Below are 72,089 nucleotides of genomic sequence, written 5' to 3'. Positions count from 1 at the left end.
CATGTTGTGTCCTCCTTATCCTCCGAGTCGTCCTCTTCGACTACCCTCTCTTCAGGCAACCTCCAAACTCTTTGGATACACTCCATATAAATATGAGGATTTCGCTGCTCTTTCAGGCAAATCCTATCAGACATCGGAGTCCCTCTCAAGGTCATCATGATCTTCGTTATCAAAATAGGGAGAGGTGCAATACTCTTCCCAACTCCCCTAATCATGTTACTCAAAAACTCCAAAATACAGAACTCATACTTCTGCTCCTGGAGTATCCATAGAATGTGAAAGCAGTTCAGACTGATGTCGCTGACTTTCTCCTTCCCTATGACATTCCTACCAATCCACTGAGCTACAGCCAGCTAGTTGGTTCTGAGAGACGACTGGGGAACACAATGCGAGCTCGCATTGTAGTTCCTTTCCAAAACAGTTGCGTTCATCAAAGGCTCGACCCCAGTAAATTGTGAATCCTGTAATGTGGCATCGAGATGGTGTCTAGGCGGAATGCCTAAAATCTCAACCAACAACTCAGTAGATACTTCTCTCCTCCTCCCAGCCACCTTAACAAAAATCCTATTTCCATCCAACTCTCTTGTCCTATAAAACTATCGGACCAAATCTTCATGGTAAAAATCGTTTGTCGAGTACCACAAGCCACTCCAATCTCTCCTAACCATCTCGTCACCGTAAAACGGCGCGAAGTGGTCGGCAGTAAACGCATGCTCTGGCAAAATCCAACGTCTTTGAGTCATTGATATTTTAGAATGATTTGGGGGTTTATAGGAGGTGTAGGAACAAGTTGAAAAAACCTTACAAAAAAAAAAAAAAAAAAAAACGATGGTGGTGGCGCGTGGGTGGCGCGGCAGTTCAAATTTTTGGATTTTTGGCGGTGGAAATTGTTGGGGGAATGAGTTGGAGAAGAATATATGGTTTGGGAATGAATTTGGGCGTGGGTTAAGTTAGGTTCTTTTTTTTTTTTTTTGGTTCTAGGGCTGAAAACATGTTAATGGCGGTGGTGAAGGCAAAGAAAAAGAACGCGATGCGTTCTTGGGTTGAATTGTGGGATTGGGCCCAAGCCCAATTCTAATTCCAAAAAAATTATATTTTTAGCGTAACTTCAAACTAAAATTGTCGCTTCGTTACCGGTCCGATTTTTGCAAATGGGATATGGAAATGATCAGGAGAGAATTTCCAATTTAATGAACCATAAAACAATCTAGTCCGACCGTGGATGACATATAAGAAGATGAAAAATGCCTGGAAGTGCGTCCATGATGTAAGTTATACGAACGAATGAACTCTAATTTCATAGATAATGTCAACCCAAATCGGAATACAATTAAACGGCCTAAACAACACAACTGGAAGGTTGAACAATCCAGGACAGAAATGAACACCCCACCCCCAAACAAATTTTAGACACAGAGTTTAGAAAATTTGTTTTAAAAGTGGGTCTTTTAAAGTCAGATTCCCGAAACTTCCTAAATTACTATGTTTGTGATTTTAACAATTTTTTTTTTATGAAAAATATTTAATATAAGAAAAACAAGAAAATAATAATTGCATAATTCAAACCATAGAGGAACATGACTCAAAATCCGAGAAAACATGCAAGAGTGGAAAACGTGAATTATGTTTAACGTGGACTCAGGATCCGGTACTTACAGCCACACACTCCATAGGGATGGCCCGGTTACCTGAATGGTGCACTTACCAATATATGGAAATGAAAGGAAGTACACCAACGAAAAGGTTAGTTCGCATAGATAGGGTCCTGTAAGAGGACTTCCTCTACATCAAGGGACAAAAGCTCGTAGAAATATTTCAACCGTTGGCCATTGACTTGAAAGGTATTGTTGTCCTTGGGATTTACAAAAGTGATTGCCCCGTGAGGGTTGACTTCAGTAACCAGAAAAGGACCAGACCAACGGGTTTTTAATTTCCCTAGAAAAATATGTAAACGGGAGTTGTAAAGTAAGACCTTTTGACTTACCGCAAACTCTTTGCGCAAAATTTGCTTATCATGAACGTGTTTTATGTTAGCTTTATAATCCTTCGTGAGATCATAAGAATCACTACGGATTTCTTCAAGTTCATTCAATTGCAACTTGTGTTTGACACCCGCCTCATCAAAATTGAAGTTAATGCTTTTTATAGCCCACATAGCACGGTGCTCCAACTCAACGGGCAAATGACAAGGTTTCCCAAATACAAGTCTAAAGGGAGACATACCTATAGGAGTTTTGAAAGCAGCCCTATATGCCCATAAGGCATCAGATAGACGCTTTGACCAGTCTTTCCTATCAGGATTTACAGTTGTTTCTAATATATTTTTGATTTTCATATTAGAAACTTCTACTTGTCCGCTAGTTTGTGGATGATATGGAGTTGCTACCTTATGTGTAACTCCATACTTTTTCACGAGAGATGCAACAACTCTGTTGCAAAAATGTGTTCCACCATCACTAATGATGCCTTTGGGAATGCCAAATCGACTGAAAATATACTCTTTAACAAAAAACACAACTGTCTTATGGTCATTATTACGGCAAGCCATGACCTCTATCCATTAAAACACGTAGTCCACGGCAACTAGAATATAAATAAAACTGTGGGAAACTGGAAAGGGACCCATGAAATCAATGCCCCATACGTCAAAAATTTCTACCACCATGATTGGATTTAATGACATCATATTACGCTTCGTGATACGCCCAAGTTGTTAGCAACGAATGCACATCCTGCAATGCACTTGGTCATCTTTAAAGAGAGTAGGCCAATAAAACCTACATTAAAGAATTTTAGTAGCTATTTTCATACCACTAAAATGGCCTCCACACTCTTTGTTATGGCAGAATGAGAGAACCTCATTATATTCCTATAGGGGAATACAATGACGAATAATCTGATCCGCACAATACTTGAAAAGGTAGGGCTCATCCCAGTAGTATAGCTTAACTCTGGCCAAGAACTTCTTACATTCATTTCTTGACCAATCATAAGGAATAACATCAGACGCTAAATAATTCACAATGTCAGCATATCATGGTGCAGAAAAAATAGCATACAGATGCTCATCAGGAAAAGAGTCCGGTATGGAGTCAGAATCACTATCATCATCGTTTGTAAGTCTAGATAAGTGGTCGGCAACTACGCTTTCGACCCCTCGTTTGCCCTTTATTTCTAATGTGAATTCTTGCAAGAGAAGAATCCATCGGATTAATCTCTGCTTAGCATCCTTCTTTGCGAGAAGGTACCTAAGGGCTGCATGGTGTGTGTATACTAGAGTCTTAGAACCAACCAAATAAGGACGAAACTTATCTAAAGCATAAACGACAGCTAAGAATTCTTTTTCAGTAGTTGTATAATTCCTTTGAGCATCGTTTAGAGTTTTACTAGCATAATAAATAACAGTGGATTTATTATCTAGTTTCTGTCCCAAGATAGCACCAACTGCATAATATCTAGTATTACACATGAGTTCGAAAGGTTTAGACCAATCGGGAGGCTGTATAATGGGTGCAGAAGTTAAGGCGGCTTTTAAAGTTTCAAAAGCCTATTTACAGTTAAAATTAAAATAAAAAATGGCATCCTTTAAAAGCAGATTAGTTAACGGCCTAGCTATTTTCGAAAAATCTTTGATAAAGCGCCTATAAAAACCTGCATGGCCTAGAAAGGCTCTAATATCATGGACAGTCCGTGGTATAGGTAGAGTCACTATCTTATCTAGTTTGGCCTTATCTACTTCGATGCCATCACTAGATACGATATAATCTAGTACTATGCCTTTTTTCACCATGAAGTGACATTTTTCCCAATTTAAAATGAGACTCTTCTCTTCACATCGTATCAAAACTTTAGACAGGTTAGATAGGCATTCAGTGAAAGAGTCTCCATAGATAGAAAAATCATCCATGAATACTTCCATGAAACGCTCTACTATGTCACTAAATATATGAAGCATACACCGCTGGAAGGTACCAGGAGGATTACAAAAGCCAAAAGGCATTCGTTTATAGGCGTATGTTCCAAAAGGACATGTGAAGGTAGTCTTTTCTTGGTTATCAATATCAATAATAATTTGGAAATAGCCAGAGTAGCCATCCAAAAAACAATAAAAAGCATGACCAGCTAGGCATTCAAGCATCTGATCCATAACGGGTAAAGGAAAATGATCCTTTTGTGTCATTGCATTTAAACGTTTGTAATTAATACAGATCCTCCATTTCATAGGACCATGTGTAGCAACATATTAACCCTTGGCATTACGTACCATGGTAATCCCTGATTTCTTTGGAACTACATGAATGGGACTTAGCCATTCGCTATCAGAGATTGGGTATATGATACCCGCATCGAGTAACCGTAAGACCTCTTCCCTGATCACCTCTTTCATGGCAGGGTTCAAGCAACGCTGAGGTTCGCGAGAAGTCTTTGTGTTATCCTCCAAATGGATACGATGAGTGCATACATTAGGGTCAATTCCCTTAATGTCGTCTAGGGATCAACCAATCATAGAACGATGTTCCCTAATCACCCTGATCAACCGTGTCTCTTCCTCCTTAGATAACAGGGAAGATATAATTAACGGATGACTACCATACTGATCAAGTTGAATATACTTTAACTCAGGAGGAAGAGGTTAAAGCACCGGGGTGGAAGGAATATCGATAAATGCTTCTGGAAGGTCCTTATCTTGAGTAATGAATACTTGCTTAGGCAGCAGGTTTTCAAACCCTGTATATGGAGCAACCGAAGGGTCTACAATTTGTGTAGACTCAAAGATGGTGTTGACTCCCTCTACGTAAGAGTCATCGACAAAATTTGAACTTCCAAAAGAAAGGAAGTTATGCATATGGTTTTTTGGAAATATGTTATTAAAGTAATCTTGAGCTAAGCTCTCGATCATGCTAACCTCTCCATCTATAGATGAATCTGGTAACTATTTCATCATTTTAAAAACATTTACCTCAATCGAAAGATGGACAAAAGATAAGGACATCGAACCATCGCGGCAGTTTATAAGCTCTTTGGCAGTCGCCAAGAAGTGATGCCCTAAGATGATCAGAATAGAGTCGTTAGAGACTTCTGTATCGAGGATAACAAAATCAGCAAGATAGTAAAAATCCTGGACCTTAACAAGCACGTTTTCAACCACACCCTTAGGGTACTTAATAGATCGATCCGCTAATTGCAACATTATTTGAGTAGGTTGCATCTCTTGTAGACCTATTTGTTTGTATAGATAATACGGGTAAGTTAACACTCGCCCCCAGGTCTAGTAAAGCGGTCGTCATATGGGAATCTCCTAAGGTGCATTGTACAGTAGGACGACCAGGGTCCTTGTACTTAACGATTCCATTGTGTTTTGTTAAAGTTGGAAACTGTTCAGTTAAAAAAACGTCTTTAGGAATATTTATCTTACGCTTTTTAGTGCACAACTCTTTGAGAAACTTAGCATGGTGAGGTAATTTTTTAATTACGTCCAGACAAGGTAAGTTTATCGTTAGATTTTTAAAAACTTCCCTAATCTCGTCGAAGTTTGTATCCCTGTTTAACATAGCTAATTTCTGGGGAAACGGTGATTTCTCTAAATATTTAGCGTATGGATCAACTCGATGTCTAACCTTTGCTTTCTATTTCTTAGGTTGTGGTTTAACTGGTACCTCTACAGGGGTAGGTTCTTCAGTTTCTATTACGGTATCTAGTTCAATATCCGGTGTAGGGACAACTGGTGGGGTAACTATAGGCATAGTTACTTTGTTGTCAACCACTCTCCCAGAATGGAGAGTGGTGATGGCATTTACCTCACCTACGTTTTCATTTTCCATACTAGTATTACCATTTACCTCAAAGGTTGTGTTTGTTGTTTTAAGATTAGCTATCGCTTGACCTGGGAACACACCTTTGGGTTATACTTTCTCTTGACCTAACTGCTATAAGGAAAGTTGGATGGCTTGTAAAATTTGTTGTTGAGATTGTATAAAGGTATCGAAACGATCTGGTTGTGGAGGAGTGTTAGCTATAGGCTGTGTGACAGGAACTATGTCATGTTGATTATTAATTGGTGGATTTTGATAGTTATTATTTACCGAAACGATACCTTTATTAGTATTATAATTATTATTGTTATAATTATTATAATTACCCCAACCTTGTCCTTGTCATGGTTGAGCTTGGTTGCTATAATTATAATTACCCTGACCTTGTCCTTGACCTTGTCGTGGTGGGCCTTGGTTATAATTGTTTGCTTGCCTAACATTTTGATTATTAAACCCTGGAGGTGTTACTTGTTGATTATTTCTCCAACTGAAGTTGGGATGTTGTCTCCAAGGGTGTTAGGAATAGGAAAACTATTAATCAAGCAAACATTATCTTGTTGTGACTGTTGTTGTTTATAGGCGAGAGGACAATAGGAGTCGGAATGCTTTGGACTCAAACAGAAATTACATGGATTGGATTTGACATTCATGATGGGGATAGGCGTTTGTTGAACAGAAATAGCCTCTACCTTTTTAGTTAGAGATTCGATAAATTTTTAAGTTCCGGATCGGGTTTCATCTCAAACATACAGGCGGCTTTAACTGTTGTAGAAGAACTAGCGGAATGGGAGAAATTGTCACTACCCGCCGCCCCCCCCCCCAGTTATTATTACGCTTAGTTTGATCTTCTAAAAATTTATAAACCTCTGAGGCTCCCTTACTTAGGAAACTACCCCCATTCATTATGTCAAGCACCTCCTTGTGGTGGTGTAATAGTCCCTTGAAAAAGGCACGAGCTAGCGTGTCTTTCGCGAGGTTATGGTGTGGACACTCTATAAGTAGATCAGTGAAACGATTCCAAGCCTCTGAAAATGATTCATGAGGATTCTGTCGAAAGAAATGAATCTTGGAAAGTATTTCATTGGTCTTCAGTGGTGGGTAAAAATGTTTCATAAACAGTTGAACAAGTTTAGCCCACGAGTCCATAGAATTTGGCGCTTGGGCAGTTAACCAAGATGCCGCCTTATCGGTTAAAGTGAAGGGAAATACCATCAGTTTAATTATTCAGCACCAACTGTAGGATGGTGGAATGTAGTAAGGACTTGGTTAATCCTACGCATGTGCTGATAAGGCTTTTCATGGTCTAACCCATAAAAAACAGGTAACAAATTAAATATATTTGGGGGGATTCGGAAATCCCCCACTGGGTCTGATAGAACGATGCAAGATTTAGGGCTATCATTCAAGGCTTTGTAAAAATCAGAGAGAGGAAACTCTCTTTCTTCAACCATTACTTTAGGTGGTGTGTGTGGTGTATATTAGCTAGAGGTGTAGTGAATGGTATACTTGACGTTGCCGGTTGATTACGTTAGGCGTTTTTCTTCAGCCTGACCTTAATCTCATGCAAGGCTAAGCCAATCTTAATGAAACACAACAACACTCCAAACAATCTTGATATGCTAGTATGAACCTCTAACAGGAGATGCGAGGTGTAGAAGAAAAGAGTACCTGAATGCCTCCTTGCTTTGCTTATGAATAGCATCTTGTTTATGCGTGCTCAGTGTGTATAACAAGTTAAAACACTAAAAATTATGAAGAAATGGAAATTTGAAGCAAACCTGTGGAAATCGGGTAGTTTCAGCAGAGGGCGCAGGTCCGCTAAGAATAGGCCTAAGTAGGGTGCAGGTCGCGCTCAGGTCAAGCTGGAGTTTCAGGAGTTTGGGTGCGGGTGGCGCTCCAATTTAGCCTTTGTAGGGCGCGGGTCGCGCTCAGGGAAAACCTCGAGGTCCAGGCGCTTCAGCGTGGGGGGCGCTCATGTTTTGCCTTGGAAAGGCACAGGTCGCACTCAGCCAAAAAGTGGAGTTCCAGCGCCAAGCGCTGGTGGCGCCCATTTAGCTTGCCCGGCTCACGCGCTCCATATAATTCTTCGAGAAAAATTTTCAGTGCTGAAACGGACAACAACAATGAGAATCAAACAAGGGTGGGTGGGTTATGGGACTTTGGAAAACTAACAATTCTACAGAAAACAAAACTAAAGGGAACTAAGATGGCAGCAGCGCCATTTGATAACTAGCATGTGAGGAAGCCCACCCATTCTCATGGCGAATCAATGACCTTCTAGAGTGGAATAGACTCTTACAACGATTCTACACTACACAATCAAGTTTTCATCAAGATTTCATCAAACCCCTCTAAGGCTAAGTCCAATGGTGCGGCAAAACACCAAATATCACGGACATTTTGATCCAATGGTGCGTCAAAACGCTAACCCGCCAACGCTATCGGTATAAGTTTACTTATATATAGCGCCAGTTTTAACGAGATAGCGTCAAGTCTACACGCCTCAAAGTGGCGGGTAAAAGAAATCTAAACCACACGCCTTTGAGAATGGCGGCTGGAGAGTCAAAAAAAAATCTTTTTTTGATTTTTTTTTTCCCTACACGCCTGTGGGAATGGCGGTTGGAGAGTCCCAAAAAAAAAAAAAAAAAATCCGCCATAGGCACTAGCGGTTAAGAGTCCTAAAAAAAAAAAAAACTTTTTTTTTTTTTTCCACACGCCTATGGGAATGGCGGTTGGAGAGTCCCAAAAAAAAAAAAAAAAAAAAAAAAAAAATCCTACCCGCCATAGGCACTAGCGGTTAAGAGTCCTAAAAAAAAAAAAACTTTTTTTTATTTTTTTTTTTCCCACACGCCTGTGGGAATGGCGGTTGGAGAGTCAAAAAAAAAAAAGCTTTTTTTTATTTTATTTTTCTCACACGCCTGTGGGAATGGTGGTTGGAGAGTCCCAAAAAAAAAAAAAAAATCTATCCGCCATAGGCATTGGCGGTTGTGAAAATAACCATTGGGTTGGGAAACGCTAAGCCGCTAACTATATACACTATGCTATTGTGGTTTGGCGGATGGCGCACCAAACCATTGGACTTAGCCTAATAGAGGTTTAGCCTTGATTCATCAAACTATCATTTCTATATGAATTAAAACTAGATATCATAAAAAGATTGGAACTTTGCTTATTTAAACTCAATGGAAACTACTCATGCAATAATTGATTTAAACTAATAATGACAAATAAGTAAATCTAAGAATTGAAACTAATAATTAAGGGAAAATAAAATTAGATTATCAAGAACTAAATATTTTATTGATCTAACAACTAAATAACAATCATTCAATACTGAAATTAAAACAAGAATAACAACTAATTAATTAATTGGAAAACTATATCTAGAACTAAGCTTTAATGGCTACTTTCTATCCTAACCTAATTGATACTTAAGAGCTAAGTCTTGTGTGTGGAAATGGAGGAGACCAAATCCACATTTTCATGCATGGGTTGAGGGTCCATGTTTTGGGCCGGAAAATCGAGCTCAAAGCCCAATTTTTTCAGTCCACAGGGACTTTTTCAACTGGCTTTGACTTCAACAGACTTTTCGTCTACTTTTTCTCCTCTGATTGGGTCAAGATTTAGACCATTTAAAAGCTCTTTCCGAGCTGGTCGTTTTGACATAAGGTACGCCCAATTCCGAGGCCTGAGTCCAAAGATACGGTGTTCAGAAGTTCTACTGACTTTTGTGTGTGGTTTCTGCCCGTCTTGGCCTTTAATCACAGAACTTCTTAGCAACCAACCCTTGCTCATTTATATCGCCAAAGTGACACATTTCTACACATAATTGACTTCAATTCCTGAAATATATAAAAGCACGTAATTAGCATTAACTCTTATTTATTACTCGCATAATTGGTCTAAAAGTATTATTGTTAAGGGGTTAAAACTATAGTTTTGGACTCTTATCAATGATGATGGCAAACTAGTTGGAGACAAAGCTGCTGAATATTCTAGTCATCTTGGTGCATATAGTCGAACACATGCTTCAATAACCCATCATAGATGGAAGGATATGTCAGACGATGACAAAAAACTTGTATGGAAGCGAATCTCAGTAAGCTTCTTTGCAATTATATTATAGTTCTATTTTATTGTTTAACTATGCTAACTAATATTTTATCAATTTTTCCTAATTGTAGGATGAATATGATCTTTCTGGAACAACGAAAGAAAAAGTCATGGCTACAGCAAATGAATATTGGAGGAAGTACAAGAGCAGCACCCTTAGGAAGGTTTATGACAAGTATAGAACAGATGAAGAAATGAAAAGACATTGCCCAAATTCTGTTAGAAAAGAAGATTGGGAAGAGTTTGTAGATAATGAGTCCACTGAAGAAGCGAAAGCTCGACGAGTAAATGGAAAACGTTCTAGAGAGGCAACGGTAGCACAACAGAGATCTGGAAGAAAAGGTTCAACTAGAATTGCTCATGAATTGGTAATATCATGCAACTGTTGTGTCATTTTTCTTTGGTGTCATTCTCAGGTTGCACATTTAGCATGTTTTGGTGGTTTGATTCTATGCATGAACATGTCTAGTTGTGCATTGTTCTCTAGGTTCCCTTCCATTTATGTCTGTTGCTATTTTGTTTTATTTTAGATTAAGTTATGAACATCCAAAGATGTGATTAAACATGCATTTAAGTGAATCACTAGACCTGCAAGAAGTTTTATAATGTCATCACTACATAAGGACCTGAACTGCATACCAATTTAAATTAATGGCAGTACATAAGGATTTTTATCCCTTTGCATATCTTTGTATGATTTTTCAGAAAGAAAAGAACCCTAACACACCTGTCATGAGAACGCATGTATACGTGGCTTTACATACCACCAACGATGGTACTTGCCCCACATAAGAGCATAGTGACAAAATGGTGAGGCTTTTACTAGATATGATTTATTTGATAATTGTTTCAATGTTCTTGTTGAATGTACACGTTCTTAATCGTTATATAGGTACATATAAAGGAAATTGCAGCCAATACTCCCTCAAGCACTATGTTGGATATGGATCAAGATCCTATTGCACAAGTAATAGGGCATGATACCAAGGGTCGTTATTGTAGCTTGGGTAGTGGAGTTAGTAGAAGAGGACTTAAGGCTTCAGCTCCAGCAAAAAATCAACTTAAAATACAGAAAGAGATAACATCAGCTCTTATGGGGGAGGTCCATGATTTGAAGTTGGTAGTTGGAGAACTGCAAAAGGACGTCGCAATGATGAAATCTGGTCAAGGTTCGAATGCAGTGTTCTCCCCTGGTTCTAGTTCTTCTCAGGTATGGTAGAGCGCACCTTGCATACAAGTGTTCCAACTTATTAGTTAGAAACCTTATACCCTCCATTTGTTTTAGTGAATTGGTACTTTCTAATTGTATTTGTATGCCAATATTGTGGTTGTTATATGGTTTAGCCATACAGGTTTCTCTACCATCTGTAAATGTTTGGACTATTGTATGTGAAGGTTTTAAGTGATTGATTATTATGTAGGTACGACTAAATGATATATTTGGAGATGGTAGTCCTGATTTTAGTAGTTGGATGTGGATAGAAGATTTTTAATGTTCCATATGTAAAGAAGTCGTATTGATTATTGCTAGCGATATGTCAGAGGACTGTTAATGACCTACAGTGGCCTGGGGGATGGCCTGCACTGGCCTATAATAGCCTAGGATTTAAGTTACATGCATTGGAATTCTCCAAACCACAATTAGTTTAGGAGTATAAATGAACAGAGTGATTCCATATGTATATTTGTTTGTTGTTTGTAGTTGAATCAAATAGGACCAGCCCCCCAGGGATTTCCATCTGAGTTACGCTCAACGAGATGTAAGTTATACTCAATGCACCGTGAACATGTGGCTAATGGAAGGGCTATTATAGGAGAAGAAGCTGGTGGAGATCTTATTGAAAGTTATAATGTTATCCTGGATAGTGTGCTTGTGCCTCATGCTCAAAGTACAAACCGCACAACTCTTGGGGAGGAGGATATAGGAGGTGTTATTGATTGGCCCAAAGCTATAGCTGTATTTGATCGTTAGGGGTATGATTATCTAAACATGTAAAATCTTTTTGTGAAGCATCTACTACTCAAAAGAGTTAAACTAATAGAAGATACTCTCATTTTGCAGAATGTGAATGTTTTGCATGATGCTTCTCTTTTTGTACATCGGTATTAAACTATTAATAGAGGTCATCGAAGATGCTCGTATAAGTCTCATGTTTTTTTGTATATCAGTGTTTAGGCAGGATGTGAATGGTTAGAAAAGGCTATTATCAGGGGCGGACCTAGGAGAGGGCTGGACCAGGCTTTAGCCCGGGGTCCTTTTGCTACAAAACAAAAAATACTATACTACCTAAACTACCTAAAGCCCAACTGCCCAAGGTAAAAAAGTCTGCCCACATACGTAGAACATTTCTAGGTGGTAGTATTACCTCCAAATTTACTTCCAAAACTCAGAATTTTGCCAAAAACCAACTCTAGATGGAAGCAAATCTAGTAGTATCACCTGTCTAGCCGCATCGCTAGATGCAAATTTTCGATTTCGGATGTGGATGCGGCACTACAATGGTAATGTCGCGTGGGGTTTTTTTTTTTTTTTTTTTTTTTTTAGCACGACATTCCCGCGACTGGGAATGTCATGTGGGGTTTTTTTTTTTTTTTTTTTTTTTTTCAATTTGGGGCGACATTGGGAGTGTCGCGCGACAGTACCAATGACGCGCGGGGTGAAATTTGTGGCCACCTAGAGTTGGTCAGATTTTGAGAAAAGTTTTGTCAAATTTCGGAGGCAAATCTGCAGGTGATACTACCACCACCTAGAGATGCTCTTAGAACTTGGGCTTGAAGGATTACACAATGGCATGGCTATCATCTTTTAGGCTTTTAGCCCGGAGAGAGTTGAAGTCCTGGGTCCGCCCCTAGCTATTATATTTTGAGTATATCGATGTTGATATATGTATGAAGTCGATCGTATATGCCTTTTTTTTTTTGAAATTGATCGTAGCACACAAATTTGAAGTTACTAGCCTACTGGTTTTAAGTTCAAATTGAATCTCAATATTTCTTTATGTTTAACGATGTGTGTGATTGTTTGTTTCTATTTCCATGTATATTTATGTTTCAAAAGTTGAAGCTGGCAATGGTTGATGTAGCTCAATGGTTGGAATATATGTTTCTATATTGGTTAATAGTATATGGATTGTGAACAAGCTTTGGCAGCTTGCGTTGTTGTAAGTCAATGGAGGGAGACCAATGATGTTGGGGTAATCAAGCAGGTATTGGATTTCTATGGTTTACGTGTTAAGATGAAATATGTCCCTAAAGTCCCTCCCTTTTTTTTATTATCATTATTTATATTTGTTGTTTGTTTAGGAAGTGGCGTTGGATGGGGTGATGGAGTTTGTGAAGTTGGGAAAAGGAGGGAAGTTTCAGTCTATGATTTATCAGAGGTTTCTTCAGGCCATTGTAAGTTGTTTCTATTGTAACATTTTTATGTTTATTATTGCTTTTCTAATGGGTCGTTTTGTAATTGTAGGTTTATTCACCATCAGGCATTGATGTTGTAGTAGAGACACTTGTTTCAAACTTTTTAACTACATAGATGTTCGGTATGACCAGTTTAATTCTTTGTTTACATGTTATAGTTCTTTAAACTTATTTGCTTACCTCTTAAATCATTTTTCTTGGTGTGGTTACTTTACCTACATTAGTTTGGAAAAGCTTGCTAGGACATTGGATTCAAGAGATATAAAAGGTATTACTGTCTCAGACTTGAAGCTCTGTTCTTTTTATATCCTTTCGCTGACTTATTGGTTTATTGTTGATTTTGTAGATACCAACAATACACATCAAGATAGTGAGAATAAATCAAAACCGAGGTCAGTATCTTGTAAGCTCTGTAACTCGTGTTATTTTTTACCTGTAATTAGTTTCAGTTTGTAAGAATTATATAAAGTCAGCACTGTCTTTGTACTAGCACGTAACAATAATATTGCTTTGCCGATGAGAACATTATGGTTTTGTCTTCCATGGATAATGTCAAACAATTTAACAAGCTCAGTGATGCAAGTGTTAGTGATGTGAGTGAAAATGCTGAAGAGTTGAATGTGATATCTACATTGCCGTCTTCAGTTTCTTCATATGAAAATCCTACAAACGAGGAAAAGAGTAATGAGGAAGATTCATTGTTAGTGAGATCAGAAGTGTCTGACCTAGACCAGAATAAGGGAGGTGATACTAAAAATGGAGAAGTCAGTCTTGCAGTAGATGACACTAGTTCGAAAAGTGAGATTATGGAAGTTGTTAAAGATAAAGTAGGTCAATTGGATAGTAAGAAGAGAGGTAAAAAGTCCGGCAGGAAATCACACTCATCTTTGAAGCCGTTAGAGTTAGCTGAATAACTTGAGAAAAAACACGCTTATTCCGGTTTGCATTGGGAGGAAGGTGCTGCAGCTCAACCAATGAGGCTTAAGGGTATCCGAAGGGGGGCACCTGCAGTTGGGTGCTTACATATTGATGCCAATAATGCGATTACAAGAACCATATCCTCTCAAGCTTTCAGGCGTGATCATGGTTCTCCTAAAGTCTTGGCTGTTCATGCCAACTTCATTGCTGTGGGCATGTCAAAAGGGCTCATTCTTGTTGTGTCGTGTAAATACTCTGCTCAGAATGCTGACAAAATGGATGCTAAGGTTACTCTCTGCTTATGTTGTATGGACTATGGGTTAATACTCATCCTTCCAGTCATTTTAAGGACTCTCTTCATTTTTATGTTATAGATGCCTTCTTTTGAGTTCTGATTGTATTAACTTTCTTCTTCTAATTTCCATTGGTTACTGTTATTTTTATGTAATATAATGTAAGCATTTAGCTAATGCGTCTATAATCTTTGATCTCATGATTAACAATAAATGATAGTTGGTAATTGATATCATCTATCCCGAGTGTATGATTCTCACTCAGTAAATGTTGTGTTTGTGCTTTGAAAATGAAATTTGATTTTGTTGCTCATATAAGGGACTAAGAGAACAAGTAAAACGAAAAGAGAAAAGAGATTCTCTTTGAGACGGATATCCATAATGGTGGCATTTTCGGGAACATAATTTAGGTGTCGATTTTACAGAAGTCCGGTGTATCTCACACCTTTACAGTACTAGAACTTCAGTTAAATAAAAGCCCTTATGAGTTGGTAATGAGTTAATGAGTCTATGCATCATGTATATGTTATGCTTGTTCAGTTGCTTTATTTACTTCCACAACTTATTACATAAAGATACTGTGGGGGGAAGAAAGGCAAGGGCGCAGTCGCGCCTTGACCAAGGCTAGTTGGAGCGCAGGTGCGCCCTAGTCGGTGTTTGCAGAGATTTATCAGATTCTTATGTTTTCTATAAAGGAAAGTCTCCAACCTTTATAGAAACATATAAACACGAATATGCACTCATGTTCTGCTATATAAACTCTCTGTAACCTAAACTCCTATTATCTCAAGCAAAATAAAAAACCTTTCTTCTCGCGTGGACGTAGGTCGCTGCATTGGCACCGAACCACTATAAATTATTGTGTCTTGTCTATTTATTTAGGTGTTAAATTCTACATGGTATCACTCCGCTCTTAATCTCTCTCTAAATCAATCTAGATAAACACAATACATTATGTCAGATCCAAATCCAAACCCAAAGTCGGCTGTCATCAGTTCTTTTGAATGGAACGAACTACATACCTTGGTCTAGGGCGGTTTCTCTATCACTTGGTGGAAAGAGGAAATTGGGGTTCATTAATGGTGCAAAGGTATGTCCTGCCATTGATGATGCTGAATATGAGAATTGGGTTTCCAATGATCAGCTTGTTCGATCTTGGTTACTAAATTCTATGGAGTCTACTATTGTTGGGATTTTTACTTTCTCTGATTCTGCGAAGGAGATGTGGGATTCAATTGAAGATTGATACGGAAACCAGAATAATTCTACCCGTGTGTTTGAACTTCAACTTGCAATCAGTGCTTTGCAACAAGGTGAGAAAACTTTTACATAAGACCTTGGGAATTTGAAGAAATTGTGGGATGAGTTAAACATTTACCGTCCCCACACCACTGATGCGAAGACTCTATTGAAACGGGCTGAGGAGGATAAAATCTTCACAGTATTTCATAGTCTTAAACCAGAATATGAAAATCTGGAAAGCAACATTCTAATGGAAAACACTCTTCCATCACTTGCTGCTGTTTGTGCAACTATTCAAAGGGAGGAAACAAGAAAGAAAACCATGAACTCCGAGGTAAAGTCCTTAATCTCTGAATCTACTGTATTGTTTGCAGAAAACGATTTTAGGAAAAAGCTCACAGGGATTTGAAAAGGGTAAAGGAAAAAGGGAACCATCTCACTGTGATCATTGTGGAAAGAACTGGCACACCAAGGACCGTTGTTGGGAATTATATCCACATCTTAAGAAGGAAAAGGAATTGTCCAAGAAAGAGCATGCCAATGTTGCCGAGACATCAATGTCCAACTCAGATATTAGTCATCAGTTGAGTCAAATTCTCCAACAACTCACAAAGTCCATGTCTTCTAGCAAAGGTCAGTTTGCCTCAACTCATGTGTCAGGTAATTTACATGCCTATTTTACTATGCCAGAAAACAGTAACTCATGGATAATTGATTCTGGGGCTACTGATCATATGGCTAACTGCCCTGCCTCTGTCCATAATTTTGTGTCCAAACCTGGAAAACATAATATTTCCATAGCAAATGGTTCCACAGTTCCCATTCTAGGTAGTGGTCAAGTGAAATTTTTTGATAAAAATCTCAAGAGTGATGCTCTAGTCGTTCCGTCATTCCCTGTTCAACTTCTATCTTTTGGAAAACTTACCAATTCGTTAAATTGTGATGTCATTTTTTCTCCTAACTCTATCGTCTTTCAGGATCGAAAGTCGAAAAGGACGATTGGTGAAGGAATTTATTCTAATGGACTCTACTTGTTGAAGTCGCATAAGAAGGCGTATCAAGCTAGTGATTTACTTGAGAGTCCTATTTTGCATAAAAGACTTGGGCATCCATCTAGTCATGTCATTTCAAAAAAAATTCCACATGTTTCTTTAAACTTTGATGATGTTTGTGATGTTTGTTAATTTTCTAAACAAACTCGGTTATCTTTTCCACACTCGAATTCTGTGTCAAATAAGTTGTTTGAGTTAATTCATTCTGATTTATGGGGACCTACTCCCGTTAATTCCTATGATGGCTATAAGTATTTTGTGTTGTTCATTGATGATAAATCTCGTGCTACATGGTTATATTTATTGAAATCAAAAACTGAGGTTGTGACTGTATTCAAGGATTTTCATACTATGATTACTAACCAGTTTGGTGCTAATATCAAGATGTTTAGATCTGACAATGGCATTGAGTTTTGTAAAGGTATGTGATAAGAGCCAAAAACTGTAGTTTTAACCCCTTAACAATCATACTTTTAGACCAATTATGTGAGTAATAAATAAGAGTTAACACTGATTACGTGTTTTTATGCATTTCAGGCAATAAAGTCCATTATGTGCAGAAATGTGCCACTTTAGCGAGATAAAGGAGCAAAGGTCGGTTGCTAAGGAGTTCTGTGATTAAAGGCCAATTTTCAAGAAGACAAAGCCTCTGTAAATCCCGGTCAAAATATGAAAAGTCAAAAGTCCACGCGGGCAGAAACAGTACACAAAGTCAGCAGAACTTCTGAAGACCATATCTTTGGACTCAGACCTCAGAATTGGGCCTACCTTACGTCAAAACGACCGGCTCGGAAAGAGCTTTCGAATGGTCTAATCCTTGATTCAATCAGAGGAGTAGAAGTGGATGAAAAGTCTGTTGAAACCAAATCCAACTGAAGAGCCCTTTCCGGACTAAAAGAATTGGGTTTTGGGCCCGATTTTCTGGCCCAAAACATGGCTCCAAGCCCATGCATGATTTTTGGATTTGAAGCATATAAAAACAAAAGCTTAGCTCTTTGTTAATGGTAGCTAATTAGACCTAAATTATATATACTTCTAGATCTAGTTTTAGTTGTTTTTAATTAAGTTAGTTTCAATTCAATTCTTGTTTTAGATTAAACTCTTAAATCATCGTTCTTCATCATTAGATAAATAAAATAGTAGATTCTTGTTCATTTCGATTTTTTGTCATTTACAATTATTTAGATCTAAATTCCTTTATTACTTGTTATTCATTTCCTAGTTATTACCTAAGATTTCAATTAATGTTTAGACAAATTGCATAAAGATAGAATTTTTATATGATGTCTAGTTTTAATTCAATGGGAAATGATAGTTGTATGAATCAAGACTAAACCTCCATTAGAGGGGTTGAAGAAGCCTTGATGAAGCTTGATCTTTGTTAAACTTAGAAATCATCGTGATAATTATTCCACTTTATAAACAATTAATTCACCATGAGAATGGGATTAATTGCTCACATGCTAGTTATGAATTGGTAGAAATGCCATGTATAATTAGGAATTAGAATTACTATTTTGATATGTGAAGCATTCAATTTGGATCACGACGAGTCTTTGTTAGTAGGATTAAGTCGAGTTAAGGTGGATTCAATTCCCTTTAATTCTTTATCTAGATTCAAACCCTTAGCATTCTCTCATTTCGTTATTCGTAACTTGTTAATTGAATTCACCTCGTAATATAGAATTCCCCTCGTAAATCTCTCACTAGACTCATGATTGATTAGTTGACACGAAACCATCGCATGCTAAAGAACTAGGAGTGAGACGAACTTCCTACTTCACTATATCTTAATTTTATTGAGAGTAGAAAACTTTGATAAATTAGATATACGAAAATAGTTCTAGTTTTACTAGCCTTTAGAGTTCTCGCAAGCTTTAGTCATTGGTAAAACTAATCTTTTTACGGTTATCAGTATGTTACCTGAGTATCTTCGTAGCCAGGGGATAATTCATCAAACTAGTTGTGTTGGCACACCTCAGTAGAATGGCGTAGCTGAAAAAAAGAACAGACACCTTTTGGAGACCACTCGTGCTCTTATGTTGGGCATGAATGTTCCTAAGCATTACTGGTCTCATGGGGTCTTAACTGCTGCATATTTGATTAATCGTCTTCCCAGTCGGGTCCTTGGTTTTAAATCGCCATTGGAAGTGCTCAAAGACAGGCCGCTGGATCTCTCTCACCTGCGAGTGTTTGGGTGTGTCTGTTATTTCATCGAGATAAATTTGATGCTCGGGCTACTCAATGTGTGTTTGTTGGTTATTCCACCACATAGAAATGCTACATATGTTACAGTCCTGCGACAAGGAAATTAGTTGTCTCTCGTGATGTCCGCTTTGTGGAATCTGAAGCCTTCTTTCATGATTCAGCTGTGCCTGGGAATCGGTCCCAGGGGGAGTGTTTGGCAGATTTGGCACCTCTCCCAGCTATTATTACGGCTGAGTTGGCTCCTCTTCGAGCGGTTGGTGAAGGCATTGCCCCTGTCCCAATGGTTGGTGAAGGTACAGTTCCAGCCACTAAAGAATTAGGCGCTACTAAAGCAAGGGCGAAAGTGCGCTGCGAGGGCGGAGTGCGCTGCGCCTGTAAACCACGACTTCCGATGGATGGGATGCAGGTGCGCTCGGTGGGCGCAGCCTTGCTTTGCAGATTGAGCAAAGTGATCCACGACTTCCAGTAGATGGGGCGCAGGTGCGCTCTGGTGGGGCGCAGGTGCGCTTGCAAATTGAGCAAAGTGATCCACGACTTCCAGTAGATGGGGCGCAGGTGCGCTCTGGTGGGGCACAGGGTGGACTTGCAAACTGAGCAAACTGAGCGCGGGGTGCGCTCTGGTGATTCTCTAGCCCCTCCAGCTCCTCCAATTTCTAGACAATCTGAACGAGAGAAACGACCTCCAGTAACTCTCAAGGATTACTATAAATCTGATAGAGAAAGGCATCCTCCAGTGACTCACAGGAATTTTTATTCTTTGCATAACGTTACATATCCTCTACAGGACTATATAACGTATGCTAATATCACTTCATCTCATCATGCTTTCCTAAGTACAGTTGATGACGTGCAAGAACCCAAGAACTTTAGAGAAGCTAACTCTCGTCTAGTATGGAGAAAGGCGATGCAAGAAGAACTTCGTGCTCTAGACGAGAATAACACTTGGGATATTGTTATGCTACCTTATGGAAAGAAAACTGTTGATTGTCGGTGGGTGTTCAAAAATAAGTTCAACAGTGATGGTTCATTAGAGAGGTCTAAAGCTCGACTTGTTGCAAGGGGATTCACCCAAATGTATGGTCAGGACTATAAGGAGACCTTTGCACCAGTTGCAAAGATGAATACGTTTAGAGTTCTTGTATCTCTAGCTGTGAATCTAGACTGGAAATTATTTTAGATGGATGTGAAAAATGAATTCTTACACGGAGATCTTAAAGAAGAAGTGTATATGAGCATCCCACCTGGACATCCGAAGGAGACTAAGGTCAGATTAGTATGCAAGTTAAAAAAGGCTATCTATGGACTTAAACAATCTCCACGAGCGTGGTATGCCAAGCTCAGTTCTATTCTAGCTATGACTGGTCTTAAGCGAAGTGATGCTGATCCTTCCTTATTTGTTAAATCTAGCAGGACAGGCTTGGTTATAGTTCTTATTTATGTTGATGATATAGTTATCACAGGTGATGACCTTATCGAGATTTCTAAGCTCAAGGAGTTACTACACAAGAAGTTTGCCATCAAGGATCTGGGTATTATGAAGTACTTTCTTGGGATCGAAATTGCTTATTCAAAAAAAGGTATATTTCTGAATCAAAGAAAGTATGTGTTGGATATTTTGAGTGAAGCAGGAAAGCTGGGGGTAAAACCATCTGATTCTCTCCAACTGATAGTGGAGCCAAGTTGGACAACACCGGGTGATCTTCTTAATCGACATTGGTCGAGATCGTGATTAGTTGGTAAACTAATATATTTAACTATTACCCGACCATATATTTCTTATGCAGTGAGCTTGGTTAGTCGTTTTATGCATGCTCCAAGGACTCCACATATGAATGCAGGTTTCTATAATCGCACTACTATCCGAAAGGGTCACCGGTGCGCGGTATTTGGATGCAGAAAAATGGGCATACATCTATTACTGTGTACACAGATGCCGATTAGGCAGGATGTCTAGTTGATTGGAGGTCTACTTCCGGTTATTGTACCTTTGTGGGAGGTAATTTAGTCACTTAGAAGAGCAAGAAACAGAATGTAGTGGCTCGTTCTAGTGCAGAAGCTGAGTACAGGGCTATGGGTTCCACCACCAGTGAAATCATATGGCTTCGCGCTCTTCTGAAGGATTTGTATTTTGGGTTGCATATGCCAACTACACTTTACTGTGATAATCAAGCTGCTATGCACATTGCGGCAAATCCAGTGTTTCATGAGAGAACTAAGCATATCGAAATTAACTGTCACTTTGTGCGTGAAAAAGTACAGTCCAACATTGTCACTACCTCCTTTGTTCGAAGTGACCAACAGCTTGCAGACATTTTTACCAAGGGACTTCCAGCTTCCAAGTTCCATGATATTCTCTCCAAGTTGGGTTCGCTGGATACCTTTGCACCAACTTGAGGGAGAGTGTGGGAGAAGAAAGGCAAGGGCGCAGTCGCGCCGTGACCAAGGCTAGTTGGAGCGCAGGTGCGCCCTAGTTGGTGTTTGCAGAGATTTATTAGATTATTATGTTTTCTATAAAGGAAAGTCTCCAATCCTTTATAGAAATATATAAACACGAATATGCACTCATGTTGTGCTATATAAACTCTCTATAACCTAAACTCCTATTATCTCAAGCAAAATAAAAAACCTTTCTTCTCCCGTGGACGTAGGTCGCCGCATTGGCACCGAACCACTATAAATTATTGTATCTTGTCTATTTATTTAGGTGTTAAATTCTACAGATACACTTGGGTTCGTGATGGTTTTATACCTTATACGGCATGGAAATACCCACAATTTTCACAAAATTCTTCACCTGGTAAGAACAAAATCAAATTAGCGAGTTTAAGATGACATGTTAGTATGTTGTTTAACTTTTGATTCGGGGATAGAATATATGGCTGGAGAGACATCAGAGAGAGCTTCATTGCTTGCTATATCATGGGATCAAGTTGCAAAGTTAGTGACGTCGGAGCTGAAAGTATACAGGGAATGGACTCTTGATAGTGCAGCAATTGGTGTGGCATGGTTAGATGACCAGGTTAGTGTGATTGTTTCTCTTAGTCTCTTCCGTAAATGGTTTCTACTAGCAATACCATAATGTTCTCTTGTCAAGTAGTGTCTTCTTGATGGCCAAAAAACTGGAATTGTACTATCTGCTTCTCCTCTCATCATTGAAGACTCCGGGAGTTTGACAGTTGCTCCGGGGAATGTTTCAGCTTCTCATAGTGGTATTGGTAGCATGATGGGAGGTGTTGTTGAAGGTTCACTTTTCAAGGAAGGATCTTCTTTGGTTGAAGAAGGTGTGGTCATATTTGTCACTGATCAAACTGCTCTGGTGGTATGGAATCAATAGTTATGCATAATAAAATTGCCAATTTTAGGGGTCTGTTGAAGCTTTGTAGAAACTAGAATGCCCTTAACCTGTCTAAGCTACTTGTGTTTACTATAGGTACGGTTCAGTCCCAAGTTGGAATTATATACCCAACTTTCTAGGCCAGATCGTGGTGCTTTTATGCCTTATACGGCATGGAAATGCCCACAATTTTCACAAAATTCTTCACCTGGTAAGAACAAAATCAGATTAGTGAGTTTCAGATGACATGTTAGTGTGTTGTTTAACCATAATATTGCTTTGACACAAGTGTTGTTTTATTCATTTGTAATCCACCATGCTAATAGCACAATTAAAATTTTTAATGTAAATTTCGTTTTCACAATTTTTAGTTGTACTATCTCCTGCATCATTATGAAAATCTGCCAACTTACCTGATTTATTTTTATTTGTTTTGAAGCAACATGGAGTTTGCCATTCACAAGATACATTATATCCTCTCGCACATCCCTCCTTTGGAGACTAAAGAAGGACAATCTGACTATAAAATGTGGAGTGAGTTAGGTGAGCATACTTCTCTCGTCTTTTTATCTTGGCCCTTCTATCTTATCTTTTGGACTCTTGAATAATCTTTTGCTATAATAAGTACTCCATGTCCGTTTTGGATACTTTACATTGTGCACTCTTTATGTCTATTGCATTTCTATATTATTCCAGCCAACCTATGACGTTGTAGTTTACAGCCTGAAAGTAGGTTTTTGGAATTCCTCTGTAGTTCGATACTCGGGTTGGGTTTTGTCTGGGATGCGTGCATATACTTTTCCATTTTACTGTAGGACTTTCATCTTTTATAACTTAAACAGAGTTATTCCATTTTGTTAATTCCTTAAATCCCTACAGATTCCTGAGTATGCTCCTTTAGATGAGGAGGGCACTGTTGAATCAGCTTTTGAGCTGATTTTTGCAGCTGACGAAGTCATCTCCCTTGGCCACAAAGAAAGTGTAACTGTTGCACAGGTTAAGCAGTATTGTGAGATGGAGAGTCATGAAGAAAAATTGCATAAACTGGTAATGCAAAGCAAGATCAATGAAACCAAGGATGTTATGAAGCGTAAAGCTAATGAGATTGACAAAAGCAAGGTACTTTTGGGATATACAACTTTCAACTCTAGCCTCAGAAACTGGTTTCTCTTATCAAATTATAGACATCATATTTGCATATTATTTCGATAAAATTGTACCAAAACTATATATCTATTCAGGTAGCATTTTAAATCGTAATTTTTTTATGTATATCCACTCTTCTCATAGTCTTTTTTATTGTTAGTCAACCAGTCCTTTTATGTTGGTTTCTTGAATGGTTTGCAGATTGATAAGAGTAGAAGCGATAAGGGAGGATTTTCGTCTCTGCAGTCTATGGGTTCAAGTAGAATAGCTTCAGCGATATGAGTATATCTAGTAGTGGAGGTGGTTTTCCATTATGTTCTTATTATGCCTTGTGTACTTTAAAAGCCTAGTTATTTATTGGCAATCAACCACTCGAAAATATTGTAAATTTTGGAAAACCAATGTATAATATATCAATTTTTGAAATGTGTTGTTTTAGTATGTTGTTTGTGTAATTGATTTTATGATATGAGAATGAGAATTATGTAGTATTTAGTAGCGATGTTAGGGAAAAATAGGCTCTACCAAAAAAATAATAATTATTAAAAAACATTAATTTAAACAAATACGACGAGAAATAGTGTCGTTAAATGACTTCCCAACAACAATATATCACAAAAATGTGTGTCCTAAATTTAGGACGCAAATTTACGACGGGTGGGTACGTTCTAGATTTGAAAATATGTAGTTCCCATAAAAAGGATATTTGCGACGGTTTTGAATGTCCTATAATTAACGACCGCATTAAATGTCTCGCACCCGTCGCATTTCTAATTCACGTTACCACGTGGTTTCCCGTCGTTAATATTAACGACAGAGCTATTCGCGACAAACTCTGGGACACCGTTTCCCGTTATAAATATCAATTTAGGACGGCAATTACCATCGTTTTTGGCCTTTTATGGTGTAGTGTAGATGGATTAAAACTTGCTTTTAACTTGTTGTTGAATTGAAACATGGAATGAAATTGGTTTTGATGGTTATCTTGCTCACAAAGTCATACTCATTTGAACTTGTCAAATGAGTATGGCTAGTGTTTTGGGATTGAATCAAAGATGAGATAAATAGAGAAAACTTGTATTAAAGAAAAGAATAAAAACTTGTATTAAGTTAATATTGAAAACTTGTATTAAATCACTTAAAGCTTGAAGAACATAAAAATGGAAAACAAGTAAATAATAAATTACACTATTAAATTAAAATATTTTATCTACTCTTAATGACCAAAGATTAGCTATAGGGTTTACTCTACTCCTAACAAACCAAAATAGTTTGGACCCTAAAACATTGGATAACTAATTCTCTACATCTCTTTGGTTTATATAGGACACCAATTACATATTTGCCCTTTCTTCTAGAAACAACCTTTAAACTTTGTGGGCTTTTGACTTAAGCTCATACAATTGAATTCTTGATTTTGGCTTTAAGTCCCTGAGTCCATAACTTTTAACTTTGAGTCCTTGAGTCTTTTAGAGTTGACTTTGACTTTCTGGCACTTTTGCTCCTAAGCTAGAATCTTCCCAAGTAGCATCAATAGCAATCCTTTTCGCACTAAAATACACGTTTTAGGAATATACGTCTTAAATGGCATGTATCCTGCAAACGGTAGCAAAAGCTATAAGTTGTCTGTTCATTAAGCATAAAAATGGCATATTTGAAGCATTATAAATGTAATAAAATGCATATTTGGGGATTGATGACATATCAATATACGACCAAGCAAAAACATCTTTATTGAGAGATCAAAAATTAACAAGCTGCTCCTTGAGCTTGGGGTCTAAGTCTTCCCCTACATAGACAAATTTTGGATCATCAGCTGTGCCTAAATTGACTTTTTCTCCAAGTTCTATTTTCCCTAGCACAGCTTCTGGTTTGGATGGGTCTGTGGTTGCTTGACTAACGGCTTTGGAGTCTTGGAGTTTTTGGGCATCCTTTGATTTTGTGACCTGAGAGGTGGCGTTGGTGGTTCTGCTGATGTGGTTGCATCTATGAGCTTCAAGTTGGTTTCTTCTGAGCTCCATTATGTCGTGTGGTCCTGAAAAATGGAGGACTTAGTGAAGAGTTGACGGAACTCCTTACATTTTGTGGATCCATCTGCGTCCTCAAATGGCAATGTAGGACGACTTGACATCAATGACACTAAATCAAGTTGAGACCTTCACCATATCCTTTTTTTCTCCAACAAAAATGGGTAGGACCACATCTCATAATGCGTCCGTGCGGTTTCCACTGAAGCCATAAAGTGGTGCATGAGAGTCTATCATCACTGAGTCTGGTAGGTGCATGTCCTTGTATGTCTGATAGAAGAGGACAATATATAAGCTTCCAGGGTCGATCAGAACGCATTTGACTATCTATCCATTGATTTTCACTTGGACCACTAATGCGTCGTTGTAAGGTAGGCATACTTTTTTGAGGTCGTCCTCAGTGAATGATACTGATGTATTGGTTCAAGATTCACAGGGGTTATCATCTCTACCTTGTGTAAAGGTGATAGATTTCTTGCAATGCTCCCACACGTCTACGCTTCTCCCGACTAGAGGTGTCATTATGGGAGCTGTTGGTAATCACGTGGATTACTTTTTCTTCCTCGTGATCTAAGGAATGTTGTCGTCTGTGGTGCCTTGAATGCTCTGCAGACCTAGATCGTCTTGATGTTCGACTTCTACTTCTTCTTCTAATATGTCGCTCATGGCTACGACTTCGGCTACGGTTCCTTCTTGCATTCAGTTTATGCCTTAGGTCATTATCTGGTAAGAAGTCTTTCAACATGCCCTCCTCAGCTAGATCTTGGAGGTAATGTTTGAGACTCCAGCAATCGTCTGTCTCATGGTGATGTAGTTTGTGAAATTGGCAGTATGGTCGTCTAGGGATTTCTATCACCTTGTTGGTGTTAGGCTTGAAGAACGGTGTTGTATGAATCTTCTTCAGGATGTAACTTGGCGACCTAGAAAACTTATTGTTATTCGACTGCCGCTTCTTTGACTTGAAATCTCCAGTGTCGCTGACTATAAGTACTTCTTTGCCCTTGCACTGCTCACGTCGCTCCTCATATTTTATGTACTTGTCTACTCGTATGTATACTCATCCAGGCATTCTGGTATGTTCTTTATGAGGGAGTCTGCTAGGTCGGAGTTGTCTTCCAGGGAGTTAGAGAATGCCAAAGTTGCAAAACTTTCTTTGAGTCCTGGCTCCATCGACAGTAGTTCTTTCTTGAAACGACCTAGGAAAGATTAAATGGACTCATCGTGTGAGTGTTTTAGCTGAAAGAGTGAGTCTAGGTCGGCTTGCTTCTTCCTGTTGTGGATGAATTCTATAGTAAATTTATCTGCTAGTTTGTCAAAGTTGTTGATTGAGTTTGGTTTTAAAGTGTAAAACCAATCCAATGCTCCGTCTTTCAAGTTGGCTGGGAAAAGTCTGCACTTGAGGTGGTCAAAGTCGGGTGAGCTGTAAAGCATCAGTATTTGGCTGAAACGAGCTATGTGTTGACCTGGGCATGTGCTTCCGTCGTACATTGGAAACTTAGGCTAAATAAAATCAGGGGGAGGCTGCTTGTCTCTGATTTCCGTAGTGAAGGGTAATGCCGTGTAAGATTGGAGCATTTTCTGGACGATCTGGGCAGTGCTTGCTTTTTCTCCAGATCGTTCCAGACGTTGAGTGAGCTCGTTTAGACGTTGATTCGTGATGTTGGTGAGCACAGTGACAGCATTGTTGTCTACTACGTCTGGAGTTGTGTTGTTTGTGTTTGAGGTCGACTATTCTCGAAGTGCTTGGTTCTCTTGTTGAAGGCTTGAAAATGAGTTCTGTAGATTTTGCACTTGATCCATCAAGAGTTTGAGTTGTTCTTCCATATTTGACCAGGCTTCGTGGGCTTGAGAAATTTGGTAATACTTCTCAAGAGAACGAACCGGCAGATGGCGCCAATGTTAAGGTATAAAACTCTAGCCTATAGATGAGATTGGGTTTGATGGAGAAATTGGCTGCACCCTTCTTTTGGAGAAGAGTTGCCTACATATCATGTCTATTGGGTCGACTTGAATCCAGCGTTTCGTAGTTCTTCTTCCCTTTTTATAGGCGTAGAACTATCCTTTCCTTTTTTGTCTTAACCGTTTCTTATTTGTAGGTCTCATGCGCTACTTTCTTTGATGACCTTTATCATCCACTCATTACAAAGTAATGACATCCTGTAATGTTGTGTTGACTGAGCTTTGGGAGCAATCATCCATTACAAGATGTTTGATCCCTTGTGCATTAAATGAATCTGATGGTGTTGGGCGATCTATCTTTGGTGTCATCATAGCGATCTGATATGAGGTTGTATCCATGACCTACTATGCCTAGGTGGTACATAGGTTGTGGTGTCGCCCTGAAGTTATGACTTGGGTTCTGGACACGTGGGCTGTAGAGATAGTTTGAGAACGGAGGGTACTTACAGGTTGGACTTGTTGTGTATTTAGAATTATCGTTTCTATTGAATAATGTATTTATCGAGCACAGTTACATATCCTCTAGTTGACCAGCTCGATTTGTAACGGGCTTTAATTCATGCGCTCTAAATAACAATCACATATGGAAGGTTCTCGAATCTCCAAATTTTTGGCAAATAGTTTTCTCACTCTATAAATGTTCTAGAGATGGCGTGGCATATGTCTGTTGCTATGTATATTTTTGGGGTAGAAGTCCTTAGTTCAATAGAGATGACACGATAGTCCTATATTTATTCTACTTGCATGTATCTAGGTTTTTACGTCTAATATTCTCTTGCTTCACTAAACATCATACAGTTGAGACTTCGGACCATTTGAGTTTACACTTTATTGTTGTATATTGTATAACATCATTAGCGAAAAGAAATTGTTGGATTATGTAAAGAAAACATATATAGCTCGAAACTTAGATTAACAATTGAAAGTCCTGCAATATACCTTTGACCGTATTTTGTAGTGTTTCTTATATAATTTAGTAGTTTGTTGTTCTTCTTTTCATACCTTATACTAAGACTTTCTGCATCTTTGGTAATTATAAGGTTTGTGAGTTTGTCAGAGTAGCTACCTAATTTATTGCATTTTTAATAATATAGGTCAAGAGACATCCTAGGCCACCTGTGTGGTTTGACTTGCTCCATACTGGAAGACATACATATACACAAAGAGTCCTGAAGCATCTGGAAGTGGTAGTTCTTTGTAGGTCTTGTTTCCGACAATTGGGGTTGACGTAGTTCGTTGATGCTACAATGTTAAAATGAAAACTTTTCCAGATAGGATGAGAGACATGAGGCGCGACTAATCTTTTATAATGTTGAGTATATGTTCTTTGACATAGTAATAACAGAGTTTATGTGGTTTGCACTGAAAAACAATGCTTAATGTTGTAAACTCTATCAAATTAAAGGAAGCAAGCACATCAAGTTAGCATCATATGTTCGTTATAATAGATCGTTAGAAACCCAGTCATCTCTTTGTCGATCCTAGTTCAGGCCTTTGGAATTCTAGTCTAAGATTGTTTCGTGTCTTGACTGAAATGCTAATCCTTATTGGTGCTTACACATGCATTAAATGGTTTTGACTTCAAATAAAGAAACCTTGGGATCAATGTATAACTAAATGGCAAACACAAAATCAATATATGGCGGATGTAAATATAATGAGCATATCAACAAGATGGATTGTTAAGTCCTAAGTGAATACATCCCTAGCATTTTATTTTAAGCCAAATATGTTACTAAGAGTTTAAAACAACAATTTGTTTCTGAGACCAATATTTTCAAGAAATATTTCTAATTCGTTGAAAGAAAGACATTGCACTATAGAGTCTCGAGACACATTCTCTTACAAATCATACCAAAGAGGAGTAGAGCCATCTAAAAGCCTGTTGACACAAAATGCCCCATTATATATATATATATATACTAGTAGCATCTCCTATAACCAACCAGGACTATTAAATTCATTTGGGTATTTTTCTTACACATAATACCCCTGGATGAATAATTAAATCAAATACCTAGATATTTATTAATGAGGCCTACCTAGTCTTTTTATGCCTTTGTAAATTCTTAATGTCGATATTGTCCTTAAATTAAAATGTTGCTTAACACCTTTGAATAGGAGTAATCGGTACTCTCATGTGGTGGTGAATTAAAAAACCAATTCCATGCCATTTTGAATTGTACGCCCCACAATAAATGACATTTAATTAGCAATAATTAGGTAATTTAATTAGATTAAATACAATAAATACACTGCTACGTCCCACCCCTGTAAAATGTTTCCTTGTGATATTTAGATTCTCTATTTCAATTTTTATTCTTTATGTAGCATTTCATTATTTCAATATATATTGTTTTATATTGTTTTGGTTTATGCGATTTAGAAGTTAAGCTAGAAGTTAATTGGATTACGTCTTTTAATATTTGAAGACATCAAGTATGTCTAGCATGTAGGCATGTATGAGAAGAAAACTTCTCTGGTGATCCAATTGCCAAGGCATGAACACGATTACAACCTCAGGAAACCATCACATAGGCAACCATGGTTAAGCCAAATGGGGGCTCCATTCCAAGAATGTTTCTGATTTTGTTAAGTAATAATGTCACTCTAATGGGAATATTTTGTTTTGTATTAAGTTTTACTTACTGTGTTCTTCACTTATTTCAAGTCCTTGTGATAGTATTCTTTGAGCATTTACATTATATTTTAATACAACTGTACTTTCCAAGCGTAAACAAAAGTGTGGCATGTATGCAAGTCGCAACATCCGTTACCTATTAGCATTTCAAGATTCCATAGTAAGTGTATCCACCAAGAGGACCAGAAACACAGACTAATTTACATGATTTTTAGAGTAAAGCTAAAATTTTCTTATAATATGGACAAGTGTCATGTATGCAGAGTTGAATTGAATAGTAGAACATCCGAGTAGACAAGATACCTTAGCATGTAATGTGCTATGAACCACGATGTCATTCAATAAGGTTTTATTTTTTCGCTAGGTCCTTCAATAAGGTATGTTGTTTTTGTTTTTATTTGTTGTAATTGTATCAAATGATTATGGGTTCAATATATATTTCATTTGAATAGGTAATGATAAAGACAAATTTATGTAAACTAACTATCTATGCATAAACACAAATAATCAATCAACTAAACAAGTGTTTAGATCAATATTCCTACTCTTAAATAATAATAAAATACTATAAAGATTAAGGATTCGTTCTACTCCTAAACTACCATGACATAAAAGAAATTCAACTAATCAAACGCAAGGAAACAATGGTAAGAGTAATACTATGTTGAGAGATTTCTATTCTACGATTATAATATGGATTCAAATAAATCTAAATTAACTAAACTAATAGAAATAGGGTTTAGATAGAAGAAAGAGTTATAGAGAAGAGTAATCAATCCACCTAATGATTGGTTTCAAGCAAGAATATAATTATTCATTGAAAAGATATCATCTTTAGGTTTTCACACAATGATCCAACTTAAAACCTCAAACTTTATCATTCCTAACAACAACGTACATCTCTATAGTCATTATTACTAACATGTAGGATTATTACAACCAAATCTCTCGACTTAATTACAACAATTTCTAGTTTAATTTACTATATGCTTATTTTCGAAGTCATACAATAAATTAAACTCATTAAAATACATACACAATTAAATAATTCTACTAAGAAATCTATTCCTCATTAGGCTTCATAATCACTCCCTCTAATGGGGGGGGGAGGGGTTAGCCTAATATTATTGAATTAATTAAACTAAAATAATGAAAGGAAGACATAATCTAAAGAAGAAATAATTAAATTAAGTAAACTGAAGCTTTTATTAAAAGGTTCTAATGGAGGCTACAAACTAAACTCATAAACTAAAACTAAAAAGGAGAAAGAGAGAGAACCCTAATTTATTCTAACTAATGGAAGGGAGAGAGAGAGTTTATGGTTTTTATTCTCTTATATCTATCTAACAAAATAGGGAAGTGTGGGGCCCAAAAGGCCCCATCCAATTGTAAATAATTATTCTCACCAAAATATGACTTGGCAGATCCAAGTGTTTGGAGGATTTGTACAATTTTGTTAAGTGCAATCAATACCATGGGATCTATCCAAAAATCAGCCAAAAGTCAACAATTGTGCTGGCTTATAAACTGTTAGGCTCCAAATTTGACATGGTACTACACAATTGGCTTGCCCAATTAATGCTATTGGGCTTATGGATAATGGGCAATTGAGCTGGTCTTGCACGGAAAGCGCGACAAGTTGTTTCACGGGCAGAAGGTGCGACTGGCCTTGCGCCGAATGAGCCACGTGTTGTTTCGCACCGAAAGCACGACAAGGTCTCGCGGGTCGTAGGCACCGGCATACCCTAGTAATGATACAAAATCGTTCATGGGTTTTTAGGTTAGGTTATGGACCCATAAATTAAGTCCATAACCAAATTGGTTGAATCCAAGACTTCCAATTATGGTCGTGTTACTGTAGCACATGTTTTCACCGACTTATATTACTATGATAGAGTCAAATCCAAGATTATTGGAAAGAGCTTTCTGAGCCGGTCATTTTGATATAAAATGGGCCCAAATCCGAAGCCTGAGTCCAAAGATATGGCCTTTCGAAGTTCTATTGACTTTTTCAGCTCTCTAATCCGGTTTGACTTTTTCTTAATAGTGTTAACTTGGGCTTTTTAAGGGCTTTTTGTTCATTAAACTTGGGCTTTCTTCATGGAACTTCTCTAGTAATCACTTTAGCTTCTTTTAGCGCCTAATTAGCAACGAATTGACATTTATTTAACTCCAAAACTTGAAATACTTAGAAACACGTAATTAGTGATAAACTTATATTATTAATAACATAATTGGCTAAATAGAAATACTATTAAAGGGTTTAAACTACAATTTTGGGCTCTTATTAAACCACCCCCAAACAACATTTTGTTTGTCCTCAAGTAAATACGTGAAATTAAAATAAGTGGATAAAAATGTATTTTTAACTAGTCTCGTTCGCTAATTGTGACTGCATTGACCATATGCAATAAGGCCTTAAACCACTAGGAATTTCCAATTGGACAAGTTATAGCCTCGTGAGAGTTTTCTAGAGAAGGTACTCACAAACTTCATTTATACTATAACGACTAAGAAATAAAAGTAATTATTCCCTAATTTATCTCAGAATCTATACATCTCACTATTATTTAAATAAGGATGATCATTTTAAAACTTAAACAAATACATGCATAATAATCAAATCATCTTAAGATAAACAACTATACAGTGAACTATGATATGAAATGTAATGGCAGGTCCGTTTCTAAATTTTTTGGGTAGCGTGCCTAAGTAAGTTCTCACAAGGAATGTGTCAAAACACATAACAATCTGATTTTTCCACTCAAGTTTGCTAACTCCAGTGTGCAGTGGGCACACGTTTCCTCACAATCTCAATGACAATCCAAGGAAACCGAGGTCGATCAAACATATCTACCACTTACTATCACACCAACCTATTCCTAATTGAGTTATTAGGTGATACGGGGCCGTAGGTGTTAGTTAAAGAAGGAAGGAAATGGATATTCAAAAAGCGAGTCTGAGAAAATAGGGTCTTCATATTATGTAACTAGAGAAAACCTTGTTCTTTTGCTTCTACACTTTGTTTCCATCCCTATCATTTTTATTTGGGCTTTTTGACTCCTTTTATTCTATTTTTGGAGTTTTTATTTTATTTTATTTCTATTTTTATTTTTATTTTATTTTATTTTCTTTGGATGAAAACTTCTTTTCTTTTTCTTTTCTAAAACAACTAACTAATTTTTGTTTACACAGGTTTTTCTTTTCTATTTTATTCACTAATCCTATTTCTCAAACTTATCCAAATTGGTAGGCTGATTTTATATATTTTTTTATTTTGTTTTATTGAGTGAAAGGATTTGTGGTTTGTGAAAAGGCTAATGAAAGGTCCGAGGGCAACTAGCGGATAATAAATTTCATATAGGTGTGAATTTCTGGCTATATCGATCCAAAGAGGGCTTACATTCTCGCTTAGGATATGGTGTGGTGATCAAGCAAGTGGATGTGTGATTTCTCTACTCAGAATTTACTTCCCCTTTGTGTCATCACTCTGATATTTTACTCTTATGAGGCTTTTAGGCTATATGCTCACAGGATATGTATTAAGTACTCTAACCTAGGTCTCAGAAAAATACTGCCAAGTACAATCAAAGATGCTCATGCAAGATGTTCATGAAAAGATGCAATAACTATTACCTATATATTAATCTAAGTTTCAAAAATTAAATCTTAATTCAAGTACTACGTGAGATTTCTAAACTAATATCATCATGGGATAGGAAACAATACCATTATCACTAAGCGCCTAGTATAAACAATATTTATGATTTTTAATATTTTATAAAGAAAAGTGCATAATTTACATCCCAAAAGTGACTAATTTTTGCAAATATTTCTATCCCATCCCCAAACAATCGAACGCTTTGTCCTCAAAGTGTAAAGAGATAAGGAAAGAATTTACTATAGAAACGTAGTAAAAATTGGCAGTACCTGTAAAAAAAATATTATAAAGAAGATATGATAACATGAAACACAATTAAACTATTACATATGAACTAACATAGACTGTACTAGAGTAAAGATAACAGGCAAAGGGTGGCAAAAAGATTTGAAATGAAATACCAAAATACACCACCCCCTAACAAAATTTGGAAACTTATTTTAAGATTGAAAAATTTTGTGGCCTATACTCCATAAAGGTGGTATGTTACAAAAAATTATATTTATCTTTTTAAGTCAGATTCCCTAGACTTAATGTGATATATATGTATTAGCATGCAGTTTACCATATATCAATAAGCTAAATAACTGTGGATCTTTCCATAAATAGTTAACACGGAATGGAATCACGCACCAAGATTTCCTATGACGTGGCTTAGTGGAATGAGAGTGAATTCTGATGGATCTAGAACCTAATCGAGCATACAGTTTCTTCTTTTTCCTCCTACGAAAGGGAGGCCAAGTGAATGAGCATGAGAAAATGGATGGTTTTGGAAAATACTTGGGATGTAGAGAAGTTTTAGAAGGATGGAATGGAAAAAGTGGTTGGATTCTATAAGGGATTAGCTCAGGTGAATGGTGGTCAGGTGGTGCTCTAGGTAGTGTTTGAGAGGGTGGATCATCACAGGCTCTTAGAAACATATAGAATTCCTCATCTAGCTTGGTCGCATCCACATAATTATGGTATTCATCTCTATCTTTGAGGAATTCATCTATCTCGTCTATTGTGACATTGACTCCATCTCTTATAGGGTCGGAAGGCAGGGTGGAAAATGTTTTCTCTATTTCAGTTATGTTCAAGGAGTCAAAATTGTGATTTTTGCCTTCTTCCATAACAGGGGTATCTATTAGTGTGGGGACGAGATCGTTGGAAGCACTAATGTAATATACAAAACTCTCAATGGACATCAATTCTCCTTCTACAGGAAAACCTAGTTGTCCCTGCTTTTGTTTAAACATGTTAACTTACATATAAAGATTTCCAAAAGAAAGAGTCATTGAGCCATCCTGGCAATTGATTTGGGCATTGGCAGTTGCCAAGAACGGACGCCCTAAGATAATGGGAATGGAATCATGAGCAACTTTTGTGTCGAGAATAGTGAAGTCGGCTGGATAGTAAAAGTATTGAACTTTAACGAGAATATTTTCAACTACGCCCTTGGGGTACTTAATAGAACAATCGACTAACTGCAAAGTCATTTTGGTTGGTTGAAGTTTTGTTAGACCTAGTTGTTTATATAAAGAAAAATGGAGTAAGTTAACACTCGCCCCCAGGTTTAATAAAGCAGTTGTTATGAAGTAATCCCCTAAGGTGCATTATACAGTAGGACAACCAGGGTCCTTGTACTTAATAATACCGTTATGTTCAGATAAAGAGGGATATTATTCAGTTAAGAAGGCTTCGTTGGGTATGTTAGTTTTCCTCTTCTTGGTGCACAACTCTTTTAGAAACTTAGTGTGTCTAGGTAGACTTTTTATAGCATCTAGAAAATATAGGTTTATAGTCAGATTTTTAAACACTTCCCTAATCTCATCAAAATTCTCGTCATTTTTAGACACAACTAGTCTCTGGGGATACGGTGGTTTATCTCTATATTTAGAATAAGGTTCAAAAGTATTATTAGTCTTTGCTTTATCTTTAGCCTTTTTCTATCTAGGTGTCCATATTATAACCTCTACTGGTGTAGGATCATCAATTTCTATGGTGGTATTTAGTAAGGTTGTACCTCTTGGTTGTAGTTGGACTGGAACTTCTACAGTTGTAGGGTCTTCAATTTCTATGACAGTATTCGGTATGGTTTCATTTTCAGCTTCTATTTGCGGGCGATCTATAAGCATAGTCACTTTGTTATCAACTACTCTATGCGAATGAAGAGTAGTGATTGCATGTAGGTCTCCTGGGGTTATATTACCATTATACTTAATACTATTTATTTCGAAGGCGGTGTTTGTTGACTTAGGATTAGGCATTGCTTGACCTGGAAACACGCCTGTTTGGTTATTATTTTGGTTAGGAGACATGTCAATAACCTTTTGGCACAAAGACTGCATCATTTGCATCGTTTGTTGCATCATTTTAGAGTTTTGATCATGCTGATCTTTCATCAAGTTGGAGTTTTGTTGCATAATTTGATTTTGTTTTTCCAATAAGGTCACTACTACTTCATCTGTAGATGGTTGGACTGGAATTATGGCTTGTTGAGCGTTCATGTCTTGATGTCAATAGTTTTGGGTCATGGGCACTAAACCTCTATTCTAGTCACCTAAGTTTCCTTGTCCTTGATGTTGAGTTAACTGGTTGAAGTGTGATGGTTGTGGTGGTGGTTGTGCATAGACAAGAGGACAATAGAAGTCGGAATGCTCAAGACTAAAACAGACATTACAACGAGTAGAGTTAATGTTCATGACTAGAGTGGGTTGTTGTTGAACAGAGAGAACATCTACCTTTTTAGTGAGGGCATCGATAAGAGTTTTAATCTTGGGATCAAGTTTAACCTCAAAAGAATAAAGAGTGGAGCTGGAAGAGTCGTTACCTCCCCAATTGTTGTTTCTCTTAGATTGATCTTCTAAGAATTTATAAGCCTCCAAGGCTCCTTTACTAAGAAAACTACCCCCAGTCATGATATCTAGAACCTCCTTATGATGATGTGAAAGCCCCTTGAAAAAGGCACGAATAAGTGTGTCTTCCGTAAGGTTATGATGAGGACATTCAATGAGAAGATCAGTGAAATGATTCGAAGCTTCTGAAAAGGATTCATAAGGATTCTGGCGGAAGAAATGAATCTTTTGAAGCATTTCATCTGTCTTCAGTGGTGGATAAAACTATTCCATGAACAATTGAACAAGTTTAGCCCATGAGTCCACAGAGTTTGGTGTTTGGGCAGTTAACCAAGACGCCGCCTTGTCGGCTAGGGTGAATGGAAACACCCTAAGTTTAACTTGATCCGGACTTACGCTAGGATGATGGAATGTAGTGAGAACTTGTTCTATCCTATGCATGTGTTGATAAGGCTTCTCATTGTCTAAACCATGAAAAATCGGTAACAAGTTAAATATATTTGGGGGAATTTGAAAATCCCTCACTAGGTCTGCAAGAACGATGCACGACTTAGGGCCATCATTTAGTGCTTTATAAAAATCAAAGAGAGAAGTCTCTGGTTCTTTAGCCATTGATGCATGTGTAGTGTGTGAAATTCTAGATAGGCATGTGGTATTGCGTTTACAAAAAACAAGTCTGATTATACTAGAATTAAAATTCCTCTAACAGAAGAAACGAGGAGTGGAAGAAGGAGTACCTGAATGCCTCCTTGCTACGCATGTGAATAGCGTCTTGTATATGCAATCCCAGTGTATTTAAGAAGTTGGAAACACTAAATAAATATATAAATATGAACAAAACGATAGCCGGTGACTAACCTGTGAAAATCGAGCTTCTTTCAGAAGGGGGGCGGGCGCGCTCAAGGTACTGTTTGCCAAAAAATTTCTAGTAACAAGAAGGCGGGCGTGCTCAAATGATAGGGTTAAGAGGACGCGGGCGTGCTCCAAAAAATTTTAAAGTTTTATAGTAGTTTGCTAAGATGTCCAATAAGTTGGCTGTAAATTTTCAGAACAATCGGAGTTATGAAAATCCTTCTACTGCCCTGCAAAGTTTGTGAAATAGTTTTCAGACACAACACAAACAACCGAATGGTTAACCAATCAAACCAGAGCCAAAAATAGCCACAATTTTACTGGAGAGTTTTGATAGATCATGCGGGTTCCTGTAAAACTTTTAGAGCAATTCGAGTTCTACAAACCCTCCTTATCGGCTGTTGTTCTAGAAATTATGTGTTGCAAAATTGTAGAAACACACTGAAAACAATCAACTAGTTAGATGGTCAAAACAAATCAAAAACTCTTCAAACATTTACTACAAACTCTTGACTTATGATCGATACTTCTGTGAAAATCTTAGAATTTTTGGAATTGGCTAAGTAACCTTACTCGTCAGTTTTCCCATAAACTTATGGTGTGAAAGCTAAAATACAGCAGTGTAAATATGGTAATAGTTCACTAGGTAAAACCACTAAGAAAACTCTACAAAAATTCCAGTAAATCCACAACACCTTATATATTATGCCTGAAAAAGTTTAGAATTTTCAAAAATTTTAAAATACCTTTACCGCAGTATTCTTCACTGTGAGTCTGCAGTTTTAAGGGAGCATAAGGGCGCTTTGTGGAAGGCAAAAGGGAGGGCGGATGCGCTCTTAGTTTAAAATAGTGAATTTCAAGCTTGAACAGTAATAAAAATATGAGAAACAAGAATAAAAAATTAAAAGGGTGGGTGGGTAAAGAATGGGGGATTGCCCCTTGGATTCAAGCAATTGAATACTTGTCCTGAATGAGTTCAAGATGGCAGTGGTGCCATTTGATAAAGACAAATTTATGTAAACTAATTATCTATGCGTAAACACAAATAATCAATCAACTAAACAAGTACTTAGATCAATATTCCTACTCTCAAATAATAATGAAGTAATATAAATAGTACGGATTCGTTCCACTCCTTAACGACCAAGACATAAAAGAAATTCAACTAATAAAACATAAGGAAACAATGGTGATAGTAATATTATTTTGAGAGATTTCTATTCTACGATTATAATATGGATTCAAATAAATCTAAATTAACTAAACTAATAGAAATAGGGTTTTGATGGAAGAGAAAGTTATAGAGAAGAGTAATCAATCCACCTAATGATTAGCTTAAAGCAAGAATAGAATTATTCATTGAAAAGAGATCATCTTTAGGTTTTCACACAATGATCCAACCTAAAGCCTCAAACTTTATCATCCCTAGCAACAACCTATATCTCTATAGTCATTGTTACTAGCATGTAGGATTATTACAACCAAATCTCTCGACTTAATTACAACAATTCCTAGTTTAATTTACTATATGCTTATTTTGGAAGTCATACAATAAACTAAACTCATTGAAATACATATACAATTAAATAATTCTACTAAGCAATCTATTCCTCATTAGGCTTCATAATCACTCTCTCTAATGAGGGGGATTAGTCTAATATCATTGGATTAATTAAACTAAAATAATGAAAGGAAGATATAATGTAAAGAATAAGTAATTAAATTGAATAAACTAAAGATTTTATTAAAATGTTTTAATTGAGGCTACCAACTAAACTCATAAACTAAAACTAAAAAGGAGAGAGAGAGAGAGAAAAGAGAGATAATCCTAATTTATTCTAACTAATGGAAATGAGAGAGAGAGAGTTTAGGGCTTTTATTCTCTTATATAATGATACAAAATCATGCATAGATTTTTAGGTTAGATTATGGACCCATAAATCAAGTCCATAACCAAATTGGTTGAATCTAAGACTTCCAATTCTGGTCGTGTTACTGTAGCACATATTTTCACTGATTTACACTATTTTGATCGAGTCAAGATCTAGACCATTGGAAAGATCTTTCTAAGCCGGTCATTTTGATATAAAATGGGCCTAAATCCGAAGCCTGAGTCCAAAGATATGGCATTTTGAAGTTCTATTGACTTTTCTTCAGCTCTCTAATCCGGTTTGACTTTCACTTAACAGTGTTGACTTAGGCTTTGTAAGAGCTTTTTCTTCATTAAACTTGGGCTTTCTTCATGTAACTTCTCTAGCAATCACTTTAACTCCTTTTTGCACCTAATTAGTAACGAATTGACATTTATTCAACTTCGTAGCCTAAAATATTCAAAAACACGTAATTAGTGATAAACTTATATTATTAATAACATAATTGGCTAAATGGAAATACTATTAAAAGGTTTAAATTACAGTTTTAGGCTCTTATCAGGTAATGAATGATTCAAGAAATTAGTATGGATTTTGGTTTGACTCATAGGTAATAGATTCCATGAGGAAGATGAAGGTATGTGTTATTCTACAAATCAAGTATGCTTACAACAACTTATATTCTTTTTTCTTTTTTTTTATAATTAGTTTAGCTTGATTCTTTTTTTAATTTTAGCAAATATTTTTGTTCTGAAATTAGTTTGATATCTATAGTCAATATTATGTTAAGCGTATTCCTTCTAATTTTGAATTTGTTGTTAGTTGTTACATTAGATTTAGAAATTTTCCCATAACTCTGTCTAAGGCGTTATTCTGTTGTATGTGTAGATATAACTTATATAACACCAGAAATACATGTTTTTTTTTCACATTGATGGCTTAATGGATTAAATGTGACTAAACCTTCAGTTATTTTGATGAGTTAATGACGTTAGTATGTGCCATCAAAATGCATATCTAAAGCCTTGAACCACATTTTTTTCCCAATGCTTCAAACTTTTTTTGTAAATGAGCAAATAGTCCACTCTCAGTTATATCCTGATGTTCTCCTAAAATTTATGGCTAATGTCGAGTTATTTAGTTTAATGTATAAACTTTCATGGTTTGTTGATTTATATGATTCATTGGTTCCCATCTACCAATCTACCTCTCTCGCAAATTTTTTTGTAAGTGCATCTCTTACTTTTTCTATGTTTTATTTAATAACTTTTGTCTTGGAAATGTGTAGATGTGACTCTATATGCAAAGCAATTTAGGTCAGAGTCTAAATCTTATCAATCGTCCACTAGACCACTACAGATGGTAGGGACTCTAATAGAGAACTAGAAGATTTCGTTGCTCAACGTTCTCAAGATGTAACTTGCCATATATATGCTTTAATTGTTTCTTTTGCTGGTATAAGTCTCTAACTTCGGCCTAAATGTTCGTGTTGCTTCTTATTACAAAATATAAATTCATTGGATCTATTGCTTTAGAATGTGTCAAGTTTTTGATAAATATGTCACCAGTCTTGAAAGGGAGATTTGTGTGACACCACGACTACCCTTAAAAAAAAGATAGAAAAGAGAAACAACATGACACATTGACACCCACAGTGAAGATACCTATAGGTGGGTGATGATGAGATGGTTTTCGACAACAATAAGGTCATCATATAGGCTTTGTGAATGGCTTTAAATTTTATATTTAGTTTTAATTTTAACAATAAGACAAGCAAGAATTGACAACACTTATGGTATGGTCTGGTCTGATTTAGGGCAAGATATAGTTTCAATGAGCATTAATTCTAACTTTTATACTTTATGTATTTATTATGTTAAGATTGTACTGCAAGCTATTGTAAACAACTTTGTATGTAAATTAGAGGAAATAAAGTTGTATTGGTGAGTTTAGGTAGCATAGTTGTTACTATTTGAGCTTCTTATCTACTGATTTGGTATATTATTTAATCTAATCATTCAAAATTGAGCTAAAAAAGCCAAAAAAAGTTGTTTGGTGTATGTCTTATTTTGGTTATTAAGTTAGCAATTATTTTTTATTCCCACATAAATGTTCGCTTTTTAATCCAACTTTTTTACGTGTTGCAGGTTAGGTTATTGGTGTGACTCCACTTGCATTGAATAAGCTCAAGTCCCGCTCCCTCTAGCTATCCTACTTTGTAGGAATTTTTAGTTGTTTTCCCTTCACTCATGTTTATATAAGAAATAATCATTGTATTTTTCTTATTCATACACGAAGAATTTTGTATTTCACTTTAGAAGTTTTGAACTCAATTAAAATGGAAAACGACATTCATTTTACTTTCTTCTTTTCTATATATCTAAAATATTTTAAAATCCATGCCCTTCAGCTACAGTCCTGCAATAGTGTTTTAATAATTTTTTATGTATCTCTCAATCACTTCTCTATTTTTTATGACATTTTTGCCCCTATACTTTCTGGTTATTTACCTAATGTAACCCTACTCTATTCTAAGACTTAGTCAACAATAGATGCCTACAAAACGTGCGTGTAGCACGTGCCTTTTGCTAGTAATGCATTAGTGCACAACAATGAGAGACATGCAGGGCTTTGAACACTTGATAGCATTTGCCTGTAGAATCAGGTATGAAACTAGCTATGTTGAACTGGTTCATTTCAGTCATCACTTGGAAAACAATTGATCAAATGTACAAATTCTGTATTATAAATTTACAATGTATCTACATATGCATATTTATGACAATCGATGACATCAACATCAAATAAATCATTTCCAATGTTTGCACCATTGCAATTAAATGTGCATCTTGAGATATTTTCTACCTCTAGGTGCTCAACTTATTACGTCTGAAGGGTTTCCATGCTGAAATAGAAAAGATCATGAACTTTCATATCACTAATAGTTACCAATTTCCACCTCTGTATACTCTGACCATTTGAATTGAAATTATATTGATTGTTTAGTAAATTACTTTTAACCACGTGCAAAGCACGTGCATTTTACTAGTATATATATTGGTAGCGCAAACCTTTTTTTTTGTTTTTTTGCCGAGCTGAATATGAAAGCAAAGCCTGGACACACATAGCTGAAAGCAAATGTTGCTAAGAGTTTACATAGTACTTAGTTTAGTACTATAGTGGTCACTACTATATACCTGGCCATCATAGTGAGTAAGGGTCATATTATATCGATATGTGAAAGATTATGATGCATAATAATAATATCAATTTACTGAGCAAATAGGCTTGATATCATAAGCTATGAAGCCATTAAGTATTATATATGCGGCTACCTAGTTGATAGGTGGTAGGAGACGAAGGCAACCGCATAGTAATAGTAAGACTCTAGATTGTCTAGAGAATAATATATGAAATATATAATGAAAAAGTTTGTTTCTCTAATATATCTCTACAATATATCTCTAAAATACGTATTCTCAATTTTGAAAACATTGAGGAATGAATTATTAATTTTGTTTGGAAGGTAGTAGATGGGTGTTGGTTCTTTCTACTGAATAAGGAGAAAGTTCTTTGGATTCTCATTAAGGGAGTAGTACAAATCGCTGGGAGGCTACAGACAAATGAGGGGTTGTAGACTTGTAGTTAAATTATGAAGAGAAGTTATCTCTATTACTAAAGTACAACATAATTAAACTGGTCACTTAAATTGGACCAGCCTTTTTTCTTTCTACCACTGAATACCCTTAATGAAATATTAGAAGGAATTGTTCACTGCCTTTAGAATGGACTTAGTCGTCACTAAGTACCTAATCTATGTTGCCTAATCCCTATTGGAAAAAATGAAAATCTTTTTTTGCCTATTCCTTTTCTCTTGCTTCGGGAAAGGACTGGGAGAGGTGAAAGCGCAAATGACGATATCGATAGGAAAACTTAAAAACATATCTCGTGTATCATCAAGGGTATTCGTCAAAATGGTTAGTTTTTTTTTCTTTTTGTAGTTTAATTAAAGTTTTGGAGTGCTTGGTCTGATTTCATTTTTTTATTTTGCAATTAATTAAATTAGAGTTTTGGAGGGCTTCGTCTGATTTCCTTATTTAAATGGGGTGAACATGAACCCTCAAAACTATGGTTATGTTAGGCACTCAGGTATAATGAGCTCAAGCATTTCCTTAGTTTTTGCACTATGCACCTTAATCTTCATGTATCTTCAAATTGTTTAGTTGACTTTGTTTTACCCTATAATTCTTAGTTGTTGAACATCAGTATAAAATCCGTTAAAATTCAGGAAAGCTCAACCTCTTCTTCATCACCAAGTATTCAAGCCTCTCATTGTCTTCTTTTTTACTCTTCAGTCATCTAATTAATTTGTTCTTTTGGTTTTATGAATTGTTGTGGTGTTATTGTTGTTTAATTTTATGATGGCATATGCCCAGAGTCCGTTTGATGTTGTTTAACATGTTGCCTCATAAGCCATTCGAAATGCTTTATAGGGCGTCATTGCTATATAATAACTTTGATTTGATAGATGTAGAAACAATTTTTCTACCGTACTAAATCATGCTAATCATTCAATATTTTACTCTTTAAATATGTGTTAATATATAGGAGTAATCATTTTCGATCCACTCTTGTTTGCACGTACTTGTAAACGAATCTAGAATATACTACTATTAACTAATGATGAGAGTAATATGATATGAAAACAGTAAACTAAGATGTCAAAATAGTGAATTAAAGATATGAGAAAGGATTAGAGAGGGGTTAATCCATCACACGATTCGATTGGCTATTAGTTTAGTCATCGAATCGCCTTTCTTGATCCCTAGTAAACAACCTACATCTCTATAGTCATTGTTTGACTAGCATGAGAGATTAGCACCCCCACAAATCTCTTTGATGGAGTTTCTAATCTCTAGCTCTCTGTTATGAGCTCTATCTCTAGACACTCACAACGAAGAACTTAAAGTTCTTATGTAAAACAATAATAAAACTAAATACTAATCATCCTCACGTGGCTTCATAAACCCCCTCTAATAGAGGTTTAGCCCAGTGTCATCGGATTCATATGAACTAAACAATCAATAAAATACATAATATAAAAAAGAAGAATTTAATTGAAGAACTAAAGCTTTTTATTGATAGGTTCTAATAGGGGCTACACTACAAAACTAATTATAACCCTAAACTAAACTAAAACTAATTAGAGACTAAGTGGAGGAAAGAGTGTAATGTTTAGCCTTAATCCTCTTTATATAGGAGACAATTAAGGTTACATTTTCGTGCATAAACCTGAAAGAGGAATTTGGGCCTCTAATGTGAGCCAAAGTCCATTAGGTTAAGTCTAAAGAGGCTGAAGCAACTGGAAATTACTTCAGTGCACTTTTCATCTACGTTTACAACTCTGATTGGGGTAAGGCTAGATCCATTAGAAAGCTTATTCTGAGCCGGTCATTTTGACATAAAGTTGGACCAATTCCGAAGCCCGAGTCTAAAGATACGCCCTTTTAAAGTTTTGCTGGCTTTTTATCCTTTTTCTATCCGAATTGACTTTGACTTTCTAATTTTGACTGGGCTTGAAAATGCTTTTTCTTCTTAATTCTTGTGATTTAAATATAGAACTCTTCTAAACATCATCTTGACTCATTTTTCACGTAAAATGGCATCTTTAAGCACATAAACAGCTTTAAGACCTGAAATACACAAAAACTCGTAAACATTACTAACTCTTATTTATTATAAACATAATTGGCCTAAATGTAATACTATTAAGGGGTTTAAACTACAGTTTTGAGTGTTTATCACTATATATATGCTCTAGTAGACATTATGTTGCATAACTTTGGAAAATAATGGAATGGTTATGAGTATTTTATTCTATAACATTTAAGCTTTGTTTGCCTTTCTCTTCTACGATTGTAGGACTATACATCTTTAGTAGACTTTAGTTCTAACTCTTTGTATAAGACCTTCCCATTCAACACAGTAATTTTGAAACCATGCACGCAAGTTTCACATATAGCGATCGGCCGACTCACTATTTGTGAGACTTCATCTCTACATTGTTTGGTGAGTAGCTATTAGATATAGACAACTCAATCCTTCTTTTATGAATTTTTCAGGGATGATCTTAATGTTTTATTATTGTTTGTTTGTTAAAGGATGTGTTGAATAGGGAAATGATTGTCGACCTTATGGTATATTCAGTTTGCTACCTATTGTAAAGCGGAAGAAAAGGGAGAATAGGTACAACCCTAAAAGGAATTGAACAAGCACAAATACGAGGTTTGTAAAAATGAATTCTACATTGATGGTTTAGAAACTGTTTAATTATTGGATGAAAATTTAATTGCAATATATGGTATTACCTCGAATGTTCAAAATCAAAGTTTTGGTTTTTGACGTTTTCAGTAAGTGGATTATTCTTTTTGAATGATGAATTATGTCCAAGTTCCAACTGTTTCATTCCCAACTATTCCATGTTCCGTATTAGCTTATTGTTCACTAACAGTATAGGCATTGCATGGTGAATATAGTAGGCACTAGACAAGGCTACATAATATGTTTTTACACCCTTAATCCCTTTCAGAAACAAATTATGGTTCATTTTCTTTCTTCCTTCATTTTTTGGGGACCAACTCGGCCTTGATTCCGATAATGGCCACAAGTGAGCGGGGAAAGGGCTACTAACAGAGGATAGTGACTGAGCTTCTACCATGAAGCTTAAGTACACTAACAGACCAGGGGGTGGTCTAATTCAAAGACATCAACTGTTTAGAGAGGCGCCACTTTTCTGATAAAAATGTCTCACATATATTGTTACAGACTTCTCTTGCGTCATTTTCAGTGTAATGAGAGAAAGGTAGACTTTAGGAGTTTTGAAGAAAACGAATTCGTTTCTTAATTCCGGGTTTTAAAGATAACGAATTCTTTAATTGAATCCAAATAAGTTTAGAGATGAATTTACTTAAACTCTTCAATTCCCTTCTTTCCTTCTTTATTATCTTCATCTATTTGGTATTTTTTTCACGATCATTATTGTTGTTGTTTGATGATTAGAATGACATGTGACTACAAAGGTGACGATGATCAACGATGACATGTGACTACTAGCAACTAGGTATGCATCCTCTTCTTCAAACCAAATAGTGCAACATATTTCCTAAAATTAATTGCGACGTATTTTAAAAATGGCAGTGTGTTTTGAATATGGAGCACTGTGATTGCTCAACAACTGAGGAACAGACTTACAAAGGTAACTCTATCAAACTTAAATGGTTATCTGGGGTAGAAAATTTGTATATTACTGAAAAGTAAAAGTAGATATCACGTTGTGGTGGAATCCATGACAAAGAATAATCTATCTTCTTGGTTTTAGATTCTATGCTAGTAACCATGCATTGACCTTGATTTTCTCCCTGACTTGGTGCTTCATGAGTTGACAATGTCTAGCAGTACATACGAGTTAAATATCGTATGTACGTCCTTCCAGTGTGATGATACGTCCTTTTCAATTCTTTTGAACACCATTATTGGTGTCATCTAAATACCTTTTATAAAAGTTTACATAGCTCATCTCATCAAATCAACACGTACTTCTTCATTGTGATTGATATATATACATTGTCATATAGTTATACAGTAGTGCTTTTATTTAAAATTAACCCAATGGTTAAGCCAATTAGGAATATTAATATCGGTGTCCTACTGGCTACTACTAGGTATGTTTTCAACCTCTCTGTGAAAACTAATAAATATGTTTTTAGAATGTAGCTTCAAGTACCATTATAATCTAGGAAGAACAAATAGAAATTCGAGAAATATCAAGATTCAAGAAGTGGTGGTACTATTATTACAATATTTTGCTTTTTGAGTAGGTTTGCCATAAGGTATGGCCATCACATGTCATTTAGTAAGCTATGAATAGAATACTCTACAAGCTAAAGAGTGAAACAAAATAATATTCAATTGCTAGGATATCACAAGGCTTAATCATTGATTGATATGGTGGTGTTTAATTGAATATCCTTAGTCTAACTTTTTTAGGTGGTTTCATAGAATAGTAATGTTTGGTGGTAAATGCTGCAAATTCTAAAATTCAAAAGGAAGAAAAAGTTATTCTGTATCATCTGACCGATCCAAGGCATCTCCTTATCCTTGCAGTATCTGCCTAAGCCCCTTTTAGAGGATGTTAAAGAATGGGATCGGAAGAAGCCAAGTGCCCTGTGTGCATGGAGCATCCCCATAACGTTGTTCTCCGTCTATGTTCCTCCCATGAGAAGGGCTTCCGTCCATTCATGTGTGACACAACACTCAATCAATTGCGTTGATCAGTTCCATAAGTCGTTTGCAGAAACCTTTCAACTGTTCCACTTCGATCAAGAAGAAACTGCTCATTGGGAATCGCTCAAGAAACAAGGAGAGAAACTAGAAGGTCGAACCTACTAGATGCAAGGCATGTAGAAGATGCCTTGAGTGTGCCCATTTCCAGTCCCACATGCGCTGTGTGAAAGCTAGGTTCTATGAAAACTTATCTACCTCCTTTTCAGTGGGCAGACAAATCAGTGGTTAGGGTTGTTATAGAATTTGTAGTGGGCAAATATCGTGCTTTTAAGTATTTTTATATGATATTTAAAAACTCAAGATATTGACATGAGGGTCAATATCTCAGTATATTTTGTGGTTATTTCAAACATTTGAAGGTATTGAGCGGGAAAAGAAGGAGGAAGACAATAGACACGTGTCAGGAGTTGATTAGGTCAAAGCTAATTGAGGACACTATATAAAGACTAGATGAAGTGAAACAAAGGATTCATTCAATCATTCACAGAAAAGTTATTAGAAATAGGAGAGAGAAAGAGAGAATCAGAGAGATTGTAAACCTCCATTATTGATAAATAAAAAGCTTTGTTTCACTACAATTCAATCTTGTTCAAACTATCTTTCTATCATTCATCTTCAATTATGAACATTAATTCGTGTGATCTGAGATCAATTATCCAAGGATTGTTCTTAGTCATCACATTGGCGCCGTCTGTGCATCGAGAACAAGAAAATTGTGAAGTTTTCTTTTTCTTCGATTTTGAATTCGTAGTTTTGTTCTGAGTGTGAGTGAAAGAAGAGTGAAGGAAGAGTTAGTAGTGAATTGAGGAGTGAATTATAATGGCTCCAAAGAAGAGAGAAAATAGTAAGCGAGTGGATAATGATAATCAATTGCAAACAAGGAATACAAGAGCTTCAGTAAGTAAGCGATATCAGGAGGAAAACGTTGAGGTAGAAATCTCATTTCAAGAAGTCTTGAAGCAGTTGAAGGAAGTGGAAAAATAGAATGTTATATTACATAAGGAGAATCAAGAGATGAAGAATTCAAATCCAAGTCAAGTTTTAAAGGATCTCCAGAAGGAAAAGGAGGAGGCTTGTAGTTCAAAGTCAGTAAGTCATTTTATAGAAAAGGCATTAGCAAGAAATGAAAGAATTGTAAAAGCATCGCCGATACCTATAATTCTGATACCATAACCCATCACCAAAGAGATGATGCAGAAGCAGTTGGGAAACCATCTTCTCGAGAAAACTTTAGCATCGATATGAAGATTGGCAGATGATGCCAACAGAAATCCGATACATCAAAGTGTCGAGATAATGCCCATTCCACCCAAGTTCAAAATTCCTAAATATACTCAATATGATGGGACGTCAGATCCGATGGATCATCTATTTGGATATCGACACCAGTTTTCGATATACCAAGGAACATCCTATCTAGATTCATTATTGTGCAAGTCCTTCTCTTCAAGTCTAAAGGGGAAGGTGTTGAAGTGGTTCTGTTCTCTACAGGAGGGGTCAATATCATATTTTAGGGAGATTGAGGAAAAGTTTTTGACCAATTATGGGCATCAACGAGTAAAACCAAAGCAAGTGTCGGTTTTGTTCCAACTCAAGCAAGGGAAGAAGGAATCTCTTAAAACTTTCTTGTCGCATTCCAAGGCAGAGGTGCAGCTCGTAGAGCATTTAGATGAATCGGAAATGATAGCGGTTATGGCATTTCAGACAGGGCTTATTCCAGCTTCCGATATGCACAAGTATATGCTTCGTAAGGATATAAAAACTCTAAGAGAGTTGTATGATAAAACTGAGAAAGATGTGCAAGTTGAAGAAGGTATTCTAGCAGCATCGGTTCAACCAATGTTGCAAGTGTCGAAATCAAATAAGTCTACCAAGGAGGATAACTATAACAAATCCGATAAGAGGAGATCAACTGATCCTTATCCGAAATCAGAAAATCAACCTTCACAGAAAAAGAGGTTTGAAAGATCACTGAAAGAGGAATTAGATCCAAGTAATTATATCGCCATTAATACTATAGTGGAAGACATTTTAAGGAGGGTAGGGAAAGAACCTTATTTCCAGCATCCAACTTTCAAGCTTCGGGAAATAGCAGATAAACTTTTGTGCAATTTTCATAAGGTCAAGAATCATGAGACAAATAAGTGTTTGCAGCTGCTCAGTGAGGTGGATCGATTAATGAGAGATGGAAAGCTTCGGGAGTTCAGAGCTGATGCCAGACCGGAAGTGATAGCTATGGTAAATGATAAACCTTTAGGGGTAATCAACATGATATATAAGGGGGTTATCCCACAAAAAAAGATTACAAGGGATAAAATCTAGAAGATATCGACAGTCAAAGAGGTGTTAGAAGTAAACATGGAGTCGATACCAGTGAACCCTGCATTAGTATCGGCAAGCATACCTGGAGCTATTATGTTTGTGCCTGATGATCTATCAAAGGTAATGTTGCCTTGTGATAATGCTTTGTTGATTACATTAAGGATATCAGGATATGATGTGCAAAAGGTACTGGTTGATTGTGGAAGTTCAGTAAATATTCTTTTGGGTTAGTTAGACTTACCCCCATTACTAGTTGCAATTAGTGTTACCCCCCTGTTTTCAAAAATATTAGTGATACCCCATTTGAGTGATCCAACGGTCAGATTTCTTCATCTGAAGAAAAAAAATTCATCTCGTAACCATTGGATCTTGCAATTGGTGGGGGGGGGGGTAAGTCTAACTAACCCTATTCTTTTTTGGAAAGGATATATAGGTATCGGATTTGATGAGTCGCATCTGAAAGAACCGCAGTTTAATTTGTTTGGGTTCAATGGAACTTTTACTAGGCCAGCTAGGGAAATTAAATTGCCGGTAAGAGCAGGTCCGCAGACAATTATGACTAAATTCATAGTCATCAAGCATCATTCAATTCATAATGCTATCTTGGGACGAAAGTGGATACATGCTATAAGGGCAGTTCCGAGTACTTTCTACCAGGTTATCATATTTCCAACTGCATATGGGCCACATGAGATAAGAGGTGATTAGTTAGAATCCGAGAAATGCAATTTTGTTACTGTCAAGGGTATAATGAAAGAGAAAAAAGTAGACACCAGATAGCAATTAGCAAAAATTTCATCTCCAAAGTCCGATACCAAGAAACATCATAAGGATTTTAGGTTTACATCGGAGATGAAAACAGAGGTGGAAATGGTTCCGAGCAAGACAATGGAAGAAGTACAGAAAGTAAATATCGGTTAGAACAATGAAAGTTGCTTTAATTTTATTGGTACAGAGATGAGTTCAAAATTGAGGCAAAAGTTGATAGAACTCCTAAAGACAAATTAAGATGTATTTGCTTGGTCGATGGCTGATCTTCCAGGTATCGATCCTCTTATATGTTCTCATAAGCTGAATATGTGAGAAGGAGCAATTCCAGTGCATTATAAACATAGGAGGGTCATGCCGATATATGAGAATGCGGTACAAGAGGAAATTCAGTAGATGCTAAAATGTGGAATCATAAGGGAAATCGATAATTCTAAATGGGTAGCAAATATTATGGTTGTCCCAAAGAAGAATGGAAAGGTTAGAATCTGTTTGGATTTTATAGATATTAACAAGGAATGTCCCAAAAATTACTATCTGATGCCAAGGATTGATGAGTTGGTCGACCGAATAGCTGGTTTCGAGTTGTTAAGTTTTTGCAATGGTCATTAAGGATATTTTCAAGTTATAATAGCAGTATTAGACCAACTAAAAACAGCATTCGTTGTAGAAGGAGGTCTTTACTGTTTCATCAGAATGTCGTTTGGTCTAAAAAATGCAGGAGCAACGTATCAGAGGTTGGTAGAGAAGATGTTCAAAAATTTGATTAAGCATATTGTGGAAGTATATATCGACGATATGGTGATAAAATCAAAAGAAAACAGAGGATCATGTTAAAGACCGATACGGTGTTCCGAATATTCAGACAATTCAACATGAAGCTCAACCCAGAGAAGTGTACTTTTGGAGTAAGTTCAGGGAAATTCCTGGGGTATATACCAAAGAGAGGTATTGATGTGAATCCAGATTAGATTCGAGCTTTTCAGCAAATGCCTTCTCCAAATACTAAGAAGCAGATACAAAAATTAACAAGAAAAGTTGCAGCTTTGAATAGATTCATATCAAGAACTTCTGACCATTGCAAACCTTTATTCAAGTTGCTGAAAAAGAATACAAAGTTCATATAGGATGAAGAATGTGAATTGGGATTCTCAAAATTAAAGAAGTATCTTTAAGAAGTGCCAACTTTGATGAAGCCAGAGGAAGGTGATACTTTATTTTTATATCTCGCAGTATCTAACTTTGCTATTAGTTCGGTACTAGTAAAAGTAGAAGATGGAGTTGAGCGACCTATCTACTTTCAATCCAAAACCATGCTCGAGGTTGAAACTCAATATTCGATGCTAGAAAAATATGCATTAGCTCTCCTCTATTCTACTCAAAGGTTGAAACCTTATTTCCAGTCCCACTCAATCATTGTCATGACGAATCTTCCTTTAAAACAAACTTTAACCAAGACAGCCAAGTCGGGAAGAATGGTGAAGTGGTTAGTACTTATTGATGAGTTTGGGATTGAATATAGGAATAGGGTTTCAGAAGAAAAAAAAACCAAGTATTTGCAGATTTCTTAGAGGATTTTTCTGCTGAAGATGAAAATTGGAAGATTGAAAAAGATAGTTCCTTAAATTTGAAAAAAGTTGATGATGTGATGGATGAAGATGATCCATGGGCTAGTACAAATGAGTGGAGACTTTTTGTCGATGGATCATCAAGACAAAAGGGATGTGGTATCGGAGCTGTTCTGATAACCCCTTAAAATCAAAGATTGGAGTCAGTAGTTACTCTGTGGTTTCATGCATCTAATAACGAAGCAGAATATGAGACATTGATAACATGATTGGAAATGGTGAAATCGCTAAATGTCAAAGAATTATCTGTATTCAGTGATTCTCAATTAGTGGTAAGCCAAATCAATGGAGGATATTTAGCAAAATGCGATAACATGATCGATTATTTGAACTTTGTTAGATTGAAGCTCAAAAACTTTAGCAAGATTAAATTTTAGCACCTCGATCGAGGAGAAAATTGACATGCAGATGCACTGGCATATGTCGCAGCTATGCTTGAAAATACAGAAGGACATCTGTTTCACATTGGTGTTCAGCAAAACCCAAGTATCGATACGAAATATTCAGAAGTTATGGAAGTAGATATGTTGGGGGCGTCATGGTTAAGCAGCTATGTTTCATTTTTGTGTAAAGGTGAATTACCAGAAGATAAAAATGAGGCTAGAAGATTAAAAGCAGGAGCTGAAAGATATCTGCTGATTGAGGATGAATTGTATCTGAAAAATCCTGGTGGACCACATTTAAAATGTATATCGATGGTCGAGGCTAGCCAAATTATTGCGGAGATGCACGAAGGGGAGTGTGGAAATCATTCAGCAGGGACATCATTGGCTAACAAGATAGCGAGGCAAGGATACTTCTAGCCACAGATGCGAAGGGATTGTCTTTGATATGCAAAGAAGTGTATCCAGTGTCAGAAGCATGGACATGTAATTCATATTCTAGTAGAAGAGTTGCACTGTGTACCTAACTCATGGCCATTTTCTTTGTGGGGGATGAACATTGTTGGACCACTAATACCTGGGAGAGGTAAGAAAAGATTCATGCTTGCTGTGACTGACTACTTCACTAAATAGGTAGAGACTATAGCTTTGTAATACATCAAAGAACAAGATATTATCAGTTTTCTATTTGAAAGAGTGGTGTGTCAATACGGTCTACCATATGCCATCATATCGGATAATGGTCCTTAATTTATTAGAGTCAAGGTAAAAGATTTCCTAGAATTATAGGAACCGTTATGGTTTCATGTAATGATTTACAAACCGCAAAACCCATGCGTAGGGGAATAAAGGGTTCTCACGATTTGGTTAGGAATCATACTTTTGATCAGCTGTGATATCTCTGAGAATCCAAGCTCTAGGAATCAGCAACCTCTTGATCTTCTGTTGTATTCCTATCCTTAGAATGGACGTTATGTGGACAACGATCTACCACCCTTTCTTTCTCTCTTTGCCTCTCTTTTTCAATCACTAAATTGATTAATTTCAGCCAAAAAGAAAGATTTCTTTATATAGGCTACAACAAGGACATGAGGAGAAATTAGGGTTAGGTCTCCTGATGGGCTTGGGCTTCCCATGTTCGCCCAGAACACACGGCCCAAGTCCATTAAAAAATGGCTTATTCCACTAAAGGCCATTGTTACACTACCGCCCTAATCCCAAATTACGTGTATTACGTTTATGGGCTCCATATTATATGCTTGTTGATCTCCCCATGTTTAAGATATCGAATGCCCGTTGATTAAGTCAAGTTACTGACAACTACATTAATCAACTTCTTATTTCCTTGAGTAGTACCACTCAACCTGATTGTCATGTCGGATTAAATCCACCTGCAGGGTTTACATGACAATCTTTATGAGCTCCTCAATGGGACATCATCAACCCGACTTCCTGCAGGTCAAGATAGACTAATACCAGATTATACTACAACTACCAATGGTTTGTCCAAATCCATCTAGGTTGTGAACGTTTACTTATCTTTTATAAGGTACTGATGATATGATCTTCTGTGTGTCACCACACACCATATCATCTATAATATAAAGTACTAGACGCATGCATATAACTAATAACATATATAATATGCATAACATTTGCCCATATGATTCTCATTCAAAATATAAAGAATTAGAGTTAATACAAAATTAATGCTTTTAGTATATAACCCTATCAAAAATCATATAAGATTAAGCACTTCACATCGGCACCTAATTATGCTCAAGTTAATAGGCAAGCTGAGGCGACAAATAAGACTATTATAGATAATAAAAAAAAAAAGAAGCTAGAAGACCAGAAAGGCTTATGGGTCGATGAATTAAATAGTGTGCTATGGGCATATAGAACAACTCCAAGGGTAGCTATTGGGGAGTCGCCATTCACTCTAGCATATGGTACGGAAGCAGTCACTCCAACCGAGATGGTGGTATCAACATCCAGAACAATGCTTGTAGAAAAATGGCTTAATGACCAAGGGATGCAAGCTGAGGTTCAAAACTTGGAAGAAAGAAGAGAACAAGCAAGAATAAAACTTGATTCTTATCATAGACAGCTCCGAAAGGCATTTAATAAAAAGGTCAGAGGAAGAAGCTTCCAAGAAGGTGACCTAGTGCTGAAAGAGGTGACTTAAGCAACAAAAGAAAAGGGAGCTGGAAAGTTATTGGCAAACTGGGAAGGCCCTTATATTATCCATATGGTTGGAATAAATGGGGGATATTATTTGAAAAGTGTTAATGAAGAGTTGCTACCAAAACCTCAGAATGTCAATAATCTGAAGGTATTATATCAATAGTGTAATTTTTCAATTTTATTATGTAATGAGCTATGTAGCAAGAATATTCAATTCAATAAAAAGTTTCAAATTCATAAAGTAATGATGTTATAATGTGTGCATAAAGCCCTGGTATCGACAAAAATGTTGATATCAAACATATCATCAAAAGTCCTGGTATCAAAAACAGTGGCAGATACCAAGCACATAAAGCCCTGATATCGACCAAAATTTTGATATCAGGCATATCGTCAAAAGTCCTGACATCAGAAATAGTGGCAGATACCAGGCACATAAAGCCCTGATATCGATAGAAATGTTGATATCAAGCATATCGTCAAAAGTCCTAGTATCATAAATAGTCGTAGATACCAGATACATAAAGTGCTGAAATCGACAGAAATGTTGGTATTAGGCATATCCTCAAAAGTCCTGGTATCAGAAACAGTGGCAGATACCAAGCACATAAAGTTCTGTTATCGACAGACGTGTTGATATCAGACACATAAAGTCCTATTATCAATAGACGTGTTGATATGAGGCACATAAAGTCCTGATATCGAAAGAATTGTTGGTATTAGGCATATTGTCAAAAGTTCTGGTATCAGAAACAGTGGTAGATACCATGCATATAAAGTCTTGATATCGACAGAAATGTTGGTATTAGGCATATTGTCAAAAGTCCTAGTATTAGAAATAGTGGCAGATACGAGGCATATAAAGCTCTGATATCGACAGAAATATTGGTATTAAGCATATCATCAAAAGTCATGGTATCAGAAATAGTGGCAGATACCAGGCATATAAAGCCCTGATATCAGGCATATCATCAAAAGTCTTGATGTTGAAATCCGATATGGAGCCTAGCATAAAAAGTTATGATATCAGATATATTATCAAAAGCTTGGGTGTCAGAAATTGTCAAATAATTAAGGTATGTGTCTTTTTGTTTATGGGTATCGGAAATTTTTCATGATCAAAGTTATATGTTATAAGTATCACTAATTTAAGTTTTTGTTTTATGTTGGAGAGTATCGAAAATATTACTTAGTGCATTGGGAAAAATTACATAGCATTGGAAAATGAATAACAAAAAGAAAACGTCAGTCATCATCTTCATCTTCATCTTCAGTTTCATCATCATCTTCATCTTCATCTTCATCTTCAGTTTCATCATCATCTTCATCTTCAGTTTCATCATCATCTTCATGATCATCATCACCACTAGTGACAGAACCATCATTGCTTTTTTCATTACAATATGGGTCTCGAAGCTACTCATCTTCATATTCTTCTTCTTCTTCAACTTCTTCTTCTTCTTCTTCTTCTTCTTCTTCATTTTCTTATTCTTCCCCTTCATCATCGGAATGCTCAGTTGTTGGGCAATCTGAACAATGAGGCCATTCCAGAAGAACCATGAAAACAGCAAGAATGGTAAGAAAATAGGAAAAAGAAGACATTTTACTATTAAGTTTTGTCATTTTTCAGTAAAAAGGTTTGTAAAACGTAAGCTAGATTCATGTTAGTGGAGGAGTTTTTATATAAGTAAGAAATGGTAAGAATGAGGAAGATTAATGGTGATTAGCAAGAAAATGAGGAGATTTAATGGAATCAGTTGAAAAAGTAATTTTTTTTGGTTATCTGTGCATAGGACAGTTCAAAAGTGGTAATTCATTTAATGGTAAGTCAGTAAAATTTAATGAGAAATTATTTCAATGTATATCGGGTTTTGAGTCAGTTTTCTGATTTCATTTTTATTAAGGATAATACGAGCCTTTAAATTTTAAAGTAGTGGGTTCATATTACAAGGATATTTTAAGTATCATTGATACTCTCGTTTTTTGTTGAGGGTATCAAAAATTTCATTTTCTGATGATACCTGTCTAAGTATCATTGATACTCTTTTTTTTTGTTAAGGGTATCGAAAATTTTATTTTCTAATGATACATGTCTAAGTATCATTGATACTCTCTTTTTGGTTGAGGGTAGCAAAAATTTCATTTTCTGATGGTATATGTCTAAGTATCATTGATACTCTCTTTTTGGTTGAGGGTAGCGAAAATTTCATTTTCTGATGGTACATGTCTAAATATCATTGATACTCTCTTTTTGGTCGAGGGTATCGAAAATATCATTTTCTAATGATACATGTCTAAGTATAATTGATACTCTCTTTTTGGTCAAGGGTATCAAAAATTTCATTTTCTAGTGATACATGTTTAAGTACTATTGATACTTTCTTTTTGTTTGAGAGTATCGAAATTTTCATTTTTTGATGATACAAGTCTAAGTATCATTGATACTCTCTTTTTTTGGTTGAAGGTATCGAAAATTTTATTTTCTGATAATATATGTCTAAGTATCATTGATACTCTCTTTTTGGTTGAGGGTAGCGAAAATTTCATTTTCTGATGGTACATGTCTAAGTATCATTGATACTTTCTTTTTGGTTAAGGATATCTAAAATTTCATTTTTTGATTATTCATGTCTAAGTATCATTGATACTCTCTTTTTGGTTGAGGGTATCGAAAATTTTATTTTCTGGTGATACATGTCTAAGTATCATTGATACTCTCTTTTTGGTTGAGGACATCTAAAATTTCATTTTCTAATTATTCATATCTAAGTATTATTGATACTCGCTTTTTGGTTGAGGGTATCGAAAATTTTATTTTCTGGTGATACATGTCTAAGTATCATTGATACTCTCTTTTTGGTTAAGGGTATCGAAAATTTGCATTTTCTGGTGTTACATGTCTAAGTATCATTGATACTCTCTCTTTGTTGTATACGCTTAAATCACATGGGCATTCATAGATGTAACAGACAAAAGTATGTGATAAAGATTGAAGAAGATTGTATCAATATTACAGAATTATGAGCAAAAGTTTCAAATTTTAAATCGGATGAGTATTAAGAAGATCATCCACTTAAGCTAAGTCAGGAGCAAGGTTTTGGGTAGTATCAGTAGAAATGCGAGAAGCTGTGATAACTGATGCTTCAGGATTAGAAGGAGTTGTAGTTGCAATTTCTTCATCATCATCATCGGAAATAAGTCCATGTTCTGCAAGGACAGCATGAGGAACGTACTGTTTGAAAGCTTCCAACCGATCACCAAGAAGGTTTACAGCTAAAACAACTTCGTTATATTCAACATCAGAAGCTTCCTCATACTTCGTTTTTTCTTTAGCAAAGTCTTCGGTAATTTGCTTCAAAATATCTGCATGTTTAGCAACCTTCTGGTTTAAAGTCTTCTCAACAATTTCAGCATGAAGTTTCAGATCGCTATTCAGTTGACTATTTTCCTTCTTTAAACCAGCCACATCTCGGTTTAATCTATCAACTTCCCGCTGCTGAGAGTCAACTGTCTTTTGAAGAAGACCGAGATCGCAGTTTTGTTTATATTTAAGATCAAACAGGGCCAGGGCAGCCACTTTAGCCTATGGAAACAACGGAAATAGATAAGTATATAGAAAGAGGTGAAACCATTATGAAATGATAGAAGAGAAAGTACAAATACCTTTTCCATATGATCACAAAGGATTGTCAGGCGTTCAGCGGAAGTTACATTACACATGGCTATTTTATCATTAGGGAGAACACAATTGGTAGACAGAGTAACACCTAAATCCTCACTGGGATTGTAAGCAAAAAGTGAGGCAGTTAAAGGGATATCACTTCCATTAATCAAACAGAAGACAGGTTTGAAGAGGTGACTAGTGTTGGCAGAGGGAACAGATTCAAGGGTTTGATAAGCATCAAGCCCACTTTCACCACATGTAGTTTTTCTTTTCTTGGAAATAGAATGAGTATGGGTATCTTGTGAAGGAGCAAGGGGTTTCTCTTGGGAAGGAGCAAGATGCTTATCTTTAGAAAAAGCAGCATGAGTATCTGAAGAAAGGGCAGTGTGCATCCTATGGGCTTTGGCCGACATGTTTTCAGCAACTTTCTTTTTTCCCTTATCAGATAATTGGTGACAAGCATTTGGGTTCATCGACATTCGAGGTGCCATATCTGTATACAACAAAATATGCTGATCAAATATATCTTGCAAAATTGGATATTGATAAAAGTCAGGAACTTCTTTTTTAATCTGGGGAAAAAGATCTAGAGTCATTTTAAGGTTGTTATTTAAGTAATCAATATAACCTTGGGGAAGATTAGGAGGCAGTTCATGCAAAGCGAAGGAGGACAGAAGAAAAAAGGGTCATCTAGAAGAGTTTATGAAGGGGACTGAGTTGGAATAGGTGACTGACCTATTTTTTGAAGAGCCCAAATTTTGAGAACGAAAAGAGGAGCATGGTAATTATTGATGTCCGAAATAGGAACTTTATCGTTGGGATTGCCTTCTTTATCGGCCCTAGTTTTGGCATCGATTTCTTCATCAGTTCCTTCCAAAAGTTTGAGTACTCTTTTCGAGTTCCTGTGAACCTTATTGAAATGAGGAAGTAAAACTGAAAAGATTTGGATTCTAATATATAAATATCGAAAATAAACAAAAGGGATGGTATACCTAAAAAATTGAAAACTTGATATTTTAGAGGAGGAATGGCTTCAGTATCGGCACTCTCCCAATCACCTAAAACTATGAAAGGATATGATAAACACCCAAAACTGTAATATTAAACCCCGAGAGACATAACATTTTGATCGATTATGCGTTTAATAATCATGTAATAATTATATTTTCGTACTTTTGCAGGTTTCCGCAGTTAACATGAATATAATGATAAAACATGCATCGAAGTATGGGAATACTGGAATATTTGAAGTTCCCCACTCAACCCCAGTGAAGCCCAACAAAGCCTGACTAGAGTCGAAGTTTCCAAAAGAACAAAACTAGTGCAAAACGGGTCCACATATAAAGAAGCAGCAAACTTTCGAAGCTCACATCTGATAAATCTAGGTACCAATGTTGGCTAGTGAACTGCCAAAGCGACCAGGGTGACAAACTCTACGCAAAGACAGAAAGTTGTAAAAATACCAAAATCAGCACCGCCACTGGACACACAAAGTGGACCCACTCTGCGGGCCCAAAAGGCATGACGAGTCAGCATAGGCAAGTGATGGTCACAATTTTGTGCCACCTTGCAATGGGAAAGACACATACCAATTCAATGTTTGAATTGAATTAGGCTAAAAGACAAAACCAAAACATAAAAAGACAAAACCTTAATAAGGAAAAGACAAAGCAAATTAAACAAGGTAAAAACAAAACTTTGTTATTCAAAGTTTTGAACGTCTCACATTGAGAAGCGGACAAAACACAATTAAATCCTTCACAAGGCTCTCCAGCCTATATATATGGGGGGGGGGGGGGGTCTTCATTATTCGGCCTTCATCATTTTATGCTTTAGCCTATACATTAGCTAGTTAATCGTCTGTAGTTTTTTCATTCCAACAGCTTAAATTCTGTCATTTTCATTTCAGTAGCTTAAATAATGTGTAAGTCATTTCTTCTTAATAAAAATCATTTCTTTTCAAGTTTAATTCCTGTCCTGCATTTATTTATTTAATGTATACAGCAAGTTTAATTATTCATTCAATGACCATGAGCTAATCCCCCCCCCCCTCAGGGGGAGGGTTATGCTGCTCGTGTGAGAATCCGGATTGGCTCTTTAATATTCTATAATCACTGCTTAGGAATTAGGTGTAGATTAGATATCCGGTCCCAAAATGACTGAGACTGTACAAATTTGGAGTGCTGATGCTCCAGAACAGTCTCGCGAGAGACCCAAAATATCTTCGGCGTGACTCTCTCACGTGTCGCATAGCCTCTCCAATTTGTCCAAATAATGTAGAATCAAGCCGGAGCTGAAATGATATTCCGTGAGATGAAATATTAGTTCAACTCCTTATGCTAGTGCGATGTGACTCAGAGATGTGCGCGGTTCGCTAGGGATCGATACTCGACGTAGTCTCGGGTTTGTCTATGAACTCGAGACGAATTAGAGCTGTAGTGATGTGGTAATATAAATTGTTAAAAAATAATTCTTGCATGAGTATGATTAACCCTCTCCCTGTTTCTCTATCTTTGTTTATTTATATCGAAATCACCGTTAGTAATTTACATTATTTACATTACCGTTAATTTAATTAAACCAACTAAAAAACCTAAAATCCTACTCACTAAAAGTTGTAATTCCAGTTGTGAACCTTGCCGAGCCTTAAGGTTTGGACGTTCCCTTACTCAACCTATCCTACCAAACCCACGTGAGTAAGGTAACTTGACTAAACGGACGACTATACGGACTTTGGACTTGGACTTTGGTCTTCGAACTTCGGACTGTGGACCTCGGACTTAAGTATAAAACCAAAAAACATACAATTAACGTTTTACCAAATGGCGCCACTACACGCTGAAGGACATTGGACATTTAACGTAATAACTGGAATACATCAAATATAAACCCCCTCCCCTAGCCCCTCATCTTTTTTATTTTCATTTCTTTCTACAATATTAACGTGTTCCGTACCTGTTTGCCCCAACTTTTTCTACTAATAGATACCTGTGAACCAGATCTTGTATATTTTTATTAGCACAGTCTAAGTATTCCGTAGGAACTTGAAGTACTGAACTGACGAAAGAGTCTCAGACAAGACTATATTAGTAGCGCGTGAGACTAACCTGGAGTATCAACACTCCGGTTTTTAGGTACAGGCCACTTTCCTTTTTAGTACTCTTTTGGACTCTCTAGTCCTGTTTATCCAGTAAGTTCATGAGCTCGGGAGTTAGTTCGATCGTTGTACGAGGAATCGCGGGACGCCAGGTTTCAAATTCTTAAACTCCTTAAACTTTGTCGAGGATATTATTTGGTTGTTTGCTATAATCTGTTTTACCTTGCATGTTTATGTGTTGGCATGAGAACTCTTTGCATGTAAATATGGTTCGTCATTACATCTTCACGTTAACACGATTAATATGATTCAAATATATTTGGATGTATGCGTAGTTTCAAACCACCTGCTTAGAATATTTTTGTATGTGTATGTTACATCAATTCACGTACGCGGTATTCATTTGCATGAGTTCGTTCTCGACATTCCCCTAGCTCACATATAATTGCACGTATCGGTAGCTATAGATTATTGCATGCGTAGGACATAATACTATTCACGTATAAGTAATATAGAGTTGCATGTGTAGACTTCATGTGTAAAACTAGCATGTATGTTTAGTTTCTATTTTGGCATCTATCATTTTTAATTACATGTTTCGTAATCACGTCTCCATAATACATTAATTATGTAAACTAAAAATTAAAAAAATAAATTAAAAATTAAAAAATAAATAAAAAATAAAAAAATCCTAGTAATTAAAATTTCATCTTCATCATTTAACACCCGCATAATATACCATCATAAATCATTATCATATTCCATCAGTGTCTAGGAAACTCGAAATATTGAGGTTGCCTAATTAAGGAACGTGTTAGCACGAACAACCTCCCTCAATTCTCTCAGGTGACCTGGTTGCTTGAATATTTGCACGTTATCCTAGCTTACTTGCTCAAGTCAGCAATAGCTCAGGAAGACATGTTTCACCTCCCTCCTTCCTTAATTCTAAAACCTCCAATCATAATTCGTTCCTTATGAGCCTTGAATTAAAATTTGTATTTATATGAGACTACGGTCTGGTAAACATAAGGAATTAGAACTTACATATCGTCGTCGGAAATACAATAAACAACTGCTTATACTATCTCCTAGACATAGTTCCTCCTCCGTAAACCAACCTCGTCAAACATCTCTGTTGCCATTATCTCCTTTAGTTATGGCTCATGAAAATCCCACAGTCGAGAAACCCCTTTCAGATTTCTATACTGCCTTACAGGAAGGACCTGCTTCCTATATTAAACTCGATGTGATTGTAGGTGATTTTCGCATTCCGCCAAACATATTCGGTTTGTTACCTATTTACCATGGTTTAGACCATGAAACACCATACAATTATCTTCGTCAGATGCAACAAGTAGTCACCACTTTCCGCCATCCCACCGTTACCAATGAACAAGTCTTGCTTAGGTTATTTCCCTTCACCTTAGCTGATAAAGCTTCAGTTTGGCTCGCAGGACAAACATCGCAATCCATTGACACATGGGCCAAGCTCGTACAAGCATTCATGATAAAATTCTATACTCAGAAGAAAACTACATAAATGCTTCAGAAGATTCAATTATTTCGCCAACATCCCTAGGAATCCTTTTCGGAAGCATGGAGCAAATTTACTGATCTGCTTCTCGAATGTCCCCATCATCAACTCGACACCGCTGTATTAGTTCGTTCATTCTTTAATGGTCTCTCTGACCATCAAAAAGAAACATTAGATATCATGAACGACGGTTGTTTCATGGACAAAGGCGCTACTGAAGCATACACTTTCCTTGAGAAACAAGCTTCACGAAGCACCCATTGGGGAAACACTGATTCTTCCAGATCTTCTAAAGACACTCCTACCAAGGTTACATCTACGTTCAAGGTCAAACCCGATCTGGAATTAAAAACTCTGATCGAGTCCCTAAACAAAAAGGTCGATGCTCTTTTGATTCAAGTAAATGATTAAAAACCCAAACAGGTCATGGCTGCCAACGCTTCCCCATGTCCTCTTTGTTTAAGTCCGGAGCACACCGATTCTTACTGTCCCTTGGTATACGAGTGCCCTCCCCAATCTTCTGAGGAGGCTTGTGCTTTTAACAACCCTAATACACCTTGGCGACAATATCCGAATTTGGCTTGGGCACCCTTGCCCAACAATAAGCTCTTCCGGGTGTCAACAATGCTTCTGTACGACCACCCGCGAACTACAATTCCTATCATCAAGGAAATCCTCCGCAATTCCAGCAAGGGCAAGGTAATTTTTCCAACAAAGCAAATATAGGGTACCAAAACAACCGCAACCTTATTCCTGCTAATCAAGGATATGGCTACCAAAATCAACCCGTAAACAATAACCGTGAACTTGTTCCTACTACTCCACTGGTACAATCCACTGCCGATAAAACAGCTGAAACTTTTCTGACTTACATGAATCAACATAATCAAATCTTAGCATCTATCCAACAGTCTCTTCAGCTGTTAGCACAGGATAAAAGTCAAAAGGGCGTGTTCCCTGGCCAAGCAGTTCCAAACCCTAAGCCTACAAACACTGCCTTTGAACTCAACAATGCACCAGAATCTAGTAATCTAAGCCAGGGTGAGGTAAATGCCATTACCACTCTTCGTTCTAGCCGAACCATCGACAATCACATACGTATGCCAGACGTCGAATCGACGGAAGCCATGGCTGATGTCCTTCCAACTCCTACCTCGCAACCTATAATGGATGAAGTTGTTCCTTCCAAATCTACATCCACGTCCCTAGGGAAAGACGCCACTGATCCATTTGTGCAATTCTGCCCAAAAGCTCCATTCCCTGCCCGTTTGGCAAAGAACAAACCTGACGAACATTTCGACGAGATCCGTGAAACCTTCAAAAATTTGACCATAAACCTACATTTTCTAGATGCGCTTAAGCATTTGCAAAAGCATGCCAAGTTTTTGAAGGACATGTGCACCACCAAATGACATATGAATGTTCCTCAACAAGCATTCCTCACTAAGCAGTTTCCTCGATTACAACTACCAATGGTGTGGTTAAATACAAAGACCCAGGTCGACCAACTGTACCATGCACGTTGTGCGACAAGTATACCACTACCGCACTTTTAGACCTAGGCGCCACTGTTAACCTACTTCTCTACTACTTATTTAAGCAGTTAGGTCTTCATGAATTAAAACCTACCAATATGACTCTGCAACTCGCGGATCGCTCCTTCAAGTACCCAAAGGGCATAGTAGAAAACGTCATAGTCAAGGTCCAAGATTTTTACTACCCTGTTGATTTTGTCATTCTAGATACCGAAGTGGCCTGTGACTCCATTCCTATCATCTTGGGACGTCCATTTCTTGCAATTGCTAAACCTCTCATAAATTGTCGAGACGGTTCAATGACATTGTCTTTCGGGAACCTTTCTGCGAACTTAACGTGTTCAAATTAATGAAACAATTTCCCAATCCTATAATAGAGGGCGAGATTAGCTTTGTTGATAGTCTAGCACACGATTATTCCACAAACTCTTTTCTCGAAGATGAGGTACACCAATTTCTTTCTTTTGATAATCATGAGTTTGACGATGACTCGTACATTAAGGATGTCCATGTATTATTAGAGTCGGTACCACTATTTGACCTTACTGCTGCATTGTTAACTGATTCAGAAGAATCAGACTCGCTCTTTTCCATTGAAGAGATGACCCCTCACGAGTCCTTGATTCCCAATCCTCCAACTCCGGATTTAAAATCTCTACCCTCTTATTTGAAGTACGTGCATCTCGATCCCTAATAAGAGCCCAAAACTGTAGTTTTAACCCTGTAACAGTCATACTATTAGACCAATTATGTGAGTAATAATTAAGAGTTAACACTGATTACGTGTTTTATGCATTTCGTGTTTCAAAGTCCATTATGTGCAGAAATGTGCCACTTTAGCGAGATAAAGGAGCAAAGGTCGGTTACTAAGGAGTTCCGTGATTAAAGGCCAAGATTCAAGAAGACAAAGCCTTTCTAAAGCCCGGTCAAAAGCTGAAAAGTCGACGCTGGGCGTAAAACAAAGACACAAAGTCGTGAGAACTTCCGAAGGCCATATCTTTGGACACAGACCTCGGAATGGGGTCTACCTTATGTCAAAACGACCGGCTCGGAAAGAGATTTCCAATGGTCTAAGCTTTGATCCAATCAGAGGAGCAAAAGTGGATGAAAAGTCTGTTGAAACCAACTGCAGCTGAAGAGGCCTTTTTGGACTGAAAGAATTGGGTTTTGGGCCTGATTCTCTGGCCCAAAACATGGCTCCAAGCCCATGCATGATTTTTGGATCTGAAAGTATAAAAACAAAAGCTTAGTTCTTTGTTAATGGTAAATAGGAGGTTAGAAAATAAAAGTAGCTTAGAATAGAAAGTAGCCATTAGAATAGCTTCTAGATCTAGATTTAATTGTTTTTAATTAAGTTTAGTTTCAAATCCAATTCTTGTTTTAGATTAAACTCTTAATCATTATTACTTAATTAGTTTGATTAATAAAATAGCTAGTTTGTTAATTTCGATTCTTGTCATTTACATTTGTGTTAGATCTGATTTCATTTATTACTTGTTATTCAATTCTTAATTATTAATTAGATTTTAATTATTGTTTAATTTAGATTAGTAAATTCAATTCTTTATATTATGTTTAGTTTTAATTTAATCGGAAACGATTGCGTAATGATTCTCGACTAAACCTCCATTAGAGGGGGTTGAGAAGCCTTGATGAAAGCTTGATTCCGATTATCGTAGAGTCGTCTTAATTTCCCTTCTACTCTAGAAATGATTAGTTCACCATGAGAATGGGTTTAATCGTTCACATGCTAGTTATGAATTGGTAGGAATGCCATGTGTAATTAGGTATTAGGAAGAACCAATTGTTTTGCAAAGCAGTTCAAGTCGGATTTCGACGATTCGTCGTTAATAAGATTAAGTTGAGTTAAGGTGGAATCAATCCCCCTCTAACTCTTTATCATCGAATCAACGTAGCATTCCTATAGTTATTTTGATAATCGACTAGTTGCATCTTGTGGGTAGTTGCATCGTAGTCTAGTTGCCACTTCGTAAATCTCTCATTAGACTTTAGAGTTAAGAGTACTTATACGTAGAGAACATTAACATGCGGAAGGACTAGGAGTGGAACGAATCACTCTACTCCACTATATCTCATAGGATTGAGAGTAGAATCTTTGATGAAATATAGGCACATAGATTAGTTTTAGTTTACTTACGTTTTGAGTTTTATCATTCATTTCATAGGTAAACTATTTCATTTTATGTTTTATCAAATGGCGCCGCTGCCATCTTAGTTTCACTTTCGCATTGTTTTCGTAGAGTAAGTACTTTTCTTAAAGTCCCATTTCACCCACCCACCCTTGTTTTGATTCATCTCGTGGTTTTCGATTCAGTTGAAAAGTTCGGACAAAAATACACCGAAGCGACCCGCTTATAAGGAGCGCCGCTTCTATAACCCTAACTCGAACCTTGAGCGACCACATACTAAAACACACTGTAATTTGAAAATTACACGAGCCGACATCACAGCTTCTATGAGAGCACCAGCCTTTTGCTAATTTTTCCGGAATTCTACAGTTTTGACTCGAACTTTGATTTTTCAAGTTTTTCAGTGTTCTAACTTGTTATATACACTGAACACGCATAAACAAGACGCTATTCATAAGCGAAGCAAGGACGCAATCAGGTATTCCTTTCTTCCGCACCTCGCATCTCCTGTTAGAGGTTTATACTAGTATATCAGAATTGTTTGGAGTGTTGATGTGTTTAGCTAAATTTGGTTTTAGCCTTGTATGAGATTAAGGTCTGGCCGAACAAAAACACCGAACGTAATTACACAACAACGTCAACAAACAAGTCTATCTAGTATACCACCCACTACACCTCTAGCTACTATTTCACACACATCACCTGACACAATGCCCGACGAAGAAGAGACTCCTCTCTCTAACTTCTACAAAGCCTTGAGCGATAGCCCCAAATCTTGCATCGTTCTAGCAGACCCAGTGGGGGATTTCTGAATCCCCCAAAATATTTTTAATTTGTTACCCGTTTTTCATGGATTAGACCATGAAAAACCCTTATCAAGACATTACGCGGGATTGAACAAGTCCTAACAACATTCCACCATCCTACGGTTGGTGCGGAACAAATTAAACTCGTGGTATTCCCTTTCACCTTAGCCGATAAGGCGCGCTTTGGTTAATCGCCCAAACGCCTAATTCTGTGGACTCGTGGGCTAAACTTGTTCAAATTGTTTATGGAACATTTTTACCCACCCCTAAAGACGGATGAGATGCTTTCCAAGATTCATTTCTTTTCGACAAAATCCTCATGAAACATTTTCGGGGCTTGGAATCGCTTCACCGATCTCCTTATAGAGTGTCCACATCATAACTTAGTGAAAGACACATTAGTTCGTGTTTTTCAAAGGACTTCTACACCACCATAAAGAAGTCCTAGACATAATGAATAGGGGTAGTTTCTTAAGCAAAGGAGCCTCGAAGGCTTATAAATTTTTAGAGGATCAAACTAAGCGAAATAACAACTGCGGGGGTAGTGATGATATCCACCGCTCCGCTAGTTCATCAAATACAGTTAAGGCCGCCGGTATGTTTGAAATTAAACACGATCCCGAGCTTAAAACTCTAATCGAATCACTCACTAAAAAGGTAGAGGCCATTTCTGTTCAACAAAAGCCTATCCCCGTCATGAACATAAATTCAAATCCATGTAGTTTCTGTTGGAGTCCTGAGCATCCCGACTCCCACTGTCCTATAGCCTATGAACAGGCTTGTTCCATTAATAGTGAACCTAACGCCCCTTGGAGACAAAATCCCAACTTCGGTTGGAGAAATAACCAACACGCCACACCTCCGTGGTACAATAATCAATATGTTAGGCCAACAAAAAGTTTTAACCAAGCTCCACCCACGACAAGGGACGGTCGGGGTAATTTTAATAATTATAACAACCAAGTGCAACCTCCACAAGGTCAAGCACAAAGTTAAGGTAGTTATAATAATTATAATGCTAATAGAGGTATCGCTCCAAAGAAATAATAACTATCAAAATCCACCAATAAATAATTCACGGAAATAGTTCCACCACACCACCCGTGACTACTACACCCACACAACCGATCGCCTTGACACCTTCATACAAGTAAGCCAAAAACTTTTCCAAACCATGGCTCAATCTAACCAACAAATTTCTACAATCCGTTAATAATTTAACCCAACAGTTGGCTCAAGATAAAGCCCAACCCAAAGGTGTGTTCCCAAGTCACGAAATACCTAATCCTAAAACAACAAATACAGCCTTTGAGGTAACCGATAATACTAGTAATGAATATGAAAATGTATGTGAGCTAAAGGCCATCACCACTCTCCGCTCGGGCAGAGTGGTTGATAACAAAGTAACTATGCCTATAGTTACCCCACCAAGAGTCCCTACACCTCGCTATTTTACTAGATACGAAATAGAAACTCAAGACCCTACCACCGTAGAGGTACCAGTTACAACAACCCTAAGAAATAGAAAAGCCACGGTTAAACATCCAGGTGATACTATTGCTAAATATAGACAGAAACCACCGTTTCCACAAAAATTAGCCGTGTTAACTAGGGATACAAATTATGAGGAGATTAGGAATGTTTTCAAGAATCTAACTATAAACCTTCCCTTCCTCGAAGCTATTAAAAAGCTACCACACCATGCTAAGTTTCTTAAGGAATTGTGTACTACTAGGCGTAAGACAAATATACCAAAAGACGCCTTTTTAACAGAACAATTCCCAACTCTATCTGAACATAATGGAATTGTTAAGTACAAGGACCCTGGTTGTCCTACTGTACAATGCACCTTAGGATATTCTTATACGACGACCGCGTTATTAGACTTGGGGGCTAGTGGTAACTTACTCCTATTTTATTTGTATAGACAAATAGGTCTAGACGAGATGCAACCCACTAAAATGACGTTGCAATTAGCTGATCGGTCTATTAAGTATCCTAAGGGTGTGGTCGAAAATGTTCTGGTAAAAGTTCAAGATTTTTACTATCCGGCTGATTTTGTCATCCTCGATACGAAGTCGCTAACGACTCGTCCCGATCATCTTAGGGTGTCCTTTCCCTCGCAACTCCCAATCAATGCTCATTAATTGTCGCGATGGTTCAATGTCCATGTCTTTTGGCCATCTTGTCATTGAAGTCAATGTTTTTAAAACAAAGACACGCTTACCGATTCGCCTATGGATGGAGAGGTTAGCATGATCGAAAGCTTTGCTCGAGATTATTTCAACAACACGTTCCCTGATAATCATATGCCCAAATTTTTTTCCTTTAGAATTTCAGACTCCAACATTTCTATCCCTACTCTAGTCGATACACATATTACGGATGAGGATGAGATAGATGACTTTCTCAAAGATGTAGAGGACTATCATAGTAATGAGGATATGACCAATCTAGATGAGCAATTCGATGAGTTTCTTAGAGCAGGTGATAATTCATCCTATCAAGAACTACTTTCCACAACATCCACCTCGACTTCCCTCTTTCCACCCTTTCAAAGGAATCTCGAGTTTGCACTCGATCATTTTGTTTCTTCTGTGCTTCATAATTTTTTAAATCCACCTAGTAAACAAATACTTCAGAAGACAAAAGCGTTTGACACCTTCATTTTCAGACTTGAGACATTCCCTACACACACCATGAATGAGTTTTGTGCTAAACCCACATCCTCATTTTTTACATGCTATCCTTCTACAACTTATCCATATCTACCATATTCTCCACAACCATTCACTTTTCCACACTTATTTACTAGAACACCCACTCGTTCAAAAATGAAAAAGAAGGTGCATGCTAGGTTACGTAATAGGGTGATCCGACTTCGCTTTCATTTCACTAGGTTGCGTCCTAGGAAATCTTGGTGCTTGATTGTGTTTGGATATGTTTTCTGTGATATTTATTTATGGAATGATCCACAACTATTTCGGTTGTTGATATATGATAAACTGTATGTTCATACATATATTTAGATAAAGTCTCGAGTATCTGACTATAAACGACTCAACTTTTGTGTTTGGTGCATTTCCTTTCTTTTCCATATATTGGTGAGTGCACCATTAAGGTAACCGGGCCCTCCCTACGGAGTGTGTGGCTGTAAGTACCGGATCCTAAGTCTACGTTTAACATAATTCATGTTTTCCACTCTTGCATGTTTTTCTCGGATTTTTGAGTCATGTTTCTCTATGGGGTGAATTATGTCTTTCTTGTTTATTGTTTTTCTTTTTTAAAAGTATAAATATATATATTAAAGAATAAACATAGTAATCTAGGAAGTCTCGGGAATCTGACTTTAAAAGACCCACTGCTAAAAACAAATTTTCTAAGCTTCGTTGTAAAAAAAATTTGTTTGGGGTGGGGTGTTCGTGTTTCCGTACTAGAATGTTTATGTCCCATTACAGTTGCTTAGGCCGTTTAATTGTATTACGATCCGAGTTGACATAATCTTGAATTTAGAGTTCAGTCGTTCGCATAACGAACGTCATGCACGCACTTCGAGACATTTTCCACTATCTTATATGTCATCCACGGTCAGAATAGAGTGTTTTATGGATCATTGGATTGGAAATTCTCTCTTGATCATTTCCATATCTCATTCGCAAAAAATCGGACCAAGAACGGCGCAATTTTGATTTGAAGTTTTGCAAAAAAATCGAAAAATTCACAAATTTCGATTTGGGCTTGGGCCCAACCCGCACCAACCGACAAATAAGACTTCTCAAGCTTCTTACCTTTTGCCAACAATCAGCGTCATCTTCTCGAACCGCCATTAACGCTTCACCAAAGCTTCCAAAACCTAAAAAAATAAAAATAAAAACAAAACCAAATTACCATGCCCACAATTGAAGACCCAACCCAAATCGACTCCAACCGCGACGCCCACAACCTCCGCCAATTTCCATCAACAAAAACCACCGGAAAATCAAAAAAAAAAAATTGGTGCTGCCAGCCACCACCACACCACCACCACCATCGTTTTTTAGTGAGGTATCCCTCATTGCTTCCCCCTACCTTCTACAAACCTCAAACCGTATTCAAACTTTCAATGGCTCAACAACGCCGAATTTTACCAGAACAAGCTTTTACTGGCGACCACTTCGCGCCGCTTTTACGGTGACGAAAATGATCGAGAGATCGAATAGCTTGTGGTACTTTCGACCGAAGCCTATTACCACGAAGACTTAGTCGACGGTTCTACAATACGAGGGAGTTGGAGGGACTAGGATTTTGT

The 72,089-nt window shown here is 36.8% G+C and overlaps 2 protein-coding genes across 2 annotated transcripts; both read left to right on the top strand.

Annotated features, from left to right (window-relative positions):
* The first annotated feature begins 21,931 nt into the window (after window positions 1-21,931).
* On the top strand, window positions 21,932-23,962 carry LOC147492675 (uncharacterized). Its single transcript, XM_086567590.1, has 7 exons — window positions 21,932-22,075; window positions 22,154-22,375; window positions 22,487-22,601; window positions 22,830-22,933; window positions 23,087-23,177; window positions 23,270-23,509; window positions 23,738-23,962. The coding sequence occupies exons 1-4, from the start codon at window positions 21,932-21,934 to the stop codon at window positions 22,931-22,933; spliced, it is 585 nt and encodes a 194-aa protein (XP_086423716.1). The 3' UTR covers window positions 23,087-23,177; window positions 23,270-23,509; window positions 23,738-23,962.
* A 25,124-nt stretch (window positions 23,963-49,086) lies between these two features.
* LOC147492674 (uncharacterized) lies at window positions 49,087-50,049 on the top strand. Its single transcript, XM_086567589.1, has one exon. The coding sequence runs from the start codon at window positions 49,087-49,089 to the stop codon at window positions 50,047-50,049; it is 963 nt and encodes a 320-aa protein (XP_086423715.1).
* The last annotated feature ends 22,040 nt before the right edge of the window (window positions 50,050-72,089 follow it).

This window comes from Coptis chinensis, chromosome 6 (genome assembly GCF_015680905.1).
Source record: "Coptis chinensis isolate HL-2020 chromosome 6, ASM1568090v1, whole genome shotgun sequence".
NCBI lineage: Eukaryota > Viridiplantae > Streptophyta > Magnoliopsida > Ranunculales > Ranunculaceae > Coptis > Coptis chinensis.
This window is presented reverse-complemented; position numbering and strand designations above follow the sequence as displayed.

Coding starts and splice junctions, on each gene's coding strand:
- LOC147492675 (XM_086567590.1), top strand. CDS start 21,932: ATGGCTGGAGAGACATCAGAGAGAGCTTCATTGCTTGCTATATCATGG. Junction 22,376..22,486: donor CTGATCAAACTGCTCTGGTG/GTATGGAATCAA, acceptor TGTTTACTATAG/GTACGGTTCAGTCCCAAGTT. Junction 22,602..22,829: donor TTCACAAAATTCTTCACCTG/GTAAGAACAAAA, acceptor TTTGTTTTGAAG/CAACATGGAGTTTGCCATTC.
- LOC147492674 (XM_086567589.1), top strand. CDS start 49,087: ATGGATCATCTATTTGGATATCGACACCAGTTTTCGATATACCAAGGA.